We start from the raw sequence: 70,305 nt of genomic DNA, 5'->3' as shown, positions 1-70,305 counted from the left end.
ATCGTGATTTTGTCTTTGTCAGCACCTTGGTAAGATTTTACGATCAGCAGTTGTGGATAAAAGCTGAGTACTTGATCATTGGGAAACTTGAGATTAAAAAGAATTTGGGTATTGTTGCAGTCTATTTTTAATAGAATTAGTTGTAAATGGCTACAATTTTATTAATATACGAGTATGTATAAAAAGTTTATTATTTAGTGTTTACTGAAATGTTTTAAAGATTTGATTATTCTGTGATCAATATTTTGACAAATCTATGCCATTAGCATTAGCAGAGTACGAATCAGGGAGATGTCAAAGCTATAACACATCTATCTATGCCTATACTTTTTAGCCATCATACTATGACTATATATAATATAAATCTTACGTTACGGACGTTTTTTCCCGGTTAGGGTACCCCTCCGCATCGTCCCATAAGGAACTTCGTTCCAAAAATAATGAAGAAAAAACAAACGAATGACTGTTTTCAAAACTCAAATGTACCAGCTAAATGAATTTATAAATTTGAATTTGAAACTCTTAACTTAAGAGGAGATATTTGAGTTCAAAGTGATCAGTACGACAAAACGCTAATTTCATATATAAGGACCTAATATTAACAGAGACTAGTCATTTGTCTTTTGAAATTAGTAATTGGACTGTAAAAGTTCGTTCAGATATTTCAGCAAACTCATTATATTTTTACGCCTAACAATTATGTTTTACCGGGGAAAATCTACTTTTTTTATTTATCAGAAAAGTTAAATGATTGAAACTGATTACAGTATTCAAACATTTCTAAATATAATATCGTAGTAGAGCTTTTTTGAAAACACGAAACTAGGACATTATACTTACCCATAAATTCTAACACGCATTAGTAGGTCAATTGGATGTGCAAGTAACCTTTGTTGTACCGGTTCAATCAGTACCAACTACTTAAGTGATTGATTTTCGTGCGTCGGTACCTCTAGTGTGGTGGTACCATTTGCCTCTTATATTTGAAGCCGCACCTAGCCATTGAAGAATGGGAATTCCGGGTTAAAGATGCAAGAAATGCCATAGTGTTTATTTCGTTCTTGAGAAAAGTTTAAGTAAATATTAAATTATTAGGATTTCAAAAACTGATTTGTAAATCATATAAGATGAATAATGACTAAGAAAATAAAATTTTAGTTGAAAATTAACAAAAATCACTCCCATAGAAATTTGTTTTTTATTTTTTATTTCATCGAAGTATTTTTTTTGACATAGCTGTATTTGACACTTATAATTGGCATGGGACGAAATGTTGGAAACTCGACAACATTAATCTGACTATCATAATGAAACAGTATCGTTGGAGACAAATTTAATTTGATTTGCTATTCGTTGGTAAATTAGGCGATTCAAGCTTCACATGGCCGGTAGTGAATTCACGAGCACAGCCTGAGAGAATTTCCTAACACTAGCTCGAACAAGAGCAGTGATTCGCAGTCTACTATCGGATCGGAAATGCACCCACTAAGAAGTTCCGTAGCCTCCGTTTATAAGTTAATTTGCTCGTCGTACTCTTCGTTATAATTCTTTGTAATGGATCAATCATTTAGAAATGATTAACCTTAGAGAAAGAGCAACAAAAAGTAGCGAATGAGATATTAATAACAATATATTTGAATTATGAGTTCACAATTAACTATTCACAATAATTAAAATCGGCTAAAAAGGTCCCGAAATAGAGATTAAGGGTGATAAGAAAGTCTAGTCTACATTTAAAGCATAATTAAGCTTTAACGTCATTTATTCACTATGATGCGTTTACACGTGAAAATTAGAAAATTATAAAATAGCTCCCATTATTGATTAATCAACACATTTTAATTTTTTATTCGTAGATCGGCTGTATTTCATCGTAGATATTTCCGTTTTTATTTTTTATTTTAGTCAACACAGCTATTGAAAGATGATTCATTTTCTGTCATTTCCAGATGAATTATATAACATTGTAAAAGACCTCGACGTCAGAAGCATTGTTCTGGTTCCAATATACGATCCCTTTGTACTCGGTCCGCACTAATCCTCATAAATTACGTTTTCATTAAATTTTATTGTTGTACTTTTCGCTTATTGTTCAAATACTTGTATTGTGATAAAATAATGCGAACTATATAGTCTTAAAGTTTCTGCTATGATTTTTAATTACCTATTTTAATACGATGTTGACAAGTTTTTATTTGATTTTGTTATGTGCTTGTTCGATTTTAATTTGAATACTTATGTTTTTTACTTCATCTAAATCATAAATCAAGTTACAATACTTAAATGATTATTCTTTCACCAAAATATTTTATTACACATTAAAACTTTGCTTTACAGGTAATGAATATACATTGTATTTTTTTTATATAACTATAAAATTAATGAATTTAATCTATCTAAATATTCTCGTTGACAATAAAAACTACATATTTTCATAGCTCGAAGCTTATCACATATATTATAACAAATTATCCGGTAAAACCACATCATATTGATTCTGAAACTGAGAAATGTACGTTGCCAAAACGACAAGAAAAAATTTAAGTGCATAAAAAAGAGAACAGTTTTATAAAAAATATTGTATATTCCCAGAATCAGATAATCAATACATTTATTGCAACTATTTTAAGTAATAAAAAAGTAAACACAAAAATATAGAAATCCATTTCTATCTCTCAATGTATCGATTGAAATTTTCCGGAGTAATTTGATATTGACCCGAGCAGCGTTGTGTCAGAACGCCAGTGTACAAGGGACAGTGATGTATGGTACGAGGAAAATAACCAAGCTGGATCGTAAAAACAGCCCGTAATGCCTGAAAAAGTAGTTAAGCCACAGAATATATCTATCGCGATTGATGGCCAGCTGTGCCTAGTTCGGGTGTTTCAATAAAGTAAAGGGGAGATTATAAAATGATAAAAGGATTGGATTCCTTCAAGGTTCAAGGAGAATCGTTATATTATGTTCTTGATTCATCGCATATTTATACGAATTAAGGTTCGATTCTATTACAAATGCTTTCTGATGATTTTATTGATTGAATTAAAATTTCAATTGTTGACAGGGTCTAGATTGCACTAGCTAGGGTCAGTGTTAGCAAATTCTCTCAGGCTGCGTCCAGTAAGCTCACCTACCAGCCAAACCGCACCTAAAACAGCACCTTAGGCGAATAGGTAGGGGGAAAAGACAACATTTAGGAACTGCATGCTGCTCTCTGTAATTAAGACGAAACGTCAGTGTTCTAATTAATTTTCGAAGCAATGCAGCTCGTCTGGGGATATTAGTAAAGAAAATCGGATCATTAAATTAAAAAACCCAAGTACAGACCAAAGATAAAAGGCTCTACTGAATAAAATATCCATTACAGAGAAACAATGGCACTTTGCGACATCGAATACATTCTCCCAGGATATAGGATAAGCAAATCGAATCCAATTTGTCAGTGAAAGATATGGTATCCCGTATTGGAATATAGTATAGTTCCTTGATGTTATCATCTTATGTGATAGTGGATTTCCGTCGAAAAAAATACGAAACTCACAAGATGTCAATTTTACGCATCCATGAATACATTCCACGATACGTCCATTTGTAATTATAGAACAACTAAAAACATTATAAATTCGGTATAAACTATATTATTGAAATTTAGATGTCATGTGATTTTTTTTCTCTCGATACGATACGAATTCACCAGGCCTTTTTTCATTTAGGCTACGAAGACTTTAAACTGTCACAAGGTAGATGAAGGTATTCAATTCGTAATGTCTCCTGTAACTACTTATAACAAAGCTACTAAGAAGAAAAACTTTTAAATGTTTCTACGACTCTCATGTAAAAAAAAAAGATTTATTTGTCTTTAAGCTTATACTTTGTTAACAAAAACAAAGATACTTGCGTTGCAAATGTACTATATTTAAAAATAAATTCGCTTCAATACTGTCGATCATTTGCAAAGCCTCCAATTCGATATCCATTATTCTTCAGTACAACTGAGTTACTGACGCGTATGTTTTCTTAATTAAGCCATTTCACAATGTATCTTTGCGACAAATTTCCGGTCTCTAGCACTTGAGAAGCAGTAAAGCAATCAACGGCAGGCTAACTAAACAGTCAGTCAACGGCACAGAGGCGCACTCGAGGCGTTACCAGTAATAGATTACTGTGTCACTCCGGACGACCGTTGTCAGCGACCAGCTGCGGACCTGTCACCCTTCGAGCTGCGGAAACAATTTCATGTTGTCTCCACTCCATTGGTTGTTCATCGTTTAGATTGTAACGAGAGATTGTTAGTTTTAGTGATGTAGCAAATTAGGAAACTTTCTAAGTGAATTTTACTAATTTCAACTTTGGTCAGTAATAGAAGGACATGCACGTTGTGGTTTTCATAAGCTCCTCGGGCGGTGAAGGAATAACAACATGTAATAATATAAAAATGAATTGCTGTTCGTTAGTCTCGCTAAAACTCGAGAACGGCTGGACCGATTTGGCTAATTTTAGTTTTGAATTATTCGTGGAAGTCCAGGGAAGGTTTAAAAGGTGAGAAAATATAAAAAAGCTCGGAATTATATAAAAACAAACAATTTTGTTTTTCCTTTGATTTGTCCCCTTGATGTGTCTTTTATTTATCGATTGAGGCACTACGAAGTCTGCCAGGTCAGCTAGTCATGTAATAAACCCGCAAAATTATAATTTGCGTAATTACTGGTGGTAGGACCTCTTGTGAGTCCGCACGGGTAGGTACCACTACCCTGCCTATTTCTGCCGTGAAGCAGTAATGCGTTTTGGTTTCAAGGGTGGGGCAGCCGTTGTAACTATACTTGAAACCTTTAGAGCTTATATCTCAAGGTGAGTGGCGCATTTACGTTGTAGATGTCTATGGACTCCAGTAACCATTTATCACCAGGTGGGCTGTGAGCTCGTTCATTCATATAGGTAATAAAAACAAAGCTTATCCGTTCATTTGTACTAACAAAACTCAATACTCCATATATCTCTATTTCAAAGTTCCTAATGTTTTTTTTTGCTGCCGCGCGCATGAGTTTCCTGCGATTTGCACCTGTGAAAAAAAACAATGCTTTGAACAAAATTAAATATCTGCTGTCATAATAAACGTCTCGTTAGGAGAAGCAAAGGCATAGCGATTTGTTTTCGTATAACGCTTCTTATAAAAGCTTCGTGATCGTATATTTTATATTCCGTTGATGAAAAGCACGTCCGATAATTAGTACTATTGTTGTTTTATTGTGATGTACCTATTGCTTTTCCATCATCTCCAATATAGGTGTGCGAAAATAAGGGCCTAGCAGTGGGAAGGCGAGAGTAGCTGATTCATAAATGCACTACCGAATCGGAGTCGCGATCCACTGAAAAGTTCTGGTGAGAAACTCAGCGGGCTGATGCTCTGGGCTAAGTGTCACGTCAACTAGTGGTTACCGGAGGCCATAGACATCTACAACGTAAATGCCGTCACCCAACTTGAGATATGAGTTCTAAAGTCTCAGTATAGTTACAACGGCTATCCCATATTTCAAACCAAAACGCATTACTGCTTTACGGCAGAAATAGGCAGGGTGGTGATACCTACCCGTGTGGACTTACAAGAGGTCCTACCACGAGTAATTGCACAAATTATAATTTTGCGGTTTTCATTTTTACTACACGATTTTATTCCTTCACCGTGGAAGTAAATCGTAAAACCATTAGAAAAATTGGTACTTACCAGCGGGATTCGAACGCCGGTGCATCGCTAGATATGAATGCACCGGATGTCTTATCCTGCAGGCCACGACGACTTATGATATTAATATTAAAAAGGTTACTTTATCTATATTACTTCCGACTTTTCTAATACTTCAATTTTCGTGGTCACGAGTAAATGTAGTGTTTCGTCGACATTTGAATATTATTGTAACTACCCTCTAGTTTCTATAAAAATCTTTTTTGAAATTTGTTTCTCTTTTTACATAAAAAAAAACTAACGTACCTTTATCGAACAGGTCACATTTTCCTAATTATATTTTGATACACATGTGTCTAAAATTTGTTGTACAGTCAACATTAATTACTTAATGTGTTTCCTGTTCCCTCAGCAAAAAGTCTCGCTGTTTGTTATTTGCCAACAGGAAAAACCGTACACGCAACATGTCAGATAATTTGGTCGAAAAATCTTTTCTTAGGTGCCAATCGTCTTTGACCGTTGTCAAACAAACTACTGAAGCGTAAAAGTCGTGGAATACTTCTTTGAAAGTCGACGAGAAGTTTTTTTTCCCGACAATTTGTATTTGCTCAATTTTGTACCGATCAATCTGTGACCACTGTTTACTAAGTTATGTACCGTTTAGTTGAGTTTTGTTTCTCTGGAGTTTTTGGAATCATTTTCTATATGTTCCTTGCACTGGTGGTAGGACCTCTTGTGAGTCCGCGCGGGTAGATACCACCGCCCTGCCTATTTCTGCCGTGAAGCAGTATTGCGTTTCGGTTTGAAGGGTGGGCCAGCCGTTGTAACTATACTGAGATCTTAGAACTTATATCTCAAGGTGGGTAGCACATTTACGTTGTAGATGTCCATGGGCTCCAGTAACCACTTAACACCAGGTGGACTGCGAGCTCGTCCACCCATCTAAGCAATAAAAAAAAAGTACTATGATAAGTGTTATAAAAATACAACTATCATTGTCATACTGATTACCACTATGCAGCTGTTATTAATATATTAAATCGTACAATAATAGTTCTTGAAAACGAATTATCCGGTTGATTATTTATGTCATTTATCTAGTGTGATTAATTTAATTAAATAATAAACGCGAATAAAACTATAATAATCAGCTAATGGAATGGGACGTGCTCTATCTACTTATAAAAGATATTAATAATTTACTACAATAGAAACTTTCTAAACGATCACTACTTAGCTAATCAACTATTTCGTTTATAAAAAAGCAACCTCTAAGTGAACAGAACAAGTTTCTCAATCTTCCTCTTCTTCTTCTTAGTCGAATACTTCATTGCTGAAGGTTGTGTCCCTGAAAGCCCTTCGTGGCTCTTTGTACCATCAGCTTCCATTTGCTTCGGTTTTCGGCTTCTCTCAGGGCGTTCGCAACAGAGAGTCCAGTGAGCGCAGTTATCTGATCCGACCAACGGTTTGGTGCCGGCCGGCTGGTCTTTTCCCTTCTACCTTACCCACCACAATCAATCTTTCAAGGTCGTCTGGTGGCCGCCGAGCAATGTGACCAAAGTAACCAAGAACCTTCTGGTAGCAAATCGTCGATTTCGCAATAACGAACTGTAAATTATATCCCAGACGTAGTTCCCAAAGTGTCATCGCTGTAGCAAACTCCTCACGAACACGCGATCAACAATCGTTTGGAACAGCTTTTGCTAGGTGTTTGAGCATCATAAGCTGTATTTGTGGCTCAATAACATCTAAATTATTCCGAAAATAGCTTGTGGCATATACATATCTGTTTACTTAAATCCTTCTGATCGTAACAACTGAATTCGGAATCAGAATCCGATCTTTTCTTATCTGTTGATGTATAATGAGCCTTCGAGCAATTATCTTTTGAGACTCAGATTCAAATTTTGTCCTGGACTATTGTATGTGTTGCATCTATTTCTTAGATGTATCTTGAGGTGGTCAGGAAAATAAATAAATGCGTTTACTTCTTCAAATACTAATTATTATATTGTTTTTAATTATTTTACAAATATATTGTTCACGATTGACTTCCACGGTGTAGGAATAACATCCCGAAAATGAAACCCGCAAAATTATAATTTGCGTAATTACTGGTGGGAGGACCTTTTGTGAGTCCGCGCGGACGGGTACCACCACCCTGCCTATTTCTGCCGTGAAGCAGTAATGCGTTTCGGTTTGAAGGGTGGGGCAGCCGTTGTAACTATACTTGAGACCTTAGAACTTGTATCTCAAGGTGGGTGGCGCATTTACGTTGTGGATATCTATGGGCTCCAGTAACCATTTAACACCAGATGGGCTGTGAGCTCGTCCACCCATCTAAGCAATAAAAAAAAATAATAGATAAATTGACATGCGCGTCCATCTTTTTTCTTCGTGTAATATTTTTTAAAATTTTGACAATTGGTGTCACTATTGCGTTCCCCGATTTGTTATTGGTTCGTGCGATATCACGTCATCGCTGGCCAATCACAGCCATTCATGTATGACGCGACGTTGATCTGCTAACTTTCCGCATTAACAACAATTTCTTTATCATTAAAATTTGTTCTTCTGTTTGAACAGTTAACTTTTTTATTGCATTGATGGATGAATATACTGACGGCCTACTTCGTGTTATCGAAACGTAAAGTAAAAAGCGTAAGTCGCCTTGAGACATGAGGTCGAAGACTTAATTATAATGTATAACAACTGTCCGACTCTGCAAACCAGAACACATGACTTGAAATGGCAAATAAATAGTTTTGTATTGGTATACTTAGTTAGTAAAGTCAAACAACAATAAAAATATAATTTGATGTGGCTATGTATTAAATAACGCGCAGGAAGCTTTCAAATAAATAAATAAAATCCAAACTTTCCGGATAAAAAGCTAATTGAATGTCATCTGAAATGTTGCGAGACTGACGAAACAGAAAAACTTTGGGAGTATCCACTTTTATTATTACGAAAGTTTCAGTTGACATGTTCTACGACAACGCGGCAAAACAATTGTATTTATTATGGCATTGAAAGTATTTTTCTTTAAAACTATACACGGCTCAGTGTTTTACTTTCTAAATGTTAGATGTTTATATTATTATGAGAATAAATTGAATGTTTTTAAAAACATTTGAAAACTTTTTAAAGCATATCATTTTGAAATATTTGAATGATAATTGCGCTGTACACCCTTAATACATAAATACGAAATAAAAATATGAAGCAGAATGATCTTTAAGAATTCTAACCTTTAAAAGTGACACAATTTATCATAAAGCTAATAGAAATAGAAATAATGAAAATAAAAGTTTATTGACGACCGGCCTCGCACAGATGAATCAGTCATTATATAACATATTTTCATAAATAAATTAAAATAAATCATTAACTTGAAAATATATTAAATTGCACATAATATTTATCACCTGATCATAGACACAAAACATGGTTATAAGACAAGAATAACTGGATCCAGAGGCCAAATAACAATTATATTTATCAAAAAGAAGATACTGTATTCGATAAAGATTCCTTTATACATATTTATACAATTAAATAATCCAATCAATACAAGTTTACGAGCGCGTTAGTGGCTCCAACTTTGTAGGCTTTACAGCGCTGGCCCATAGATTTTTACATAATTTTCTTTTCCGTTTTTTTACTGCCCTTGTAGGCAGATGAGCATACGGCTCACCTGATGGTGAGTGGTTACCGTCGCCCATGGACTTCAGCAATGCAAGGGGCAGAGCCAAGCCGCTGCCTACCGAATATGTTACCGTTAATGTTTAATTCGTCTGCTAATACAGTTCCGATTTATAAGAAGGCTCTGTTACAACCTGTGTAACAATCTCATGACACGGCAGCAAGTACATCGTAATTGCGCTGAATATTAATCGTGCTTACAATGAAAAAATGAAGTCGCTTTAAGCAAGAGTTCAATGAAGCTATAAATTTTATTCTTAATTAAGATTAATAATTTTAGTTATAATGTGATTAATGTGCATTGTCGTTTAAGATTAAAACTGTATTTAATTTAATAAGCTTTTACTTTGAGTAAATTGAATCTTATAGTCTTATAGCGTATTCAGTATTTTGTTTTGTAAATTAACTAACTAATAAGGCAGCTGATATCGTTCGTCCAAGTTATATAAAAATGTACATTGTTCATATTATGGCTTTAGTAACAAACTAGCTTGAAAATTTAAAATGGACAACTAACAAAACAAAGGCATTTCACTTCTCTTTGCACTCCGAGATTCTTCAAGGCATACGAAAATGTACTGCTCAGTATTATTCTGCAGACACAGACGATCCGTATCTTGTGGATATCTCTGAAATGTATTATACCATTTCCTAGAGCGACGCTGGGTTATCGCAGCCTATTTATCCTGCCAAACAAATGGAAGGTGCATCCTTAAGTCATTCCTTCTTTTCCTCATGTAAAATCATAAAGCATAAAAAAATAAGCTATAATTCCATTTCACGCACGTATTACATTTTCGATAATTAATATTAACGGTTGAGAGCTTTTAGGAGTGAATAAATTTATTTGAATAAGTATAATTAACAGAATAATAGTCATCAAAGTTTTTGTTTTTGAAATTCTGAAGTATCTGAATTATTGTTCGCAATTATAAAATGGAATAAGTAAACTCGTTTTTAAGCTGTATATGTGTTGACAATCAAAATATTGTTTTTCATAAATGTATTTTTCACATACCTTGCACAATCGACGAATTTCAGAAAAGATTTTCTTGAGTTAAAAATGTATATCCACATGAATATCCATGGCTCAAATTCTTTGAATCGATAACTCACATACGTGAGAGCTATGGAACATCCAGCTCTCTAAATAAATTTTACATATTATATTGATTGAGGTTCAGTAACAACCATTCCGTCGTCATGGCCTAAAGGATAAGACGTCCGGTGCATTCGTGTGTAGCAATGTACCGGTATTCGAATCCCGCAGGCAGGCACCAATTTTTCTAATGAAATACGTACTTGACAAATGTTCACGATTGACTTCCACAGTGAAGGAATAACATCGTGTTGTAAAATCAAACCCGCAAAATTATAATTTGCATAATTACTAGTGGTGGGACCTCTTGTGAGTCCACACGGGTAGATACCACCACCCTGCCTATTTCTGTCGTGAAGCGGTAATGAGTTTCGGTTTGAAGGACGGGGCAGCCTTTGTAACTATACTGAGACCTTAGAACTTATATCTCAAGGTAGGTGGCGGAATTTACTTTGTAGATGTCTATGGGCTCCGGTAGCCGCTTAACACCAGGGTTCATAAGCATCTTACCACAACGAGTTCTCGTTCCGACCCAGCAAGCTAGTTCTGGTCTAGCGTATAGGCGACCTGACGTATCCGCTCTAGTTGACCGCCATCGGAACTTATATTTCTCGAGGACTTTCTCCCGAGCAGGACTCAGGAAATCTTCTCGTGGGTGGCTTATTATACCATTACCTACCATCAGGTAGCCCCATAAGATAGTCCCACACCCGCAACCCTTTAGCGCGGGTACCTCGCAGGAGACTCTGAATCCCACCCAAAAAAGGCTTAGATTAACGACTGCACAAATGACGCGATCTAATGATATACTCCTTTTAGATTTAAAACATAATGCGTGTACTCAGTGTAAAATGTAATTAGTAAATTAATTAAATGCTGTGTAAATTGAAAACGAATGAAACAAAAGAGACTCATATCTTGCTCAGTCATAAATCAAGTACAAGTTTAGCTTTGCACAAATTAATTATTCTCGAGTCAGTTATTACGTGTTTAAAAAGTTTACGTGATTTAATTGAATTAAATATGGCTTTGTCCTTCAGACATCCTTTGTGTGTGATAAATGCTATGACAATAGAGTACGTTATACCCGTTCAGTGGTAGAGAGAAATTAGTTTTAATGTATTAGCAGAGGTGCTTCGCAATTTTAGTTACGTTAAATTCATAATTCAGAATAAATGAAAATTATTGCTTTTTTTTGAGGATAAAAAAGAGTTGCTTATGTCTGACTTGTAGATCCGCTGTGGTGAATGTCGTATTTATTATACAGCAGGCCTTGTCTGTGTCATATCGTTTATTTACTATGATAATATGTGAAAATAATGTTGTATATTATCACAATTTATAGATTCCTTTATAAAACAAGCATCAAAACTAAAATGTTTTCATTAAATTAAACCTGTACTGTTGTTTTAGTTCATCATAAGTTTAGTTATAAATATAAATTATTTTTCAGCACTGACAAACTCAAATTGATATGTACATTACAATAACAACTAAAAAACAATAATGTGATTTTGAGTGGTTCTTTGTGTACATTTTTTTAAGAATAATCACGCGAAGAAAATTTTGTATCGCTATATACATGGAAGTAAAATAATGACTATAAAGCTAGATATATGTATAGAGTTTTTTGTCTTTATGGGACATTTATATGCTCTGAGGAACTGTTTAAGATGATACCATCATCTCGTTTTTCGAGGCGTTCTCTTTAGAGTTCGTCTATACTACCTGAAGCCACTGCGTTCATCCATAGTGCGTTTTACTGGTGGTAGGACCTCTTGTGAGTCTGCACGGATAGGTACCACCACCCCGCCTATTTCTGCCATGAAGCAGTAATGCGTTTCGGTTTGAAGGGTGGGGCAGCCGTTGTAAGTATACTGACACCTTAGAATCCTATCTCAAGGTGGGTGGCGGCATTTATGTTGTAGATGTCTATGGGCTCCAATAACCGCTTACAGGTGGGCTGTGAGCTCGTCCACACATCTAAGCAATAAAAAAAATAAAAAGTTTCCAGAGAACTTTTTTGCTACATAGCATCTGACTTTGGAATGAGCTTCCCTCCACGGTGTTTCTCGAGCGCTATGACATGTCCTTCTTAAAACGAGGCTTTTTTAAATCCTTCATTAAGAATAAAATATAAGACGGTTAATATGATACTGCCATTTACAGGAACAATGACAAACTATAATAACAAGTTATCTAGTAGCTGACGCTCGTAAATGTAATGTTTATATGTGAAACGATCTAGCTCACTTTCTCGCTCACTCCAAGGTCGAGTGGTTCGCGAGACGCTCTATCTATTTTCTCACTCTCGCTCGTCCTAAATTGTATCTTTTCTCTCTAGCCGTAAAGAATCTGTCGCAAGTTTAATTTTATTCTCAGCACGCCTAAAGAGGTTTCAGTTCAAATAAAAATATATACACATACTTACTAATAAATTTCGAAATAAAAAATATAAATAAGATCACATTTTCTTGTTTTTATTCAATTTTATTAACTAAGGCAATTAATATTACATACTAAAATTGATACCGTTTAGGTAAGTAGTAACTTACGAGTGAATACTACATACCTATATATATATAAATGCATCGTCATCAAATTCTGCTTACTCGCTCTGTTGCAACTGAATCGCGATTAGAATTTTTCAGAGTTCATAGATTTAACATAAAATATAGAACTGTATAATAATATCATATTTGAGCCGGTCACCGTCCTCGTCGAACCCGTCGTTTGCGTCGAAAAGCTCGACGAGCGAATTAACCCATAGACACAGCCCACTGAGTTTCTCGCCGGATCTTCTCACAGGGTCGCGTTTCCGATCTGGTGGTAGATTCTGCGAAACGATTACGCTGAAATAGCCTCTCATGACTATCAGCTTAGGTAGGAACAAAAATATATATATATATTTGAGCGCGCTTTGATTTTATTGAGGGTCTAATTAGAATTATCATTTCCATGACCTACATAGTTTAAATTTTAAAGTATAGCGAGGTTAATTTAAATAAACAAAAAATTGTCATCACTGAAACTCTAAAGCAAGCAGTTTGACGCGTATGTTTTTATTTTACTGTTTAGTAAAATGAATATAAGTTTATCATTGGTTCATTTTGTGTTTATACAGCGGACCGCTCAATTAACATAATAAATAGCACCGAAACCTATGTCGCTAGAGAAAACTCTGAGACAGAACATGAATATATAGAGTGCTAGTTAGCCCCTTCCAAAGTGTTCTCGCGATTCGCCCAACGAACTTGGCTCATAAATCCACGCCTTACATGATGCTTGTTTGCATAATACAAGACTTAGTCGGCTTTGTTCCAAGAGTTTGATAGGCTAAACTAGCGTGTTACAAAACTTTAATTTTAGTTTGTAATAATAGTTATGGTATATCTGCTATAATTAAAGTTAATTTCACAGTTTGGGCTCGAGTTTTTATTGTCATTATATTATTAAGGTTCTTGGTTACTTTGGTCACATTGCTCGGTGGCCATCAGACAACCTTGAAAGATTGATTGTGGTGGGCAAGGTAGAAGGGAAAAGACCCGCCGGCCGGCCACCAAACCGTTGGTCGGATCAGATAACTGTGCTCACTGGACTCTCTGTTGCGAACGCCCTGAGAGAAGCCGAAAACCGAAGCAAATGGAAGCTGATGGTACAAAAAGCCACGAAGGGCTTTCAGGGACACGACCTTCAGCAATGAAGTATTCGACTAAGAAGAGATATTTTTTTTGACGTTTCGGATACTAAGCAGTTGTCGTGGTCACCGGCAATTAAAGTTCTATTCGTCGATATATCAATATTGTGATAACTACCGTCTATTTGTCTATAAAAAGTATTTTTAGACCTTGTCTTCGTTACATTTCATATAGAACGCGAGATTAAACCTTAAAATTAGTTACATTATGTTGTCTACGACTCGTGAAAACCAAAGAAAATACTATATTTATGTTTAATTTCTGTTAGTCACAGAAAATTATTGTCCACGCTTGATGGACCATTATTAAATATGCAGTCGCTGTAGAAGGGATTACGGTCATACAAACAGCTACTGCACTAATGAATCCCAGGTTATGCATTTTCAATGTCTACAATACATTAATTTGTAGTTATTTTTTTATTTTATTGCATAACTTGGTGGACAAGCTCACAGCCCATCTGGTGTTAAGTGGTTACCGAAGCCCATAGACATCTACAACGTACATGTCACCACCCACCTTGAGATATGAGTTCTAAGGTATCAGTACAGTTACAACGGCTGGCCTACTCTTCAAACCTACCTACGGGTGGTGATACTTACCCGTGCGGACTCAAGAGGTCCTACCACAAGTAAATTTAATATATAATACAATATATATAATTTATGTAATACGTGATACTTGCGTACATTTACAAGAGTCAAGTGCGCCGTTAAACGCATGGATGCTTCCAGAATAAGTGGGATGGTACCTACTCGTACAGGCGTATTTATAATATGCGCGCAATTTTCATGAATGCACCAGTAGTTAAAAAATATTTAAACTGATCCAATTTTGTTGTTTATTAAGCTGTTACTGCAATGTCGAAGCCTTTTTTTTGTTTTTTGTGTCGATGGGGAATCCCAGTCTTTACGGATACCCTGCCGACGGAGGTCGGACCGGGTTATGTCGGACTCCGCGCCTCCAGTGGAAAAAGAGGGAGAGGTCGCGAATCGCAGTCCACGCCCTCCCCCAATTAGTCATAGGAGACTACGCCTTTAGAAAGGCGCGCTGGGCTAAGCTCGGCTCTCGCCAAACCCGCCCAGCTTAACGACTACCGACTAAACCCCAACGAGCTCCTCCACTCCGGCTGGGCGGGGACCCAGGTACCGCCATGTGCGCGCCATGGGCAATGTCGAAGCCTGCAATTACCATACAGTATTTAGACAAAATGTAAACTGTAAGTGATTTTCTATTTATAGCAAGAACAATGAGATTTTACAGGATGGATTAGCAATGCTTTTAGTGATAAAACGCGACCGTGACGTGACAAGGGTCCGTATGTCAGCTGCGCCGTGACGTCATACCCAAATATTCAAACTCAGCGTAATACATTTTATATTTTTTAGATTTGAATCCGGAATGATGGTAAAAAGAGTTAAGAGCAATTTTATACGTTGTATAGTTGCGTGTGAACAATGTTTGTACATTTTTATGGACTCTGATGACAATTTGTAGCCAGCTGAGCATTTCCGTTGGGGTATATATTTTTTTATTAAATACGAATAATATTTATTGCGTTTCTGATTTCTCACGGTTGATAGTATCTTGACGTTATTTATTTTTAGAAAGCGGAGAATTGCATTTAGCTTATTCCGATTTAATGATTAAACAAGATAAAAATTAATTCATTTAACTATTATTTTTATACTAGACAGTCAAAGAATAGGCAGCGGCTAGGCTGTGCCCCTAGCAATTCTGATTTCCATAAGCGATGATAACTACTTACCATCAAGTATATTTTGGACTGTATAAAATTTTGCAAAATACTACCTTATAACGGCAATTTGTCATTGCGTTAACTCTGCGATAACGCAGCTAGATTGTAATGAACAATTTGTTCACTGCTATCAAAAACGAATGCTCTTCCGAATTCGAAGAGAAACTCACATTTTTCGAGATGAAACAGAAACTAACTCAGTATATTAGCGTGGAAATGGGTAATTAACAATATTCAATAAAACCATGGATCAAATCGAGTCTAACGCTTCCTGAAAACAAAATTTTTATTAGTAAACAAATCTCGAATTAGCAAATGTTATTTTTATCTTTATAAAAATGTTTAGACATTTTTGTTTTGGTTGTCTTGATAAAATAATTATTATTTCTTTTTGTTTGTTCTGTTACATCCCGAAATTTAAATTCCTTTGGACTAAGAAGAATGTTTTTATTCTAACGATATTGTTTTTTTTGTTAAATGCTAATAATGTAGTATACAAATATTTCAGAGTTAAGATTTGGCTTAACAATAAAATGGAGTGTAAATAAAATGTGTTATACTTTGTGTGGTATTTGATTTATATCGCATGTACAACAGTAATGGTAGTAAAATTTTAATTATTTGCTCCTTTCCAGTAAAAAAAATATGTTTAGTTACATGCCGTTCTCGTCATCATTTTAGTGCTCATACGTACAACATAGTCAGCTTTTGACGTTTTTATATGACACACGACTACACGTTGCCTGAGATGAATAACAAATAAATGTATTTCCACAAAACTATTGTACATATTATTTAGATATTGAATTGATTTAATCGGCAGTACATAGAAATGAAATAGTTGTATAAGGTATAATATAATGATGGTTTTGTGTAGGAAAAACTTTACAATTTTTTTTAAATCATTAGATAAGCGGATATCCAATTTTATGCTCAGTAACATTATTATTGATACTAGTGGTCCCGCAGTAGTCGTATTTCGACTATAAAATTAATTGAAATTATAAGTTCAAACATTATTATGGTTCTATTGTCAAACACTATTATACATCTATAACATTATCACAGATTTCGCCAAAACTACACTGTAGATAAATAATATTAAAGACAAACAATATTAATCTACTCTCAATTTGACAAAGACTTTAAACAATAACAAAAGTTTGACAATTGACATTAAACAAAGAGTATGTGTGTGTGTCAAATACATGGTGGTGTGTGTAAAGTTTATTTTTATTGATTTTATGTATCATTAACGCATAATTCGAAAAAATATTAGCATTCTGCGCTCCTTCTCTATATTCGCTGTGTGGGAAATTTCATACTCCTCCGTCCGCGCAATTTTCGTAAAAAGGGGTACAAAGTTTTTGCTTCACGTATTAATAAATAGATAATAGACGTTTTACAGTCATCTTCGGAAATAGATACCATAATGAAGTAAACACCGTAATAATGCATTATCTATCGCGTTCCACGACATAGCTGCGATCAGGTCCTTTGTCAGCTACTTGGTAGACTTCGATTAATTAGTTTAATTACCTCAATGTTCGCGGTTCATTAAACTGTTAACTTGTAGGTATTCTAAACCATTCATACCTGAATAATGGCAATCGAACGTCGTTATACTTAATAGCACACTTGATAACATTCTACGTGTCTCCTTCTGATTCGTTTACTGACAATTTTTCTTTTAGATAATGTGTCTTAGTTTTCCTTTTTGTTTATCATTTTTAGCGTTTATTGCTTGGTTTCGTTAATTTATTTTATGGTTTTCGAATTAAAATGTGAAATTCTCTAGACTTTTTACAATGTTGTTAAGCAAATTAATGTCAGATGAAGAGGCAACAACAACCGCTCCGAGATAAGTCAATATTTATTACTCAACTTTTTAAAAGGTATTAGAGATATCACAGTATGAATACTTACCATTGAAACAGATACCTTTAGATTTTAAAGAAAATATGAATCAAACGTACTCTTCAGGAACGACTTCTAACTGTGAACGATTAATATAGTTGAAAACAATTGAATATGCAATTTCGAAAAGGGCACATCTCTGAAAATGTAAAATGTTCAGGAAATGAAAAAAAAACTGATTATTTTCTAAAGAAGTGTAAAATTTAAAATATTAACTTTTGAGATATATTTTAGTATTAATTAGCAATTGAAAATTACTGGAATTATTATAAAATGGGTGTAGGTAAGCCTCAAAACTATATGTATATGAACAAAAACGTTATTGACAAAATATGAGACATGTGCCGTTTTCGAAATTGCATATTCAATTACATTATAAGCAAGTTTAATTCACGTAATTTTTTGCACGCCGGTAAATCCTTCGCTATACTTTTTTTTATTTATTGCTTAGATGGGTGGACGAGCTCACAGCCCACCTCATGTTAAGTGGTTACTGGAGCCCATAGACATCTACAACGTAAATGCGCCACCCACCTTGAGATATAAGTTATAAGGTCTCAGTATAGTAGTTACAACGGCTGCCCCGCCCTTCAATCCGAAACACATTACTGCTTCACGGCAGAAATAGGCAGGGTGGTGGTACTTACCCCTGCGGACTCACAAGAGGTCCTACCACCAATCAAAACAAGGCCACAAAATCATGTCTAATGATGAATGGCAGCATTCATGTTTTGTGGCCTTCGGTAACTAGCTATAATCAGTTGCGCTGTGAGCCCCATCATGCATCTGTTTCCAAAAGTTTCCAGAAGAAAACAATGTGATACTTCAGTATCACAGGTAGCTTGAATATTTTGTTCCTACGTAATCGCTGGTGGCTTAAGGGGCTATTCTAGCTACTCAAGAAAAATTATAATAACTTACACGCATAAGTTGAAAATCTTTTACCTTTAAACGAGCAATTCTTGTATATTAATATATATGTATATAACTTGTATCTCGGAAACGGCTCCAACGATTTTCATAAAATTTAGTATACAAGGGATTTCGGGGGCAATAAATCGATCTAGCTACAATTTATTTTCAGAAAATGTTGTTTTATTCGTGTTTTCAATAATCAACTCTTCCCGACATCTATTGGCGAATAACAATACTAACCGCTTTAAAGACACAACAAGATGGCGTTATAAAAAAAAACCATCATCTAGTTATCTTTAAAACGCATAAAAATAAACAACGCATTGTATCCGCATAGAAAAATGTTTTGCATCTATAATATATCCTGAAAATGTATCCATTACGTTGTCCGCATACATCAGAGCTGTCGTTTTTGAAGGCCCATATCTACAGCCTTTGTCCTGGTACATTATTTATACAGAATATAGCCGGGGGCTCTCTACATGTATCGGTCTAATGGAGTTTACGCCACAGGTAGAGTTAGGACGAAAAAATAAACTTAATTTTTAAATGGGTTAAGAGTGCCGTTTTCCCTCTTGTACCACCATCAATTATTCACCATCGGTCAAAGTGAGGTCATCGTTAAATAAAACGTGCCCATGCCGACCGAGACAAGGCTGGGTTTTACAGGCGGCCCCAGACGCACATAGGCCCACTTAAAATACGCATTGCCGGGACGCTGCATTCGCGTAACAAAATATATCAAGTACGGGTTAATAAAGCAGGTATGTTGGTCCATATGCAAATTATCAACGTAAATTATTGTTCAATGTCTAAAAGAACGATTTATACGCAATGCCACAGCGGAGTTATTGAAATATATGTCCCCAAAGACAATATTCCGATGCGGAGATGCGAATCGACAGCGTAGATTAAACTCTATAACTCGGCGAGACGGCTTAGATTTGTTTGCATATTGTGATAAACGACAAAAAAAAAACAACAAAAATGGATTTTACGGTAATGTTCGAATAAAAGCCGAGCAAATAGAAATGAGTCGTTTCACATCGAAACATAAATCTAACGAATGGCATTTGCATGCAGAAACAGTGAACACAATTCATTTCAGTATCGGTTCTGACCCAGACGGTATCATTAAAGAATAAATATTCTAGTACGAGTTTTATCGGAGATCTTAAATTTGATGCAAATCAAAATTCGTATATTTTTATATTCAGATATGTACGACCCTTCAGGATGATTGTTGAAGACTTCTGTTCAGTCATGTCTCAGTCCATTTCGTACGGCTATTTACCTTTCCTTTGCTCTGGAAAAAGGTTGCTTTTTTAGTCTTTGTTATGAAAATGTTGAATCTTCAAGCACAATTTCAGTTACAATAGATAAACTGAAATTTATAAACTAGCTTGTTACAATGTATTTTTTTTTTATGTAAACAAAATTGTTTGGATTAAAATAATTTCTTCGATTTTCCTGGTGGTAGGAACTCTTGTGAGTCCGCACGGGTAGGTACCACCACCCTGCCTATTTCTAACGTGAAGCAGTAATGCATTTCGCTTTGAAGGGTAGGGCAGCCGTTGTAACTATACTGAGATCTTAGAACTTATATCTCAAGGTGGGTGGCGCATTTACCTTGTAGATGTCTATGGGCTCCGGTAACCACTTAACACCAGGTGGGCTATAAGCTCGTCTACCCATCTAAACAATAAAAAAAATTGTTTTAGCTAAACCATACGTATTTAAGTGGTGACCCATGTGGGTAGGGTATTACTGCTATACTGCCTACTTCTACCGCGAATCAGATTTGGATTCCGGTTTGAAGAATAAAACAGGCGTTATTACGTACGATACCATTAAGACTGTGACATTACATATTATTATTTCAAAGCTAGTGGTGGAATTTGCTTTGTTGAGTCTGTAGGCTTCAACTAAACGCTATGTGACAGTGAGCATGACTGACTTCCGAGACCTCAATCAATGAGTTTCTACTATGAACAATACAGCTATAACATTATATCTAGCTATACATAATTAGACTGGCAAGTAGTGTTAGCTCGAGCGACAACTTATCTATTGTTAAACTAATAATGCTTTACCTTGTTCTACAATGTGCATTAGTTACTAGTACGTTTAGTAATGAAATGTATGTATAATACATATGTATGTAAGTACACAAAATTATTTTGGGACTACTAAAATTGAGAATATTTTAGAAATATAGGTATGTATAGGTATTTATTAGTCGAGAATCATCAAATAATGGTGATGACAGTTTTTTAACAATATTTACAGAGTCAAATTTATCAGACCCGACAGATTCGTTCGTTAGTGTGTCATTGATTTTATTGGACTGAAACTTTTTACAATAATAGTTGTTGAGGATAATTTAGGGAAGTTTTTGGAACGAAGTTCCTTATGGGACGATGCGGAGGGGTACCCTAGCTGGGAAAAAAACGACCGTAACGTAAGACTTTTATTTTTTGTTTGATAACAATATATCAGTTTTGATGGTATGTGAGTCGTTTCGCCCTGCTGGCTAAACCTGAAACTGGAAAGGCTTCTAGGCCACCGATAACCCTACCTTCCTAAAAGAAAAGTCGTTTTAATCACTGACTTTTTTTTTTTATTGCTTAGATGGGTGGACGAGCTCACAGCCCACCTGGTGTTAAGTGGTTACTGGAGCCCATAGACATCTACAATGTAAATGCGCCACCCACCTTGAGATATAAGTTCTAAGGTCTCAGTATAGTTACAACGGCTGCCCCACCCTTCAAACCGAAACGCATTACTGCTTCACGGCAGAAATAGGCGGGGTGGTGGTACCTACCCGTGCGGACTCACATGAGGTCCTACCACCAGTATAACTTTGAACTCTGAACTTTGAACTTCATTCGCAACCGCTCAATTTTCATTACAAATTTGCAATTACAATTTGCATTGCGTTACCAATTGGCATTCATTGCCGCTTAGTTTTTATTTATGTATTTACTAAGATCAGCTCACTGCCAAACTAATTAGCTGAACAGATTGAACTCATTTTCGCCAAATAATATATGTTACCATAGTGGTATTTCTGATGCAACTTATTAAATATAGTTTAAACCGTAGTTCGGTCGTCAAGCTTCGATTGTGGCCAATTTTCCTTCCGAACTCTAAAGTATGATTGTTATTGAATAGAAATAGCCAGTATAGCGGTATCATTATTTATACAATCATAACACATCTTACTACCATTACAAGATACACACGAATTCAGATTAAACTAAAAATTACTGTATTATCCGTTATACGGTCAATACAGCATTGAAATCGCTATTGAAGCCGGGTGCGTGACGCATTACGTGTAAAATATTTTATTCATGACATCTCATCGTTCATACGTGCAATAACAGTTTCTGTTGTGTTCCAATGGGGAAGGGAAAGCAGGATATAAATCCGATTTGTACCGGCATATATCATGGTCAGAACGCAGCTCACGATTTATTCACATTTCGTTCCGTATGTCCGTGGCTGTGTTCAGTGAGTTTTCGATGGCTTTTAATGAATTTTGGGTGAGTATTTTTGAGCTGAGTTAATTAGTGCAGACAAAAAAGTTTTGAAAAAAAAGTACATCACTAGTATTACGAACTTCTTTGGTGAGAAAATTGTGTGTGTGTGTGTGTTTTTTTAATGTAGTATTCGCAGCCATTGAACGTAGCCTATACCTATATATAAGTATTATTAATACATTCACCTAATATCTTATAATGGGCGACAGAATTGATCTTCTTGTTCTTCCATTCCAAAAATTGAATCAATCCCAAATTTAATGTATTTATTTAAAACTCAGCATGCTACCTATCGATTAATATATTAGTTTCAGTTTGATAGTACAATGTTCAGTACTAATGTTTTCAATGGAGTAACCAATACGATTAGATCGAAGTGGGACGCGTGCCAAAACTAGTTAACTTGCTCTGTGTGATTCAAATGTATCTACACGTACACGATCAATATACTGGACGGTAAATAGGTCAATTTGTGGTAATACTGAGTGAATGGTAGTAGTAGTTAATAAGACCAATCGTTCAGGTAAATATGAATGTTTATTACTAAATGTAAAAACAGATCGAATTCACGAACACTCTGTAAGAACGCACGGAAGCTGGTAGAGGTGAAAAATAACAATAATTATTAGGTTATAGGACAAGCTGTATAAAAATAATCATTAAAAATCATTTGGTTGTAGAATGAGCGATAACTGGAGTATGAAATGAGTGTCGTGGAATAAAGCCAATCTTCCATCTCGGAAGAGAGCAGTGGAATTATAGCCATTACCGAAAAATTAACTCAAAAAAAGTTCAAATGAAGCGAATCTGTAATAGTGCTTTTTAAACATATAACCAGGCCTCTACTTATGAAGTTAATCACGTTTGAAACATAATTTATTTATGACTGGCAATAATAAATTTAAGTATAAAATAATGAAATTCTATTTTCAAATTCACCTATTTTTTATCGATTAGTGTTTTGTTTTTATTAGATTTGTATATTTTTCATCAACATGAACACTATAAAGATATAAGTAATTATGTAATAAGAGTTCCGTCACGGTAGCAATTCCGCACAAACGGCTTATTACATTAATTACTTGTACGGAGTGCCACTACAAACGAACGCCCGCACTTTTTACTGGTGGTAGGACCTCTAGTGAGTCCGCACGAGTAGGTACCACCACTCCGCCTATTTCTGCCGAGAAGCAGTAATGCGTTTCAGTTTCAAGGGCGGGGCAGCCGTTGTAACTATACTGAGACCTTAGAACTTATATCTCAAGGTGGGTGGCGCATTTACGTTGTAGATGTCTATGGGCTCCAGTAACCACTTAACACCAGGTGGGCTGTGAGATCGTCCACACATTTAAGCAAAAAAAAAACGTGCGACTGTTTGTTGGTTTGAATGCTTACGACATGGAAAAGTTTGAACTAAAAAATGAACCCTGTGGTCGCCCGAAAACAAAAGTCAACAACGGCGAATTAAAGGCGACGGTGGACGCTGACAATACTCAATCTGCCGCTGAGGTAGTAGCAGCTTTCAGCGTTAGCATCAAAACCAAATTGGTGCATTTGCGTCAAATTGGCAAGCTAAAAAACTTGACAGGTGGGTGCGGCACGAACTGAACGAATGTCATCGCGACGAACCTTGCCTTGCTTAATAATTACAGAAACGAAGGGATTTAACCGCATCGCAGGTGATGGCGATAAAAAATGGGATTCTTTTTGATAATCATAAGCGGTCATAATGTAATTTACTGGTTTAGCACTTAGGCAATACCCTAAACCAAAACTTACCCTTAAAAAGTCATGGTCACTGTTTGGTGATCTATTGCCGGTATGCTTCATCACAGCTTCTTACTAAATGGCACCAGCATTACTGCGGATGTGTACTATGACGGTGAGTACATAGCAATATCAGCAATTAATCAGGTATCCTTTGAGATACTCTTGATTCATTCGTTGATTGATGGTTAATCATTAAATAGATGAGGAAATGAGAAAAGATTATGAGTGTTTTAGCAGAAAGTACCTTAATCTCATACTGGGCGCCAAGAGTCTCATACCCCGAATTATTATGGGATTTGTCATGGAGTCGGCTTCTTGCAAAAGTCGGTCGATCAGTGGCGCTTTACTTTGTTATCGGTCGTTTCCAAAATAAAAATCCTTTGTCATGTAAGATAATAGGTATTACGACATTACAAACCGATACAAGTTTGTACAAGTTGTAACCCAGTTTCATAAGAAACAATCATCACGTGACACTTAACAAAACTCTGTCTTACAAGACCTTCACACGAATCTCCTCAGGTTATAGCCCCGTGACCTCACCTACTCATTCGGTGACGCTGACATAGGCCTCTAGGGCTACGTTCTACGTACGCTAGTTGAGGTAGGAAAAAAAACACCCGAATCACATTTTTTTCATTATATATTATATATTACCTACTCTACTCTAGTACTAAATATATGAAATAAAATACAATGAAAACAAAAATGTTGGTAAGTAATTTTATTGATCCTTTTAATAAATAACATTTCACTTACATTAATAAACTTAATACATTTTATAGATTAAGATCCAAGTTTCTCTTTCAATAGTGCGCCCAATTCGGCCACGCCGTTCACATTATATTTCTGTGCAAAAGGTTTCTTTTCCATTTCATTCAACCACGTTTGTGTTTTGGGGAATCTATAAGATAACACACAATCACGTTAATGGACTCAATATTTTGAGGGAAGCAGGTAAAAGAAAAATAATAAATCTATTAAATTATACGCTTGTTATACGGGATAAGCGAAATAAATGATAGATTTGTGAAAGTAATGATTTTTCGTAGAGGATAAATTTATTTCATAATAACGAAATATTGCTATATAATTTAAATTTAACTTAATTACAGTGAAAATTGTTTATCGTTCACGAATTACATCAACATCGTGTAATAAAAATCAAACCCGCAAAAATTTTAATTTGCGTAAATTTTAATTCACTAACGTCACGACGCTATGCGTATCCGCGTGCACTGATCTGCCTATGTTTACTACTTTTTTTTTTATTGCCCTTGTAGGCAGACGAGCATACGGCCCACCTGATGTTGAGTGGTTACCGTCACCCATGGACTTCAGCAATGCTAGGGGGCAGAGCCAAGCCGCTGCCTACCGCTATACTACTACGAAGTAAAAGTAATGCGTTTCGGTTTCAAGGTTGAGACCCTTGAATAACACTATACAATTGAGACTTAGACATTTATCACCAGGTGGGCCTGAGCTCAATTATGACAAGTTTAATAGACTAATGTGTCTATTTGACCTTCAAGACTATAATTGGGAAACAAACAACCAAATTTTTTGTTGTCAAAAAAAACGTAACTAGAATTAGTTTGCCGTAAAATGACATAGCTATTTTTAATACGCAGAATTTAGTACCTGTTTCATTTTAGAATAATGCTTTCAACGCGAATAAAACTGAGGAGCACCTTTAGCATATAATTAATAGTTTACAGTACTCACTTGGCTCCATCTAAAGGCACAATAAAAAGGAGAGATGAAACTACGGCGTAGGCAGAAATGTCAGCAATCGTCAAGTTATTGGTGGCTATGAATTTGGTGTTCGATAGATAAGTTTCAACATAACCATATGCTTCGATAATGTCATTAATTTGCTTCTCCGTGACAGTTTTACATCCTTCAATTATGACTGGAAACTGGAATAATACACGTTTATCAATAATATTATGGTACCAAAAAAGTTTGAGGTGTTAATTAAAACAAACAGTAGCCGATCTTTTTTACTGGTGGTAGGACCTCTTGTGAGTCCGCACGGGTAGGTACCACCGCCCCGCTTATTTCTGCCGTGAAGTAGTAATGCGTTTCGGGTTGAAGGGTGGGGCAGCCGTTGTGACTATACTGAGACCTTAGAACTATATCTCAAGGTGTGTGGCGCATTTACGTTGTAGATGTCTATGGGCTCCAGTAACCACTTAACACCAGGTAGGCTGTGAGCTCGTCCACACATCTAAGCAAAAAAAAGTGTATATTTCTTATCAATAAGAAAGAAAAATATACAAAGTAGATACGAGGAAAAATAAAAATAACAAAAAAAAGAAGCCAGAAAGAATCACAAAATAATATTATTGACATGTAAAGTTTAAACTGTGCAGAATTATATTAAGAATTTTATTCTGTGAAACTGAATACGTTGCGCAATTGTTGCCAGGGAAACTAAATATAAATCAAGAAGCGAAATCGATTACAGCATTATAATCATATGTGCTTTGGAAAATTACCTACACTGTACTCGAGGAAAACCGGTCTGTGAGGGACATATGCCGAACATTTTGTCTTTTTTGGTGTCATTATTATAGCTGAGGGTACAAAATTCTTAAACTTTTAGATGCAACAAAATTAATTCATAGGATTTCAATGATAATTATCTATTCTGTTGTTAATCAGGAGAAACGAAGACGTTATCCTAGTTACCTATTTTAGAGATAGATGGTAGCAATATCCTGACCCACTATCTCATTCCCTAATTTCTAACTTTCCTATCTCGAGTTCTATTTTCAAGGTGTTTTGCACTAACTTTATCTGTAGTGAAACAATCCTTCGTTTGGAGCATAAAACAACCGTTTTACTAAACAAATGTAAGTAAACATCACGATTAAGCAGGTATCAGTTGAATCGCCACGATAGTCACCAGGGTCAACCCAAACTACCTATCTACCTAGTCATGGCCATGTCAGTCAGTCGTTTAGTAATCAGTTTGTACAATTCCGCTTCCCATAAGTACTTGTCACTATCAACTGCTGATAATTCAAACATTAGGTAAAATTATTTATCGACCTGAGGACATACGAAAGGTAAACCATGGAATTCGGTCATGCTTTAAAAAATCCTGTGAATTAGTTTATATAGGAACTGGAAAATCCTCTCTTGTGGTAATTATTATACGGTAAATCACTTTTTTGCCTTAGTACGTATCTTTCTTTTGATACTAGTACGTTGTCTTTATTCAGTTAGTCTCTTTTACCTATCCCCTAATGAAGACTACTAACTGTATATTTAATAATTATTATATTATGTCACTAGCGGTATGCAAAGCTTTATGAGAGTACTTACAGTAACACTTCTCATTCTAGAGAACAACACCGTGCTATCAAAGAATAACCTTTGGTTCACTATTGCTCTGCTTTTTAAGTCTTTAGGGTACAGACTATCGTCTTTTCCATATTTGTCGGCGAGATACATTGCAATCGCGTGGCTGTAACAAAAGAAAAGGAAATTTGATTTCACCATTAACATTAAAATTACATACTCAGCAAAAAGGATGAGAATCATCTACTTATGTTCGAGCCTAGATCCTAAGACGGATATTTGGTGCGCTGCAGGAAAACTATATGTGGAGGACACGCTATAACCACGAGTTGTATGATATTCAGAAGGATCCTATTATTGTCATAAAAACTATAAAAATTGGACGCCTACGATGGGCAAGAGATGGGCTCGAATGAAGGTGACCAGAATGCGAAGACAACTACTATATGGCAAACTAGAGGGACGCAGAAATCGTGGCAGGCCCAAACTCTGATGGTTAAATGGCGTAGAGCGCGACCTCAAAGTAATCGGTGTCAGGCACTGGAAGGAGAAAACCCTGAACAGAGCAGCCTGGAGAGACATACTGGATCAGGCTAAGGCCCACCCTGAGCTGTAAGGCCTAAGACGACGATGATAAAAATTACACTATTTCTACGCCAAAACCAAGTGAGAATGGCATTTTAAAACCCGCGTGCTACTGGGCTAATTCCGATGCTTTCAGATTTTAATGGAAGTTATAAAGTGAATACCTTAGTTCAATCAAGTTTGAAGAATTTTGTAATGCTATGTATTTGTAAAGCTATTTCATAGCTTTATTTCATTATCAGCTAAACCTGACGTGACACGTGAAATCTTTACTATTACCAAATTATATTCTTAAAAATTTGAATGAGGTAAATATTATCAGTTTCTAAAAATCTGGTAAACAAACCAACTAGTAATATTCCATCATTACCTATCAGTAATAATCAGGTCGCCATCTTCTAGAGTAGGTACAGTGTGAAGAGGGTTTCTCTGAAATCAAATAATGAACAACATTAATATTATTATAGCAATGTACTTACTGTTGTGTATTGTGCGTTTTTAAGCGATATCGTGACATACAGTCAACAAACAATTGATTAAATCTCAGATCACCTCTATTTGAATTCATAACAGATATGATTCGTGATAAAATGTATTTAATTTATATACAGTTCAACCAAATACTATAACTGACTTTGTATTTAAATTATATGTATAATATTTCGGGATGATATCCTCAGGGTACAGAGAACTTTGTGTAAGTTTGTGCAGGTTTATACTGATTAGATCATACGTGAAATTCTGCTACTTATGCGAACAATGAATCACTGGAGCTACATATCAAAAGCTGTCAAAAGAAAACGTTACACGAAAACATAGACGATACATCATAATACTCGTAATACTAGTGTGCTTACACAACGAAATCGCTTTGGCTTGCTTCGTTCAAAATCGGTTGGTTATACCACTGGTATTATTACCATTGTAACAATTTACGATCATTTCCGACCGAAGGCTTATATATTACTCAAGAGCCTAGTATTTAACGAGTATTGAATAGGTAAACACTAAAAATCAACCGTCTTATTTAATTTCAGAGTTCTAATGCAATAAAAAAACATTTCATACAAACAGGCTGCGATGTACTATTGACATTCATTGACATCACAAAAAACTTGGAATCTACAAATATTATCAAGTGTTTATTATGTCAAGCCCACGAGTATGTATGTTTTTGTGTGTTAAGAACAAGGTTAAGAATTCAAAGTCCATTTGTAATTCTAAGTTCATGGACATTACGATTAAAGTACCTACCAATTGTTAGGAACAAGTATAGTTACAGTCAATTTTATAATTAATTGGGATTTTTTGTTTGCTCTAGACGGGAAGATGAGCTTCAGATACCACCTGAAGTTAAGTGTATACTGAAATCTATAGATTTAACTATGTGGATTATGTCTCATCTTAAGACAAAATATCGAAATCTGTTTTGTTTTTTGTAACGCCTGTACTACTACTTAAGCCAACACACTTGACAGCCTCTCTTAAATCGCTACAGGAATAAGTGGGATGGTATTGTTTTTTGTAGGAATGAATGCATTACGGCTTAATGGGTTTAAAATGTGCTTGAAAACAAATCATATGAAGGAGTGACTGAGCCATACTTTTGTGAAAAAGGTATCAAAACATCGGCACAAGTGTATCAAGATACCATTCTTGAGAAGGTAGTGAAGCCCCTTAACAACATCATGTTCAATAATCAAGAATGGTCCTTCCAGCAAGACTCGGCGCGAGGTCATAAAGCTCGGTCTACGCAGTCTTGGTTGGAAACGAACGTTTCGGACTTCATTAGAGCCGAAGACTGGCCGTCGTCTAGTCCCGATCTTAATCCGCTGGATTATGATTTATGGTCAGTTTTAGAGAGTACGGCTTGCTCTAAACGCCATGATAATTTGGAGTCCCTAAAACAATCCGTACGATTGGCAGTGAAAAATTTTCCCATGGAAAAAGTGCGTGCTTCTATTGATAACTGGCCTCAACGTTTAAAGGACTGTATTGCAGCCAATGGAGACCACTTCGAATAAGCTTTTTATACTTTAAATTGTTTTATATTTATGTATTAAACTAACACACTGTAAAAGTAATAAATGTTATTTGCAATAGATTTTTTTTTGTTTTCCTTTGTAACAGTATTTATGGCCAGACTAAGTATACTGGTGTAAAACTCCCAATAAAAATCGATATTTTCTATGTTGATTTACCTTTAAATATTCCGGGGAAAAATGTTCTCCTTTGGATAAATTTACGTCAACCATTTTAACAGGAACCTTGAAGAGTTCACACACCATCATGGCAGTGCGCGCCGGAGGGCTCGCGTTTAGTTTGTACAACATTAGACTCATCTGAAAATTAAGTTAACTAGTAAGTTTTCTTTTGAAAATTAAGGGTACCAAATGTTAGTTAGTTACCTTGAGTTTGTACGTTTGCGCTTACTTTGAATTTTTGTGTAATAATAAAACGGTGAAGGAATAACATATCGTGTAATAAAAATCAAACCCGCAAAATTATAATAATAATATGCGTAATTACTGGTGGTAGAACCTCTTGTGAGTCCGCATGGGTAGGTACCGCCACCCTGTCTATTTTTGTCGTGAAGCAGTAATACGTTTCGGTTTGAACGGCGGGGCAGCCGTTGTACTGTAAAAACTGAGACCTACGAACTCATGTCTCGAGCTGGGTGGCGGCATTTACATTTTAGGACTTGGTGTCAATGGGCTCCGGTAACCACTAACACCAGGTGGGCCGTAAGCTCGTCCATTCATATATGCAATAAAAAAAATTGATACTGTTAACCACCCAATAGCAGGTAGACTGTACTCATAGATTTTATTAAATACATAAAATTCTCGAAGATCTAGTTTCAGAAAAGGTGCGCTAAAGGTTTCTCTAATGTCAAATTAGCTAGTTGAATAATCGAATATATATATTTATTGCTAAGATGGGTGGACAAGCTCACAGCCCACCTGGTGTTAAGTGGTTACTGGAGCCCATAGCCCTTCATGCGGCCAATGATCGGAGGCGCTGGCGGGACATCACAAGGAGTAAAATCATGTCGAATTATAATGGTCACGACCCTCAGCAGTGAGGAAACGATGCGAGGAGGAGGGGAGCCCATAGACACCTACAACGTAAATGCGCCACCCACCTTGAGATAAAAGTTCTAAGGTCTCAAGTGTATAGAACAAAACGACAATAATAAAACTGAATTACGTATTTATATTCGACTTTTAGGTTAGTTATCTGAATGTCATTTCGATACACAACGCTTATCGAAAAACACGCTAACAAAATTTTTACGTATTATCTGTTCAAACAACATAACAAAATTACGAGTGAAATAACTATGCATTTTTTTAAATTACATTTTACTTACATTTTGTAATTCATTGCTATATGAGTCATTGCTAATGAGTATATCAGAGGAAGTGTGAAAGTGGCCCCGGTAAGCACCAAATTAAGGAGCGAACGGTTAGCGTGGTATGGACATGTGATGATTTTTAATGATTGTATTAGGTGTGGTGTATTTCCTGACTTAATGAAACATAGTAAAGTGATACCTCTTTTTAAATCTGGTAGTACTGATGACCCCTCTAACTATAGACCTATTTCAGTACTCCCTACGTTGAGTAAAATATTTGAAAAAATTATTTTGACACAACTTTTAGAACATTGTAATTCAAATAACCTGCTTCATAATAAACAATTCGGGTTTACCAGGGGTCGCTCTACAACTGATGCAGGTGCTTATCTACTCAAAAATATTTTTAAATCTTGGGAGGAATCGCATGATTGTCTTGGAATTTTCTGTGACTTGTCCAAAGCATTTGACTGTGTTGAACATGAAACATTGGTGAGGAAACTACATCACTATGGTATTAGGGATGGTGCATTGGAACTTATTACTTCCTATTTATCAGGAAGGATACAAACAGTAGATGTGAAAGGTAATAATAGATCTTCAGGCACCTTGTTGAAAATGGGTGTACCTCAGGGTTCCATTTTGGGTCCTTTTTTATTTCTAATATATATAAACGATTTACCTAGTTTTATTGAGTCCCGACACGAGGTCGTATTATTCGCAGATGATACATCTTTATTATTTAAAATTAAACGACAATTACAAGTCTATGACGAAGTGAATGATGCGATTTCGTGTGTGGTTCATTGGTTCCGTATCAATAACCTATTATTGAATAGTAAGAAAACTAAATGTATTAAATTTACTTTAAAATGTATTAAACCATCTTTAAATGTGAGACAAGTGGAGAGTGATGTAATTGTTTCTGAGGAATCATTGGAGCTTGTTGAGTCAACCGTATATCTTGGTATAACAGTGGACTCCAAACTGCAATGGGGACCTCATATTCATAAATTGGCGAGTAAGCTCAGGTCTGCAGCATACGCAGTAAAAAAAATTCGAATGTTAACAAACGCGGACACGGCTCGTTTAGTTTACTTTAGTTACTTCCACAGTGTCATGTCCTATGGCATTTTGCTATGGGGCAATGCGGCCGATGTAGAAATGATATTTATTCTGCAGAAAAGAGCTATACGTGCTATTTATAACATGCACTCAAGGGAATCCCTGAGGGAAAAATTTAAAGAAATTAAAGTTCTCACTATGCCATCCCAGTACATTTTTGAAAATTTGATGTATGTTCGTAAACATATTGAGGAGTTTCCTAAACAGTCGGACATACATAATAGAAATACTAGGAACAAACACAAGCTTGTTGTGCCGATGAGTAGGTTACATAAGATACGAAATTCATTCGGGTGTTTGTCTGTGCGCCTGTACAACAAAATCCCACAAGATGTTCAGAACCTACATATACATAGGTTTAAGAAAACTATTAAAGAACATCTGTGCAATAAAGCTTATTATTATAAAGTCAATGATTATCTAGAAGATTGCACAAAGTGGGAATGAGTTGCTCGCTCCAGGCATTTCAATATTGTAGTAATTGTTACGTTATATTACTCATTGTAAAAAATTCATATTTAAAAAAAAAATCTAATATTAAAAAATAAATAAATAATAATTTCATATGTAAAAAAAAAAGACATGCCCGCTGAGTTTCTTGCCAATTCTTCTCAGGACGGAGGCTAGTTCTTGTGAATTGGCGGTAGTTTTTTTTTTTTGACGTTCAACAAGTATGTACTTTCATTTATGTTGAATAAAAATTTTTGATTTGATTTTGATTTGATTTGATTTGATGCGTAGAGAGAAGATGCATGTGACTAGGAGATGTATGGAAATGGTAGTGCAAGGTAGAGGGGGAAGAGGTCGACCGAAGAAGACATGGATGGAGTGTGTGAATGACTATATGAGAGAGGAGTGAGTGTTGAGATGACGGTTGATAGAAAAGAATGGAAGAGAAAAATTAGCTGTGCCGACCCCACCTTGTGGGATAAAGTGGAGAAAAAGAAGAAGATTTTGTAATTCATTGCTAATATTTAAATACTTATTACAAAACCAGAACAAAAGTAATAAACGATATTTAATTTGACAAAAATATATCCAGTAGTTTGTGTGTTTATTCAAGTATCAGAAAATAATTACTAGATTACCTATATTTTATGAACTTTATAATATAGAAAGCTCGTGGTTTAACTTAAAATTTACGTAAAAATGTTTATTTATTTCGCTAAAGTGCCCTAAGGTGCCTCAATGTATTAAAATCTTTTAATTTTATATTATTTAGGACTATAATTAAAAAAAAAGATTATGTCATTTTATATAATATGCCCTTGCTCAACAAACAATATTAATTGACATGTCATTGTGAAAAGCGTGAGCATGAAAGTTATTTAGATGAAATAATTATTTATGCTTGATGTAGGTTCATTGAATATGATGTACATACAAATTATAGAATAAAACACGCTATCTATTTAAATAGCCAATCGATCCATAATGAATTATTAATAATTAAAGTTTTGTCAATTGTTTTTAATGGTTATTTATTTAATATTATTTTTTTATTGATTTAAAAGAATAATATATTTACAAATTTTATAATCTGTTAAAGACTTACGTTTACAATTAATGTTTTTAAATTTAAAAAATATAACACACAATCGTCAAACTCTAAAGACAGATAACTACTACTTAACAGTGGCTCTATGCTCAGTTATATATTTACGTGCTGTACCTATTAATGCACGTATTTTATCAAGTATTGAAACGTATGATGACACGGAGTATAATGCAATTCTAACTCAACAATAAAGTAAGGACGTTTATGTTTAATTACGAATAGTCATCATTTAAATTTGTTTAAACCTGTTTTAACTTACATAATTTGAAGTACTTGTTAATTTAATAATTTTTGTATTACAATAATAATGCCTAAATTTTTTAATTGATACGCATCAAATTGGGTTCTCATTTTTAAGAAATATTAAGAAATACTTATCTATACTAATATTATAAAGAGGAAAGATTTGTTTGTTTGTTTGTTTCGAATAGGCTCCGAAACTACTGGACCGATTTGAAAAATTCTTTTTCCATTAGAAGCCGACATTGTCCCTGATGAACATAGGCTACTTTTGTATTTTTCTTTTTATTTATTTTTTTTGGTTTCATGTGTGTTTTAATGTTTCCGAAGCGAAGCGAGGGCGGGTCGCTAGTTAAGAAATAAAGTAGTTCTTCCAAAGCTCCCGTGATTTTTTGTTGTTGATGATGGTCTCTCGACCTTGTCTGGTATTTAGGCTTCACCAGTAACATCAGATATATAACCAAATTATCCAAACAGTGAAGTAAGTTAATATTGGAAAAACAGATTTCGATTTGCTGACTATATTATTGTGACGTTAATTTACCACAATCTTCGATGTCGTTTCTACAAAAATAATCGTTTTAAATTGTATTTGCTATATAAAACAAAGCATAGAAGACAACCTTGCCGTGCATAATATTTTGAAATTAATAATGATAGGCCTAACTGGGTCACAAGTGCATATAACACCATTCCTTCATATTTACAATAAATATACAGGAGTACGTTTTACTATAAATTTAACGTTATGCAAATATTTTCTAACAAATAAATAATGAACGGAATCCACGAACAGTATGGATCGCAGATTTTTTTTGATTCTTTTCCAAAATTCCCTCAGAAGATCGCCATTAGATTAATATCCGTAATTTCCACTGGGAATACTTCGAGGTCGTCTCTACTAAAAAACACGGGACGCGACCCTAAGTTTATGCAGATACTTATGTTTAATTTTTAAAGTGGGAAAAGTGATTAAATTTGGCAAATCCACAGTAAGAAAGCAGTTGTTAAATTGCAACACCCTTTGCATTTACAGGAATGATTTTAATCTTGAATTTTGCAGAATATATATATTCTTTTCAATTATGTTGTCGTTTCTAATAATCAGTCTGTGGAGGTATACGACAAAGGAAGATCTTCCACAGAGTGGGTAATATTGCTCTGTAGACCGACAGTCCAAAATAAATGTTGTTGGTCGGAACTTATTTAAATTCAAGCTTATCTTGAAAATGTCGTTAGCAAGATTCAGGCGTATATCAAATATCTTCTGTTCTGTGATGGCTGCCGTCATAAGTCAATAAGTCATTATCAATTAACGTTGGAATCAGTAAGCAGCTCACATGTTAATTTGTTGGTTTTAGGATAAATTTAAATTTCTTTTCGCTCGTACTACCAACAGCTCATTATTATTTTTGCTATTAATCAGGGAAATCGGGAGACTATTAAAATTAAAGGACACTTACTTATTCAATTGAAGTAAAAGCTACTTTTGTTAAAGCCTGTATACTACAACTTCACAGCCTACGACTTGTGACACGAGCGTACTTTAAGAAACAACATTGGCTTGTTTGCGTTGAACTTAAAAATCTCGTTCAATTGGGACGACCGGAAAAGAATGTGCTATAGAAATTTACTCACATTATTTCACTACGTAATTGTTCATCCTATCTCATAGGGGTTGGTGATTCCCGCTTTGGGGATTGATGCTTCCCGCTTTGGGGATTGGTACTTTCCGATTCCGTGGGCTTAATCCGCGATACCCTACAAGTAACCCCTGGGTGGTGCTAAACGGGAGCCGAAAACATTAATGGTGGTAAAACCATATTCGACTGGCTGGCGACCACCCTCCAACTAGAGTCCGCCGCCAAATAGTTTAGCTGTGTTCCGGATTGAAGAGCCAGTTCCATTCCTTCCCTTTCCTTTTCCTTCTAGGGAATGAATCTTGGTGATACTTGGAACGTGTGGAGCAGAAGTGCGTGCAAGTTCGCGGGACGTGACTGTTTGACGGAGGTATTGGGAGACAATGGGAGACTGGGTCAGTAGGGGATCTGAACCCGGGTGTCACTACTAAAGTCTGCCCCGAGAACCTGTCCCGTCAACCGGTGTAAAATCCTGTCATGCGATGGTCGTGCCAGGGCCGGAGACCGGAGTGAATCCCGGCGATCGTACGGAGGATGGACTGGGGGCCCTTCCATGCTCTGCGTCAGTCTTTCACATAACCCGTGGTCGAACGCACACACTGTTTCGCGCTGTATTTCCCCATAAATAAATAATAATAAATAGGTAAAAAAAGGCAAATTTAAAATAATATAGTTTACAACATAGAAGTAGATTGCTACATCTAGAAAATTGTGGAGCATACTATTAGTACAAAGTTCCGCGGAATTTGTGTACAGGTATCAAAGCGCGTTATAAAGTTTGATAGCTTTGCTCGTTCTACACGCAGCCTTCACTTTAACTTAGACGTTGCAGGCGCTTTAAACCTGAGTTAAAATAGCAGTTCATGAATGAATAGAGACATTTTTATAGAATATAAAAAAAATCTTTAATTTTTTTTATTGCTCACAGCTCACCTGGTGTTAAGTGGTTACTGAAGCTCATAGACATCCACAACGTAAATGCGCCACCCACCTTCAGATATAAGTTCTAAGGTCTCAAGTATAGTTACAACGGCTGCCCCACCCTTCAGACCGAAACGCATTACTGCTTCATGGCATAAATAAGCAGGGTGGTGGTGGTACCTACCCCTGCGGACTCACAAGAGGTCCACCACCAGTAAAATTTATTGTTATTGATTATTGTTATTGTAATTAATTGTTGTATATTAATTATTGTTATTAAGGTAGGTTAGGTTAAATTCTGTGAGCAACTACTGAATAAATGAAATGGGCATGCTTCCTCGTGCCTAAGAATTACAGATCTTGATCAACAGATAATATACAACTAATGATATTGTTTAGGTATATTATGATATGTGCGTAGGAAAATCGTTCGAAGAGATAAGGCTATCCAGTCACGCCATTATCTTGGGAAGGCCAGATTTTTTTGTTCGAGAAGAACTGAATACAAAAGGGAATCTCGCGTGTGGGACGCCTATCAATCATCCAAGGTGATGTGTACTAGCTGTCCAAGCTCCTTATTCAAATAATACAAAATATTTATTTTATTTATTTAAGGTTTCCTACACCTGGTACGAAAATAAAAACTCTTGTGATGTTATTATACCAAAATCAAAAAATTACTGTCTGAAAAACATAAAAGAAATGACTAAAACAAATTTCTGTAATCTTTTCATTACTAACTGAATTGTTATATTGTCACACACTAAACAGATTTGTGTACGTATGCATAATAAACATTTGATTGCAATTTATTTTTGATTATACAGATTACGAAATATAACGAAGCTCATTATGACCTATATAAGTTAAAATTTAACTTAAATATCAGTCAACGTTTTTGTTAAAAATATATATATATAGAAAGAATTAGGGTGGAAATAGCACTGGCTCTTTCGAAACAAAGGGATTTAAAAAGAAAGGTTTTAAAAAATTTCGAATTATTAAATATCTTGCGTTTTATGGTTTTTATAAAAGCTATCCTTGAGCTTATCGATTTTTATGCTCGTATCGTTTTTAAAACAAACGACAGATATTACACTTTTATTGTTACATAAAAGTAAAATTTCCAAAACGAAATTTACTCGAAGTAATGTTTTCGATTGTTAGATAAAGATGACTCTATGAATCAGAGTATAAACACGGTAAGGCATCAACAGTGATGTGAATAATGAGATAGACGGTCAAAAGAAAAATGTTACATGATGAGAAATATGTTTTTGTTCTTGTGCGATCCTGTGTTATACTTATGCAATGGTATGCGTGACAGTTGCATATAAACCACCCGCTTGCCTCTTATGGATATATGAAACAATTATTTATGCTTTTGCAAACTATTGTCCTTATACTAAAAAAGATGTGTGGTGTCATGGGACACCGGATAGGAACGAAGTACCTTATTATAAAAATTATAATTTTAAATTCTATTCGAGGTATAAAGAAAATAAAACTGGAGGTTTCGCAATAATCCATGGTCATTCGGTAACGTGCGAACTTATTGTGGTACACTTCATTCACGGTTGTTTGCATAAGAGTTAGTGTATTGCGCAAACGAACGCTCTGAGAACGCTCTCAATGAATCATAAAAAATATGTTATTTTTTGTACGTTATTACCAAGCATACACTGTGTGCATTACTAATAAAAATCTTACGTTACGGACGTTTTTTCCCGGTTAGGGGGGTACCCCTCCACATCGTCTCATAAGGAACTTCGTTCCAAAACAACAACATAATATATTGCCATTTACGGATCTGCGAATATAAAAATCATGATCAAATATCACGCTAATAATTAGAATACATATCAATTATTTTGTGTACAATGTCCAGTAATTTATATGCACTCAGATATCGTTATGAAAATGCCGAATTTCGAACTGATGCAATATTGTAATAGATTTTAAAAATATTCCTGAAAACTCATTTTACGTTGCAGCCAATATTTTTCATTTTCATTACAAGCCTGGTATGAGGTTTAATTGGTTGTTTATTCGTTCCTAGAAAATGCAATGTACAACAATGGCTTGCATCGGAAAATAATTCAATTAATATGTTGTTGTAATTTATTGATAAGAGTTTGGTATATTATGAGGTTCATAATACATTATTAATCGATGTTTTATACACGTGCAGACACAATCGAAATCAAAAAGCATTAATTGGAAAATAACCAATTTGTATTTGAATGGATCAAAAGAGATTAGCGATAAAACATTACAGAGAAAAACGGCTATAAACAGTTTATGTTCCACTGGAAATACATATAATCTGGACATTTTTATTATGCATAGGTCACGTCATTTGGATTATTGTTTAGCCAATTAAAGATCACTTCACATTAGTGGTCAGGTAGATGGTGCTAATCTGAAAAAACTGTTCGAGTAACTATTTATACTACATACATATTGGGTTGGCAACAAGTTTGATCAAAGTATTATGTATAGAGGGGTGTGAAGCAGTAATGCGTTTCGGCGAGAAGGGTGAGGCAGCCGTTGTAACTATACTGAGACCTGAGAACTTATATCTCAAGGTGGGTAGCGCATTTACGTTGTAAATGTCTATGGGCTCCAGTAACCACTTAACACCAGGACCAGGTGGGCTGTGAGCTCGTCTACCCATCTAAGCAATAAAAAAAAACTTATATTTTTTATAGCCCTTGTAGTCAGACGAGCTTCAACTCGAAAGTTGAAGGCAACAGATCTAGAGGCCGCAGCGGGCTTGTTGGTCCGATCAGATCCGCACCGCTTTGGACAGTACAGTGTACAGCGCGCTGCATGACGCCGTGGACAGGGGAAAGTGGAAAAACATCTTAAGATTGAAGCTCATGGGTGATGGTGGTCACGACCCTCAGACATGAGGAACACGATTCGAGGAGGAGTCAGACGAGCACACGGGCTACCCGATGGTGAGTGGTTGCCATCGCTCATGGATGTCAGCAATGCCAGGGGTAGAGCCAATCCGCTGCCTACCGTACCTACCGTAAGTATTTAACATACATTATCACGATTAAATATGAGTTAGAGACATAGTTACAGCTTCTAAAGTCGTTGTCGTAAACGTAATTAGAAACAGATGAATCGATCACGGGTTAGTGACAATTCGATGATCTTTGGCAATCAGTCGCAGGTATTTAGTCATTTCAACAGTGAGTTATTTATAGTTAGAGTGAACTGTTTAGTGGTATCATACATTATAGTTTCAGATATGGTATTTTAGGTTGATAAGGATAGATTTAACATGAGATATGATCGTTACTTTGACTAATATTTGAAAATGGATTGATAATTGAATTGATATAACATTTTATTTATGTCCATGACATACATATGTACGTCTACTAATCAAACTTACTATTAGGTAAATTTGTGTGTGCAATTTTGCCGCAGTCTTAAAAGTACTATATTATTTTCTTCGAATTGTCCAGAGCATTGACTACCTATATATTTCAGGGAATTACTGCAATTTTACTAAATATCTGTTTTTCTTATTATATATTTACTTATATGTATTTATATTTTATTATAGTAAAAATACATAAAAATACACCGTCATGACGGCGTATTTGTCACTTCTGCAAGTTACGATATTTTTCTTCTGTATTACAACATAATTTCACATTCAAACCTTTTTAGATAAGCTTTATTACTTATGTTTTGAGCTCACTTGTTCTTGCTATACCGAGTCGGTGTTAATGTTACCTTGACATTGTAAATGTTAATCACTTCACTTTTAATTGGTACGTACCAGCTAATACCATAAGCAGTAATAAGCAATATTACTTCACCGATAGCATAGCTATTGGGTCACGAACGCTCCGACGTTCACGAAGAGTTTCTAAAATCTCAGCACCATGAATTTTAATTTATCATTTGTTTCCTTTTGTCGTCATAAATATTGTTTACTTATAGCATACAAGCGGCCCGCTCCGGCTCCGCTCGGGTCTTTAACAAAAATTTCAACGATATTTGAAGCTTTATTTTTTTAGATAAAAGAACACTTATTGCGGCATAATTATAATAGTTAGACATATGCTGTCGCGACACTTTTTGTAAATAATAATGTGCTCTACAAACTCGTAGTACATTATTTTATTCAATTATCAATAGTTTTCGCAGTGCTCGCGATGTAAAGAATATTGTAGGTAATTTTTTTACACCTTGGGTTACATTATTGAGGTTTTAAGTAAGGATCCCTATTTTTTTTCAAAAAAGATATTTTGAAAGATTATAGCCTATGTCACTCGAGAATAGTGTAGCTTCCAAATAGTGAAAGAATTTTTAAAATTGGTTCAGTAGTTTCGGAGCCTATTCAATACAAAGAAACAAACAAATCTTTCCTCTTTATAATATTAGTATAGATTAGTATAAATTAGTATAGATTCTCAATGGTCACTCACTTTAAAAGAATACCTCATATCTTAATTTAATAAAATAAAACTGCATTAACATGTCTTGTGAAAGTGCTTAAAGTTCCCCGGAGATTCGTTCATAAATACACGTGCCCAATAAATCCAGGGAAGTAGAGACGTTAAAACGTACGTGAGCGCACACGTTGGAATTTAAACTCCGTATAAAGAAGTTAAAGACTTTGTCGCTGCCTTTAATTTAGAACAGCTTTATGTATGATGCTGCTTTTTATTTGAAAACTAGGATGTTTATGAAACTTTTTGTTTAGAAAAACATATGAAAAAACCAGCTCACGGCTCAGGTTCAAAAGGTGCCGTACCATGTGAGAAGATAAAGAAGCGATATTTTAGATTCTATAGATTATGGATTTTCGAATTTCTGAAGGCTGAGCTTTATTTGCTTAAGAAGAGCATGTACCCTTATTATATATTTTTTTTCAGTTTGGTTTTTATTTTCAATACTTACAGAACTATCCTAATTTTCTTTTGAAAAATACAGTGACTCTATAGCTTATAAATTAAATTAAAACGTCGCAGTAGCACTTATATTGTGTACTGCAATAAGCTACGTAACACCCATATGTGGCACGACACGTGACTATGTCTAATTTAGTCCACACGAGGAAAATGTTTTGAAACGCTCGTGGCCCAGATATTGAATCGATCTAGGCACGATCCATTTAGTCTGGGTTTCTGTTGGTTTTGTAAGTGGACGAGTTGTTGTTACACTACATAATTGAGACTTTAAATTCTTGTCTCAAAGCGGGTGGTGGCATTAACGTTGTTGACATCTATGGGCTCCATCATCCACATAAAATCAGCTAGATCGGGAGCTCGTTCAAATGACTTAGCAAAAAAAAAGAAGATTTATAAATCGAAAATCGTGTTGCAATTAAATTGTATCCCTAATTTGTGTAATGCATCTTGAATCGATTTTGAAAAAAGAGTAACTCTATATGTGCTAAATGCATTTATCTCTAGGCGCTCAAATTAAGTATTAAACAATATAAAATTATATCCTTTCAAATTTGATTTCTATTCTTCTTTTTTGCGGCGGAAACAGATAAAAGCTTACACCCAAACTCCATTAAAACTTCAGGTTTTAGATGTTACATTACTCTCGTATTTGATAGATGGCGTATATATATTAGGTATGTATTTTTACTTTTATTCTTATTTGCAATCGATAAATCTTGAGAGGTCTAAAGATAAAGCAGGGCCTATATTTTTTTGAAAAAAAAAAACCGTTACAAGCACTTACGATTTTTTTAAACATTACTGAAAGTTTGAATAGCGCAGTTTTAAAATAAAGAATTTACCTTAATAATCACATTGATTTTGTATCATCACTGTGTTTCATTTAATTCATTTAAGAAAGTGCGTTTCAAACTATGTACAGCATAGAGTTCCAGGGTAGGAATTATCACTTTTAAAGCAAAGTAAATGTAAAAAATAAACGATTATCTGGGTAGTTCAACTCAAAAACAAAATAAGTATAAAGATGTAGGTACTCAAGGTTATCTTACTTAAAGAAATTTCGATAGAAATTAAATCTTGTTTTTTATTAAATCCTTGGGGCATGTAAATAGCTCAACCATAGGAGCCTGATAATAATCTAATATATAAAATTCTCGTGTCACAATGTTCGTTTCCATACTCCTCCGAAACCGCTTGACCGATTCTCATGAAAATTTTTATACATATTCAGTACGCCTGAGAATCGGCTACTATCTATTTTTCATACCCCTAAGTGATTAGGGTTGTCCACCCCTAACATATTTTTTTTATTTGGACTTTTTTTTTGTTATAATGAGGTATTATGTGGTTGAATGAGGTTTTGTTATTTTTATTATATATTCCCTCATCGTTCACAGCACTACATACCTTTTTCACTCATTTACCACATCCTTACACACTTACAATAAGTTAGTTTTTTTTTCTACACTAGAAATTCCCTAGAAATCTTATATATGGCAAAACAATGTTTGCCGGGTCAGCTAGTATATTATAAAAATAGGAGGCGGAGCGCTGGCAGTAATAAAAATTTTTTTTTTCGCGACACTATAACATAAATCTAAAGTCCTAAGCTAAGCCTGTCTCACTCACCTATGGTCTGTAAATCCTTGTATGAAGGTTTGCAGGAGCGTTTTTAAGGCCGGAATATTGTGGTAATACTGGAACTTCGTTATGTCAAGAATTGGCCGAGATCCCTATCTTAGCCCCTGGCTTGGCCGCGACACTGGTTTTATTTATTTATTTTTTTGCTTCGATGGGTGGACGAGCACACAGCCTACCTGGTGTTAAGTGGTTACTGGAGCCCATAGACATCTACAACGTAAATGTGCCACCCACCTTGAGATATAAGTTCTAAGGTCTCAGTGTAGTTACAACGGTTGCCCCGCCCTTCAAACCGAAAGGCATTACTGCTTCACGGCAGAAATAGGCAGGGTAGTGATACCTACCCGCGCGGACTCACATAAGGTCCTACCACCAGTCTAGAGCCTAGAGAGTCTTAGTCTAGAGAGAGAAGAGCCCGCTGCCTATTGCCTGTCTGCCGACCCAGAAACCGAGCATCGATCGCCACGATCTGCCGCTGCCAAGCATAGCAGCTACAAGCTCTGCAGCAACAAATCGATTCCAATTTGTACGACGAAGATACAATGCCGCCCCTATAATAAGCAATAGTGCTTTTCTGACTACCTGAATAGTGTTTTCGGTACGTTTTTAGGTTTAAGTTCAGTTTAATTCTACTTGAGCTTCGGTAATGGTAGCTTATGGGCAATTGTATTTATGTTTCGTAATTCCCATACATCATAAAATAGCAGTTCGTGGAACATATGTAACATCTTCCAATACATTTCCTAAAAGCGCATGTAAACTATGTAAATAGTCTTCGAGTAAAATGACTATCGCATGTAGGTACTGAACTAGTTCAGAAAAGTTATTATTTGCCATTAGAGTGTGGAACCCCAAAAAAGGTTACGTAAGTACTAATAAAGGCTTAAGGGCCTTAGTGTCTCTGACACCAAGGCATTTTTGGTTTATTTTTGTTTTTTTGCTTGACCATATATCAAACCTTTTTTTTTTTTTTTTTTTTTTTTTCGGGTAGAGGGCCGAACCTCCTACGAGGTCCCCGCGCAAATGGGGCGCGCGGGGTATGTGAGACTCAACGATCTGCATGGTGTTGTGAGCAGACCGCGGGCCCAAGGATTTTAGAGCCCACCCACTAAACGACTCCCCTGCACTCTTACACCCGACGTCCGATCCCCTCCGAGGTCAGAACCCGGATGAGGTAGGGGGGCTACCGCGGTCAACACTACAACCAGACGGCGCGGCTCACCCCAAGGACGCCCAGCCGACGGAGCCTTCGAGGCGAATCGAAGGCTCTGAAACGTCGGCCGTCTCGGTACGGCAGCCCGTCGGGCCGCCCAGACGGTGCCGCTGGTGTCCCGGAATACCCCGCTGGACCAGAACCAGCCTGCCGGGTCGGGACGCGATACACCGTCGACCGGTCGCTCTATTCACTCCACGGCAGCGCGCTAGAGTGCTGGTAGCGCGCCGCGCGGCCTCACCCCCTCAGGTCGCCCCTTGACCTTCACCGGGGGGAGGCCGCCACCTACAGGGGCCGGGACGTGCGGGCGTATTCCCGCCTCCGGCCCCCGGCTCGACGGCGACGGATCGGTGCGGAAAGGGAAGAGCTCTCCCTCTCTCGCTCCGCCGCCTCCTTCTGCGAGATGGTGGACTCGCAGAAGTCGAGCATCGCCTTCCAGGACGCGTCGCTGCCGAGCATCGTAGCCACGACGCGCGGCAGCGAGAGGTCCTCACCTATGACCGCGACGAGGGCGGCGCGTTGCTCGTCGAATCCAGAGCAACGCGCCAGCGTGTGTTCCGCTGTGTCTTCCTCGTCGCGGTCCGCGCAGTGGTGGCACTGCGCCGTCGGTTCCCTTCCGGCTATTTTGAAAAGGACCATATATCAAACCTGCTATTTTACTTTTTTTTATTGCCCTTGTAGGCAGACGAGCATACGGCCCACCTGATGGTGAGTGGTTACAGTCGCCCATGGACTTCAGCAAAGCCAGGGGTAGAGCCAAGCCGCTGCCTACCGCAAAACTACTAAACTACTAATTTTAATGAAACTGTTTTTAACTTAACTAATTTCTAGTAAACTAAATGACCCAAAACCGGTGTCCGTTTTATATTAGGACGATAACATACGCCTGTGATATATAGGTACCAATAAAGCTACAGTTTTCCTCAATTGAATGCAACTATAGTTCAGTGTATTTTAATGATACCATTATTACTTACCTCACGATATGCGGTCACGATACAAGATGTGGTACAAAAAATTAAACATTTTTATTTCATTAAGCGAACTTAATTTAAAGCTTTCGGTTCAGTAATAACATTTATTTTACATATTTGAAAAATTCTACGTATTCTGAGCAAATTTATTCAGTTATTTAAGCAGTAATTTTAAACATTCGAAAACTCTTAAATATAACGGCCTAAAGAAACATAATAAGGTATGAACTATCCACCTACACGATATTATATTCTGATAGAAATAACAATACCCCTACCTCTTTATCTCCGGGGAATATACTGATTTATAAAGGCACGTATGTAAATAAATGTATCGAAGGTATTCGCCCACATATCGTATAGTTACGTTTGACTTAACGAGCGGCAGCGCCTCAGGAAATTGTCTTCATCCGAGTTGTACATACTCGTATTGAACGTTAGTTATGTTTAAATTAGATATTCCATTTAGGTATTTGTAATTTTAGTTACTAGATGTGGCAGTGGCACACGGTTAGATAGTTCGAGTTTTTCTTTTTATTGCTTAGATGGGTGGACAAGCTCACAGCCCACCTGGTGTTAAGTGGTTACTGGAGCCCATAGACATCCACAACGTAAATGCGCCACTCACCTTGAGATATAAGTTCTAAGGTCTCAAGTATAGTTACAACGGCTGCCCCACCCTTCAAACCGAAACGCATTACTGCTTTACGGCAGAAATAGGCAGGGTGGTGGTACCCACCCGCGCGGACTCAGAAGAGGTCCTACCACCAGTAAGTATTTGCGAAGAGTGGCCTGCATGGATAAAGAGAGCCAAAGATCGAGCTCACTGGTATAAATTGGGTAAGAACTATGTTCTGATGAACGACTGATGATGATGATGCAGCAGACCGCCAGATTCACATCACCAAACGATTAGGCATATTGAAAGACAACCTTTGGTCTCATACTAATAACACACTCACTTCATTTATAAACACTACACTCTGTATTGGAACCAATTCTGTAATCGAAGTCATGTTATTGTGATTACTTACTTTGAGCTAAATCGTTAGTTCTAGGCCCCCCCGAGCAATTGTATTAATAACTAGCGACCCGCCCTCGCTTCGCTTCGGAAACATTAAAACACACATGAAACAAAACAAAAAAAATTAAAAAAAGTAGCCTATGTTCATCAGGGACAATGACGGTTTCTAATGGAAAAAGAATTTTTCAAATCGGTCCAGTAGTTTCGGAGCCTATTCGAAACAAACAAACAAACAAATCTTTCCTCTTTATAATATTAGTATAGACAAAAAAACATGGTTGAAATATTTCAAAAGGGCGGCGACACTTTTTACTCTCCAAATTCTATATTTATACATGAAAGCGAAATACCAGACGCTCAACGCGAGATCCCCAAAAGCATCTGTCAGATAAACTAAATTGGGCATACTCACTCCTTTTCAGATGTAGTATGTACGCGCTCAATAAAAATCTATTTTTATCTACAATCGCATACATAATGGCAACGCACACACAAAAGAAAATTTTCCATGGTGATCTTTTGTTATAGGGCTGATAGTTTATGGACTACCATTTCGTATTAAGAGCTCACCGGAGCTCATGAATTTCAATTAAACCTGAGACTTCAGTTAATACTACAATACTAGAACTAATATTATATTTTTCTTCCCGGTGATCTTAATCAAGATAGGTCAAAGTATTGGTAATCATGATTGTGTCATCATCGGTCTTGATACGTGTCAAGTATCAAGTTGATCGACGTTTTGATGTTCATGAATTATTATTATAATAATAATTATTATTATTACTATATTACGTTGAAAAATTCCGTTATAGATAAATACAAAGATAAACAATAATAATAATAAAATCATTTATTGCCTTTCACACAGAACCAGATGAAATACATTTAGATAATTAAAAGAAAAGAAAAATAAAAAGACAAAAGGTATGCATAGTGGACTTACTTATTCGAACTCCAAATAGGACTCGATATCATCAAAAATTCTGATTGAAAAACTACATTTGTCAACGTCACGTGGCTTACACAAATATTATATAGGGTGTCTTATCCACGAGGTCACGGAGCTCACTAACCCACAGACACAGCCCACTGAGTTTCTCGCCGTTTCTCAGTGGGTCGCATTTCCGATCCGGTGGTAGATTCTGCGAAGCACTGCTCTTGCTAGGGTCAGTGTTAGCAACACTCCGGTTTGAGTCCCGTGAGCTCACCTACTAGTTAGGGTTACGCTGACATAGCCTCTCAATGGTATCAGCTTAGGTAGGGAAAAAAAATGGAGCTCTCGAATGATTAAATACAAAAAAACTCATAGATTTTACAAACAAAATCCGAGATTAACCTCATTGAAAAAAAGCAAGTTACACTAATTACAAACAGCTTCACAAGTCTGAATGATGATTTTACCTCTTCGCATGAGTCAGAGAAGCGAGCAATGTGATAAAAATTAGTTAAAAATATTTACAAACGTTTTTTTTTTTTTTATTGCCTTTGTATGCAGACGAGCATACGGCCCACCTGATGGTAAGTGGTCACCGTCGCTCATGCACGTCAGCAATGCCAGGGGCAGAGCCAAGCCGCTGCCTACCATAAAGTACTCTCCGCAAGCCTTGTCTGAAGAAGGACATGTCATAGCGCTCGGAAAACACCGTGGAGTTCATTCCAAAAACGTTACTTACTTAGGGTTTTATTGCATCTAAGCACTGATTTAATTTTAAAATGTAAAGCTTTCTTCATCATTATAGTAAAGCTGCACCGAATAAAGTGCTTGCATGGTAAGCTTTCTATATTCTTACTTTGAATAAATAATAGACATGAAAGCTTTGAAACTGCGCTAATACATTACTCCCCCACAGAGTATCTACTCCTCTTTTAAGCTGAAACTTTATGTAACTTAAAACGCAGTGAATTTGTAAATATCTACATTTATTTACGTTCATTGTGTTAGAATATAAGTAGTTAAAAAAGTAAACAATAACATCATAAAATCTAATAAAAATTTCACCTCATTCGTCCATTTCGTGTTATTCGTCTTGCTTCTTTGTCAGTTTGAATATCATTCCATTTATCAGACATATTCTGTACATTACTAGTGAGATTTTGTACCAGCCCTACGATTAGCCACGGCACACTTGCATCACAACACACAACGTGTCTTATCCTCTGGCCACGAATGTTCCAAATGTCTCATTTCTTTTATTATGCATTCAAGGTTTTCAGTTACTTTTACTACTATCATGTTTTCGAATGTCTTAAATTATTTTTGTTTATGCTATCATTTTTAGTGGAATGGAACACCATATTACCTTTACCTCGCCGTTCACCCCGAACCAGTTCTCCGACGGAGGCCACCTCCTAAAGGGGTCGGAGTTGAGCGTAAGCCTTTCTCCTATCCCCAGCTCGTCGGCGTTGAATTGGTATGGAGAGAAAATATCTCTCTCCCGCACTCCGCTACCTTCTGATGGACACACAGAAATCGATGATTACTTATGGGACTCATCACTGCCAGATATCAGAGGTATGACCGTCGGCAGCAGTAAGTAATTCCAATCTTAGCGACGAGAACATGACGCTCTTCCAGTCAGCCCGAGAAAACAGCAAGCATATTTTCACTCAATTGGGCACAGTTCATAATTGAAAATAGAATGATCACTACATACACTTAAAATGTAAATTTTAAATGACCCCATTTAACATTCACTGAATACATCGGGGTCCTTTTGCATTGCACGCACGTCGCAGGCCTAGCTGCCAGAGATAAATAAGTTAAGTAGGCCGATATTTCACTCCAAACCAATATCGTAAAAAGCTCAAGAAAAAAAGCTATTTTGAAAGTTCTCTTGCCTTGTTCTTGCAAGCGCTTCGGAACGAGAGTCTAAATATCAATCTAGAAAACAAAAAAACACGACTGGTTATGAGAAGATTTATGGATTGCAAAGGCTGCTCGTATATTTTAGCAAAATTTCGAAAGAATCAGCTCGGTGCCTGTTTGAATCAGAGCGTAGCTTGATTTTTTTTTATCATCAACCAAGAGTTCTAAACATAAAACCGAGGACAATTTTTCAACGAGGCAGCCCCATGAATTTGAAATACGTTTTAGAGATAAGGGCCATTGTTGATATAAAATACGATTACGCAGCGTAGCCACGCGAGCACGGGCATCGTCGACCGTAAAAATTACAAAACAACAAAACCTTAAGTTCATACAAATCACGAAAATATAAAATTTGTATTAATGATGCTTCAGAACTTATACAAAGAAAAATCCTTTAGAGCTTGAAGGTTACAATGATTAAAATGCTTCTGATATATAATAAAATTTTAGTTCACTGTTTGAATATCATTGAGTTTTAGCACAGGGATGTGCAACAGTAAAAATAATGTGAAATATGCGATAGTCTGATTTTTAGTTCTAAAATATCTATCAAGTTTTGGGTTCATTTATCACCATCCAAAGGCAATACAATAGTGTATTTTAAATAACAATCGTACATACTTAAAAGTAAACTTCCGTCGAGCACCGGACTTGTCACGCGCATTATTTTTGCTGTAACCCTAAAAGAACGAGAGCGTACTTCGTCTAAAATGGTTACTGAAATTTCTAAATAATACAAGTGATTTTTTTATTACCTTTGTGTCTGCCTACAGAGGCAATAAATGACAAAGCATACGGCCCACCTGATTGTGAGTGGTTACCCTCGCTCATGGACGTCAGCAATGCCAGGGGCAGAGCCAAGCCGCTGTCTACCGTAAAAAATGTCGAAATCTTAATAATATTGTGTTATGTTACGTAATAATTTAAAATGAATCGGTTTTTTTTTGTTCGCTAAGACTGTCAAGAAGTCGAGCTTCACTTTCCAGGACTCGCACTATCTAGCATCGCAGATACGGCACCTGGAAGTGACAACCCGGTTCGCAGGTCAGCATCGCCGTATCCTCATCGCAGCCAACGTGATGGTACGCTATCGTCGGCCCCATTCGTACGGTTTGGTTGGCAGGACTCGGCCGAAATAGCCATGACCTTTGATCACCTGGATCAGCGGTAGAGTGAGACTACATTCTCAATAATGGTTCAACCAATCTGTAACGACGGTCTTGATGATGTTCGACCACCGGGTTCGCCTACGATACCATGTTCCCTTGGCTTGGACTGCCGAACTTGGAGCCTCCACACTCGAATTTCCTGTAGCCATTAAATAGGTCTCTAGCGGACCAAATCAGCTTACACGCACGTAGCAGTTTCCAAGACATTGATACTTAATTATTTAACTTATTATAACGTCCCGTACCTAACCAATCAAGATAAGCCACTTTTATAAGATTTAGATAAAAAGATTAGGTTTTAATTGGTCGAGTTTCAAAATTAGGTAAAACAAAATAAATCTCGTTCGGTGTAAAGTAAGCTTTTTCTTACCGAGTAATTAGCTAATGACTTCTAAACAAGGAAAATAAAAGTAAAAGCCGAATTAGGTGGAGGCACCTGTGTACCTTTCACGGGGACTGGAATGGCTGAAAAATTAAGATTTATTTCTGCCGTTTCGAATTTTGAGACGAAGAAACTCGTATTTTGTACCACAACATTCAAATTACATTTTACTTACATAAAGATATTTCTTAACCTGTAGAAAATATAGCGGTAGAGTCTATTCTGAGTCTTTTCTTTTTTTATTGCTTAGATGGGTGGACGAGCTCACAGCCCACCTGGTGTTAAGTGGTTACTGGGGCCCATAGACATCTACAACGTAAATGCGACACCCATCTTGAGATATGAGTTCTAAGGTCTGAGTATAGTTACAACGGCTACCCCACCCTTCAAACCGAAACGCATTACTGCTTCACGGCAGAAATAGGCGGGGTGGTGGTACCTACCCGTGCGGACTCACAAGAGGTCCTACCACCAGTAAAAAGTCTTACAGTAGCTACTTATACTACCTATCATAGGTCTTCAGAACGGCGGTACTATAATTTGAATATCTCACGCAAATAAATAAAATTACTTTACATTAGACTTTTGACGAACAAAACTTATGATTTATAAAATTGTGCATTTAATTTTTAAAAAATGAAGAGACCGCGGCTATAAAAAATGATAAGATGATTAAAAAAAAACAGCTATATCCGACCAAATCTAACCAGGCCTCGTTGAATGCTTCAAGCAAGTTATGATGTCCACAAGAAATACTTGGAAACGCTCTCGGCCAGTATATCGTAACGAGAATAAATCTGTCTTAACAGCTACCTGGGACAGTGCCTGCCCGTTATTGAGTTAAACCGGTACGGACTACCGGCGTGTCCTAACAAGAAGAAAATAACGTTACGGATTCCACAGGTGAAATGTGGTTATGAGAGTTAGCTCCTGAGTTTCGCTACAAAGCTAACTGCTTAGACGAAAATGTTTTTATGAGGCGAATTAAATTATCTTTCCACTCGTCAGTCAATGTAATAATAGTCAATACAAACTTGCTCGGTAGGTTTTTTTTTGCATTATATGGATAGTCTATAGTCGACCGTGTGTTAATTAGTTTCCAGAAGCTATATGTACCACGCAAGGTCATCAGGTTTGTCTCAAATATATTCTATACGGATACCTTTTTCTTCAAACCAAAAGGAATGTGCTTCATGGCAGATGTATGCAGTATTGTTGTACGTACCGAAAATGGCAAAGCGCCACATAGGAAACTAACTTCAGATTATAATCTTGACATTTATTGGTGTTTCAACTAAGTTACACTTATAGGAAATCGGAAAACCAGATTTAAGAAGCATTTGAGAAGCAACCAAGGCTCATGATGAACGTGGATCTCTAAGACGATCTGGAGATTGACTCCATTAGTAATTATTTTCAGTTGGCATCAGTGCGCCACGTTGACCCTCTTGTCGTGGCCACCGGTAACTATATACCCGATCCTGCGGACCGACTGGTAAACGGTCGACGTCGCCCTAAACACGTCATTTTGGATCTTTCCGATCCACTAACGTTGCTTTTAGGTACCTCAAGCACCGGTCACCGTTCTCGTCGAACCCGTCACTTGTGACGAAGGGTCCGGCGAATAAAGTAATCCACAGACAGAGCCCACTGAGCCGGATCTTCTCAGTGGGTCGCGTTTCCGATCCGGTGGTAGATTCTGCGAAGCATTGCTCTTGCTAGGGCTAGTGTTAGCAACTTCCTCAGGTTAGAGCCACGTGAGATCACCTACTTTCTCGGTTTAGCTGGCATATCCGCTCGAGGCTACCAGCTTAGGAAGGGAAAAAAAACAAAACTCAGTACGTATTTTCTTAAAGATACAACATAATTAATACAAATACAAGGTAAGAGTACCTCGAAATGCTTTGCTAAATTCTATAACCCTATTATTAGAAAAACTTTGAAAAATATCCTTTACATTGTTAACCTTACGAAAATATAATTTGAAAATATGTTTCAATAAAACCAAAGGAAAACAATGTAATTGAATAACTAAAAAAAAATACTTATATATTAATGTGAAAAAACATTATGTTATTATTTTTTAATCAGATTATCTTGGTGAGGATATCAGATAAAAGGATACTATAAGCGCTTTTAAATCTAGACCCCTTTCGGGTGAAGCCCTAGACGAGTTTACTCGGTCCCATGCGAGAACACCCCACTCCCTTATTTCAGTTATATCTGCAATGTTATTTTTTGAATTTGTGCACCAATGTTAGGGAATTCTTAGATTACAATATTTTTTAAAAGACGAAACACAAACAAACCTAGACGATAATTCATTGCTTCCTGAAAACGTGCTGCCCATTAATAATATGATATCGCGTTCATTTTTTTCCTTTCCATGTCACGCAAGCCCAATATTAAGGATTGGCTCGATTCGTGAAATGTCCTTGACTTTATTCTTATTCATTATTTTCATATCGTATTGATTAATGGGCTTATTAACTAATTGCCATCGTATTCGTCTCGTATTTATGTTTTCCATGTTTTCATCTAATTGTTTTGATTTTGTAAATTAAGTTTATAGGAGAGAGTTTTATGGACGCAGCTATTAAAGAAATACATAATATTATATTATACTATACAATATTATATTATACATATATTTTTATCATTAGGCGATCTACCTAAAATATAACAATTGTGAGAGCCTATCACTAATTAAGATTGAAATTTCTATAAAGTTCCAAAGCTAAGATTCCCGGTACACTTGTATCAAACGATGCAACCATTCAAAGTGTCCAAACCCCTTGACAGCTACCGATTTTTCTAATGAAATAACATCTAATGAAATAACATATTGACAAACGTTCAAGTAGGCTATGACTATCGCATGTAGGTACTGAACTAGTTCAGAAAAGTTATTATTTGCCATTAGAGTGTGGAACCCCAAAAAAGGTTACGTAAGTACTAATAAAGGCTTAAGGGCCTTAGTGTCTCTGACACCAAGGCATTTTTGGTTTATTTTTGTTTTTTTGCTTGACCATATATCAAACCTGCTATTTTACTTTTTTTTATTGCCCTTGTAGGCAGACGAGCATACGGCCCACCTGATGGTGAGTGGTTACAGTCGCCCATGAACTTCAGCAATGCCAGGGGTAGAGCCAAGCCGCTGCCTACCGCAAAACTACTAAACTACTAATTTTAATGAAACTGTTTTTAACTTAACTAGTTTCTAGTAAACTAAATGACCCAAAACCGGTGTCCGTTTTATATTAGGACGATAACATACGCCTGTGATATATAGGTACCAATAAAGCTACAGTTTTCCACAACTGAATGCAACTATAGTTCAGTGTGTTTTAATGATACCATTATTACTTACCTCACGATATGCGGTCACGATACAAGATGTGGTACAAAAAATTAAGCATTTTTATTTCATTAAGCGAACTTAATTTAAAGCTTTCGGTTCAGTAATAACATTTACTTTACATATTTGAAAAATTCACCGTATTCTGAACAAATTTAATCAGTTATTTAAGCAGTAATTTTAAACATTCGAAAACTCTTAAATATAACGGCCTAAAGAAACATAATAAGGTATGAACTATCCACCTACACGATATTATATTCTGATAGAAATAACAATACCCCTACCTCTTTATCTCCGGGGAATATTCTGATTTATAAAGGCACGTATGTAAATAAATGTATCGAAGGTATTCGCCCACATATCGTATAGTTACGTTTGACTTAACGAGCGGCAGCGCCTCAGGAAATTGTCTTCATCCGAGTTGTACATACTCGTATTGAACGTTAGTTATGTTTAAATTAGATATTCCATTTAGGTATTTGTAATTTTAGTTACTAGATGTGGCAGTGGCACACGGTTAGATAGTTCGAGTTTTTTTATTTTTTATTGCTTAGATGGGTGGGCGAGCTCACAGCCCTTCTGGTGTTAAGTGGTTACTGGAGCCCATAGACATCCACAACGTAAATGCGCCACCTGCCTTGAGATATAAGTTCTAAGGTCTCAAGTATAGTTACAACGGCTGCCGCACCCTTCAAACCGAAACGCTTTACTGCTTTACGGCAGAAATAGGCAGGGTGGTGGTACCTACCCGCGTGGACTCACAAGAGGTCCTACCACCAGTAAGTATTTGCGATGAGTGGCCTGCATGGATAAAGAGAGCCAAAGATCGAGCTCACTGGTATAAATTGGGTAAGAACTATGTTCTGATGAACGACTATGGACTGATGATGATGATGCAGCAGACCGCCAGATTCACATCACCAAACGATTAGGCATATTGAAAAACAACTTTTGGTCTCATACTAATAGCACACTCACTTCATTTATAAACACTACACACTGTATTGGAACCAATTCTGTAATCGAAGACATGTTATTGTGATTACTTACTTTGAGCTAAATCGTTAGTTCTAGGCCCCCCCGAGCAATTATATTAATAACAAAAAACATTGTTGTAATATTTCAAAGGGGCGGCGACACTTTTTACTCTCCAAATTCTATATTTATACATGAAAGCGAAATACCAGACGCTCAACGCGAGATCCCCAAAAGCATCTGTCAGATAAACTAAATTGGGCATACTCACTCCTTTTCAGATGTAGTATGTAGGCGCTCAATAAAAATCTATTTTTATCTACAATCGCATACATAATGGCAACGCACACACAAAAGAAAATTTTCCATGGTGATCTTTTGTTATAGGGCTGATAGTTTATGGACTACCATTTCGTATTAAGAGCTCACCGGAGCTCATGAATTTCAATTAAACCTGAGACTTCGGTTAATACTACAATACTAGAACTAATACTATATTTTTCTTCCCGGTGATCTTAATCAAGATAGGTCAAAGTATTGGTAATCATGATTGTGTCATCATCGGTCTTGATACGTGTGAAAATATCAAGTTGATCGGACGTTTTGATGTTTATGAATTATTATTATAATAATTATTATTATTATTACTATATTACGTTAAAAAATTCCGTTATAGATAAATACAAAGATAAACAATAATAATAATAATAAAATCATTTACTGCCTTCCACACAGAACCAGATGAATACATTTAGATAAATGAAAGAAGAGAAAAATAAAAAGACAAAAGGAGGTGTGCATAGTGGACTTACTTGTTCGAACTCCAAATAGGACTCGTTAATATCATAAAAAATTCTGATTGATAAACTACATTCGTCAACGTCACGTGGCTCACACAAATATTATATAGGGTGTCTTATCCACGAGGTCACGGAGCTCACTAACCCACAGACACAGCCCACTGAGTTTCTCGCCGTTTCTCAGTGGGTCGCATTTCCGATCCGGTGGTAGATTCTGCGAAGCACTGCTCTTGCTAGGGTCAGTGTTAGCAACACTCCGGTTTGAGTCCCGTGAGCTCACCTACTAGTTAGGGTTACGCTGACATAGCCTCTCAATGGTATCAGCTTAGGTAGGGAAAAAAAATGGAGCTCTCGAATGATTAAATACAAAAAAACTCATAGATTTTACAAACAAAATCCGAGATTAACCTCATTGAAAAAAAGCAAGTTACACTAATTACAAACAGCTTCACAAGTCTGAATGATGATTTTACCTCTTCGCATGAGTCAGAGAAGCGAGCAATGTGATAAAAATTAGTTAAAAATATTTACAAACGTTTTTTTTTTTTTTATTGCCTTTGTATGCAGACGAGCATACGGCCCACCTGATGGTAAGTGGTCACCGTCGCTCATGCACGTCAGCAATGCCAGGGGCAGAGCCAAGCCGCTGCCTACCATAAAGTACTCTCCGCAAGCCTTGTCTGAAGAAGGACATGTCATAGCGCTCGGAAAACACCGTGGAGTTCATTCCAAAAACGTTACTTACTTAGGGTTTTATTGCATCTAAGCACTGATTTAATTTTAAAATGTAAAGCTTTCTTCATCATTATAGTAAAGCTGCACCGAATAAAGTGCTTGCATGGTAAGCTTTCTATATTCTTACTTTGAATAAATAATAGACATGAAAGCTTTGAAACTGCGCTAATACATTACTCCCCCACAGAGTATCTACTCCTCTTTTAAGCTGAAACTTTATGTAACTTAAAACGCAGTGAATTTGTAAATATCTACATTTATTTACGTTCATTGTGTTAGAATATAAGTAGTTAAAAAAGTAAACAATAACATCATAAAATCTAATAAAAATTTCACCTCATTCGTCCATTTCGTGTTATTCGTCTTGCTTCTTTGTCAGTTTGAATATCATTCCATTTATCAGACATATTCTGTACATTACTAGTGAGATTTTGTACCAGCCCTACGATTAGCCACGGCACACTTGCATCACAACACACAACGTGTCTTATCCTCTGGCCACGAATGTTCCAAATGTCTCATTTCTTTTATTATGCATTCAAGGTTTTCAGTTACTTTTACTACTATCATGTTTTCGAATGTCTTAAATTATTTTTGTTTATGCTATCATTTTTAGTGGAATGGAACACCATATTACCTTTACCTCGCCGTTCACCCCGAACCAGTTCTCCGACGGAGGCCACCTCCTAAAGGGGTCGGAGTTGAGCGTAAGCCTTTCTCCTATCCCCAGCTCGTCGGCGTTGAATTGGTATGGAGAGAAAATATCTCTCTCCCGCACTCCGCTACCTTCTGATGGACACACAGAAATCGATGATTACTTATGGGACTCATCACTGCCAGATATCAGAGGTATGACCGTCGGCAGCAGTAAGTAATTCCAATCTTAGCGACGAGAACATGACGCTCTTCCAGTCAGCCCGAGAAAACAGCAAGCATATTTTCACTCAATTGGGCACAGTTCATAATTGAAAATAGAATGATCACTACATACACTTAAAATGTAAATTTTAAATGACCCCATTTAACATTCACTGAATACATCGGGGTCCTTTTGCATTGCACGCACGTCGCAGGCCTAGCTGCCAGAGATAAATAAGTTAAGTAGGCCGATATTTCACTCCAAACCAATATCGTAAAAAGCTCAAGAAAAAAAGCTATTTTGAAAGTTCTCTTGCCTTGTTCTTGCAAGCGCTTCGGAACGAGAGTCTAAATATCAATCTAGAAAACAAAAAAACACGACTGGTTATGAGAAGATTTATGGATTGCAAAGGCTGCTCGTATATTTTAGCAAAATTTCGAAAGAATCAGCTCGGTGCCTGTTTGAATCAGAGCGTAGCTTGATTTTTTTTTATCATCAACCAAGAGTTCTAAACATAAAACCGAGGACAATTTTTCAACGAGGCAGCCCCATGAATTTGAAATACGTTTTAGAGATAAGGGCCATTGTTGATATAAAATACGATTACGCAGCGTAGCCACGCGAGCACGGGCATCGTCGACCGTAAAAATTACAAAACAACAAAACCTTAAGTTCATACAAATCACGAAAATATAAAATTTGTATTAATGATGCTTCAGAACTTATACAAAGAAAAATCCTTTAGAACTTGAAGGTTACAATGATTAAAATGCTTCTGATATATAATAAAATTTTAGTTCACTGTTTGAATAACATTGAACTTTAAGCACAGGGATGTGCAACAGTGAAAATACATGTGAAATATGCGATAGTGTCTGATTTTTAGTTCTGAAATATCTATAAAGTAATAGAAATAGAACTAGAAAGTAATAGTAAAAGAAATAAAACGCAATAGCAATTTTTATGTGTCGTGTTTGCTTTGTTTCTAGAATCAAAAATAATAATTAACTAATTTATCGGCTTTGTTGATTTGTATTAGTTTATGATGTCTAAGGCAACTGTGCAATGTAGGATAGTGATTGTTTAAATTCATATTATGGTAAATATTGTAGTGTTGACAATTGTTGTTTTTTATATTGTTGGTTATCAATATGTGTAATTTTCAGATGCCTGATGAAGGTCTAATAAAAGACCGAAATGTTGCAAAAATAATAATGTAATTTGTTATTATGGTCCTATCTTGTCCACATTCCTGAGATACAAAAAAATATTTTATAATAATTATGGACGACAATTTTGATAATAGTATCTAAAAGGTTTTGGGTTCATTTATCACCATCCAAAGGCAATACAATAGTGTATTTTAAATAACAATCGTACATACTTAAAAGTAAACTTCCGTCGAGCACCGGACTTGTCACGCACATTATTTTTGCTGTAAGCCTAAAAGAACCAGAGCGTACTTCGTCTAAAATGGTTACTGAAATTTCTAAATAATAGAAGTGATTTTTTTATTGCCTTTGTGTCTGCCTACAGAGGCAATAAATGACAAAGCATATGGCCCACCTGATTGTGAGTGTTTACCGTCGCTCATGGACGTCAGCAATGCCAGGGGCAGAGCTAAGCCGCTGTCTACTGTAAAAGTGTCGAAATCTCAATGAGATTGTGTTATATTACGTAATAATTTAAAATGAATCTTTTTTTTTTGTTCGCTAAGACTGTCAAGAAGTCGAGCTTCACTTACCAGGACTCGCACTATCTAGCATCGGAGATACGGCACCTGGAAGTGACAGACCCGGTTCGCAGGTCAGTATCGCCGTATCCTCATCGCAACCAACGTGATGGTACTCTATCGTCGGCCCCATTCGCGCGGTTTGGTTGGCAGGACTCGGCCGAAATAGCCATGACCTGTGATCACCTGGATCAGCGGGAGAGTGAGACTACATTCTCAATAACGGTTCAACCAATCTGTAAGAATCGCCTTGACGATGCTCGACCACCGGGTTCGCCTACGATACTATGTCCCCTTGGCTTGGACTGCCGAACTTGGAGCCTCCACTCGAATTTCACTCGAATTTCCTGTAGTCATTAAATAGGTCTCTAGCGGACCAAATTAGCTTACACGAACGTAGCAGTTTCCAAGACATTGATACTTAATTATTTAACTTATTATAACGTCCCGTACCTAACCAATCTACATAAGCCACTTTTATAAGATTTAGATAAAAAGATTAGGTTTTAATTGGTCGAGTTTCAAAATTAGGTAAAACAAAATAAATCTCGTTCGGTGTAAAGTAAGCTTTTTCTTACCGAGTAATTAGCTAATGACTTCTAAACAAGGAAAATAAAAGTAAAAGCCGAATTAGGTGGAGGCACCTGTGTACCTTTCACGGGGACTGGAATGGCTGAAAAATTAAGATTTATTTCTGCCGTTTCGAATTTTGAGACGAAGAAACTCGTATTTTGTACCACAACATTCAAATTACATTTCACTTACATAAAGATATTTCTTACACTGTAGAAAATATAGCGGTAGAATCTATTCTGAGTCTTTTCTTTTTTTTATTGCTTAGATGGGTGGACGACCTCACAGTAATGCGTTTGGATTTACCACTTAAGTGGTTACTGGAGCCCATAGACATCTGTAACGTAAATGCGCCACCCACCTTGAGATTATGTTCTAAGGTCTCAAGTATAGTTACAACGACTGCTCCATCCTTCAAACCAAAACGCATTACTGCTTCACAGCAGAAATAGGCGGGGTGATGGTACCTACCCGTGCGGACTCGCGGATTGTACCACCAGTTAAGTCTTACAGTAGCTACTCATATTACCTATCATTGATCTACAAAACGGTGGTATTATTATTTGAATATCCCACGCAAATAAATAAAGTTTGACGAACAAAAGTGTTGATTTATAAAATTGTGAATTTAATTTTTAAAAAATTTATTGAAGGCGGCCATAAAAAAATGATGATATGATGATTAAAAGAAAACAGATTTATCCGACCAGGTCTCGGTGAATGCTTCAACTAAGTTATGATGTCCACAAGAAATACTTGGAAACGTTCTCGGCCAGTATATCGTAACGAGAATAAATCTGTCTTAACAGCTACCCGGGACAGTGCCTGCCCGTTATTGAGTTAAATCGGTCCGGACTACCGGCGTGTCGTAACAAGAAGAAAATAACGTTACGGATTCCACAGGTGAAATGTGGTTATGAGAGTTAGCTCCTGAGTTTCGCTACAAAGCTAACTGCTTAGACGAAAATGTTTTTATGAGCCGAATTAAATTATCTTTCCACTCGTCAGTCAATGTAACAATAGTCAATACAAACTTGCTCGGTAGGTTTTTTATTGCACTATATGGATAGTCTATAGTCCACCGTGTGTTAAATAGTTATCAGAAGCTATATGTACCACGCAAGGTCATCAGGTTTGCCTTAAATATATTCTACACGGCTAATTTTACTTCAAACTGAAAGGCATGTGCTTCGTGGCAGATGTATGCAGTATTGTTGTACGTACCGAAAATGCCAAAGCGCCACATAGGAAACTAACTTCAGATTATAATCTTGATATTTATTGATGATTCAACGAAATTACACCTATATGAAATTGGAAAACCAGATTTAAGAAGTATTTGAGAAGCAACCGAGGCTCATTATGAACGTGGAACTCTACGACGATCTGGAGCTTGACTCCATCAGTTATTATTTTTAGTTGGCATCAGTGTACCATGTTGAAAACCGTCTTGTCGTGCCGGCCGTAACTACATACCCGACATGGGACCGAATGGTAAACGGTCGACGTCGCCCTAAACACGTCATTTCGGATCTTCCCGATCCACTAGCGGTGCTTTTAGGTACCTCAAGCACCGCTCACCGTTCTTGTAGAACCCGTAGCTTGTGACTAAGGGTTCGGCGAATAAAATAATCCACAGACAGAGCCCACTGAGCCGGATCTTCTCAGTAGGTTGCGTTTCCGATCCGGTGCAAAATTCTGCGAAGCACTGCTCTTGCTAGGGCTAGTGTTAGCAACTTCCTCAGGTTAGAGCCACGTGAGCTCACCTACTTTCTCGGTTTCGTTGGCATATCCGCTCGAGGCTACCAGCTTAGTGAGGGAAAAAAACAAGACTCAGTACGAATTTTCTTAAAGATACAACATAATTAATACAAATACGAGGTAAAAGTACCTTGGAATGCTTCGCTAAATTCTATAACGCTATTATTATAAAAACATAGAAAAATATCCTTTACATTGTTAACCTTACGAAAATATAATTTGAAAATATGGTTTAATAAAATCAAAGGAAAAAAATGTAATTGAATAACTATAAACCAAATACTTATATATTAATGTGAAAAACATAATGTTATTATTTTTAATCAGATTATCTTGGTGAGGATATCAGGCAAAAATATACTATAAGCGCTTTTAAATCTCGACCCCTTTCGGGTGAAGCCCTAGACGAGCTTACTCGGTCCCATGCGAGAACACCCCACTCCCTTGTTTCAGTTATATCTGCAATGTTCTTTTTTGAATTTGTGCACCAATGTTAGGAAATTCTTAGATTACAATATTTTTTTAAAAGACGAAACACAAACAAACCTAGACGATAATTCATTGCTTCCTGAAAACGTGCTGCCCATTAATAATATGATATCGCGTTCATTTTTTTCCTTTCCATGTCACGCAAGCCCAATATTAAGGATTGGCTCGATTCGTGAAATGTCCTTGACTTTATTCTTATTCATTATTTTCATATCGTATTGATTAATGGGTTTATTAACTAATTGCCATCGTATTCGTCTCGTATTTATGTTTTCCATGTTTTCATCTAATTGTTTTGATTTTGTAAATTAAGTTTATAGGAGAGAGTTTTATGGACGCAGCTATTAAAGAAATACATAATATTATTATATTTTTATCATTAGGCGGTCTACCTAAAATATAACAATTGTGAGAGCCTATCACTAATTAAGATCGAAATTTCTATAAAGTTTCAAAGCTAAGATTCCCGGTACACTTGTATCAAACGATGCAACCATTCAAAGTGTCCAAACCCCTTGACAGCTATCGATTTTTCTAATGAAATAACATATAGACAAACGTTCATGTATGACTTCCACGATGAAGGAATAACATCGTGTAGTAAATAACAAACCCGCAAACATTTACAAGATGACATAACTTGACATATACGCTCAATGGTGATGGGGCGTACTGTGTTCCCCCTTAAAGGTTCTATTTCTGCCACGAACCAGTAATATATTTCAATTTGATAAGATAATATTCAGACCCGTTTTTCGTGTTTCAAGGTAACGCCAGATGGACCATAAGTTTCTTATCTAGAGCAATAAAAAAAGCCTTCCAAAAATAATCGGGCACCATTAACAAATTGCCATAAAAGCTCACACACAGAACTTGTGGAAGCCATAGCTAAACTTAAACTCAATTAGAGGTTCATTTCCAAACATTACAATGTGCAATTACGCTGAAACTAAACAATGGTGTACATATTTAGAGTTGCAAGAGAGAAGCCACATGATCGTGGCTACAGTCTAGTTTTGCGTTATGTGAGTACCTAAAGTGTGCAAACATAACACTTGACTCTGACTTTGGTGAAGTGAACTTTAAATGAGATTCTTGGAATGTTTGTATGGGGACACTTTATGGCTGTGCAGTTACACTTGTGACCATTTTAGTGCTTTCAGTTTTAAAATACTGTCTCCTTTGCCACTCTAGATGTTACTATCTTGTTGGGTAATCTTAGAACTTTTGTAATACTGTTTTTCGTGAATTAGTATGTGGTTCCTTGAACTTGTTTGCTTAATTTCTAAATAATGTTTGAGGTTATATAATAAATTAGAAAACTGGTAATGATTCGTGTGTTTAAAACTGGGGGTCAAATTCCTCATTTGTCGAAGAAACTTCCATCACTTATGAGTTAATCCCCAAGTATTGGCAGATGATCCAATAGATATATTTTTGATAATGACAGTTTTGATGAGTATCCAACTAACTGGCTTACTAGTAATCGTTATATGTTGTAGTAATCGCATTTTTGTTCATAGTTGCTTCACTCTTACCCCGCAATTCATATTCAGCATCCACCATGTTTCTACCAGAATCAATCATGATATCCATTACTTTGATAATAATTTAACTCCAAGCGGACGGTTTACCCTTTGACTATACGCTAATGAAAAAAATAATATTCAAAGCTAAAGCCGGAAACCAGCAATAACAGTAGCAAAGGTAAACAAGAATTCATATATCCCAACACATTGCCATCACAGGTTTTGTCGGTAAAAAATTGCGAAGATAAATCGTTTGAGTGCGCAGTCGGACGTGTGGGCGGCATATCAATCACACGTCGCGACTCACGATTTTCTGAGCAAGTGACACGTATCCAAAACTAATACTTTACGCTAACCGATAGGTAATTAGATTTAGATTACGTCAGAGCTCTTTTAGGCGATCAAGTATACGTCGATCGGACGAAGAAAATAGATTATAAAATTATTAGGCACTGTCATTTTATTTACACTGACCTGGAAGGTGTCTGGCAAGAGGAAGAGAGGCCGCCCCAGAACAACTTGGCGTCGCTCGGTGGAGCAGGAGCTAGGAGTCTTGAACATGACGTGGGGGGAGCTAGAACAGACTGCCCAAGACCGATGCAAATGGAAAAATTTGATTCGAGCCCTACACCCCAGCAGAGGGTAATAGGAAAGAATGATGATGATGATGATGATGATGATGTCATTTTATTTAAAGTCTTTTTTATAGATTATACTGTGCTCCTAGTGCGCGAGTGCTTATAAAAATATAGATTCACCACTCCTAATGTTTGTCTAATTTTTTTAGGAACAAAAGATTACCGGTTCCCCGAACGCCTTTCCAGTTTCACCAGGACAGGTGGGCGAGCAAAGGCTCAGTCAGAAGGGATGGGATTTGCTAACAGTTGTCCGAGCGCCTCCAAAGGAGACCTAACAACTCAATAGCCGCTGCTTTGCGAATTAATCTACTACCGGATCGGAGTCGTGACCCGCTGAGAAGATTCGGCAAGAAACTCAGCGGGATGATGTATGGGTTGCGTTGCACGTCGAACTCTTTGACGAGTTCGATGAGTAGGTACCGGAGTCCCTAAGCCTGCTCCTAGTGTTAGAGAGGAAAGCATCTAGTGCTGAGGTTGAATCTTTGTCTAATTTTTGACTGCTTTACAGTCTAATGTTTTTAAGTAATTTAGGGACTAAAGTACTTAACGTATGCTAAAATAAATTATAATGTGAAGCTGATGAAGATTCGGAGTCAATGGTGGCCAGTCTTCAGTCCTGATAAAGTCATAACCGTTTTTTTAAATACACGTTTGTATGGTTCGACTATGATAACCCGGTCGTCAGTCATGCTGAAAGAAGCATTATTTTATATAGTACAGGGTTATTTGGGGCCGGATGATAGTGCGAGACTTTTCCCAGTTATTATTACTTTTCAGTAGATCGTTGCCCAATAGTAGTAAAAAGATCGTAAATTTAAACCAATGTATAGCAAACCAACCTGTATGTCACTCTCGCGGCCGTATGCCCGCCGGCTATACATAGTTTTATTTATCTATATCCGTCTTTTGAAAGATAATTAGGTTTGTTTCCGGTGGCTTCCGTTTTAAGTGTGAGTTGCGTGCGCCCGCGTCTTATTGTAATTCTCGATTTATGTCGTAAATTGTTTGTGTAACAAGATTAAAATTAGACATTTGATATTAGTGACTAAACCATAGTTTTATTAAATAATAAATACCCTGAGAGTCCGGACACCTACCCCGCACTAATGTTTTTAACTTTAGCAGTATTTATGGTTAGAATACAAGTATCTTTCATTCCAACTAAGTGATGCACCAGAATAGTTTTTAGAAAGCCCAAAGACAACCAATGAGCCAAATGGTGAAGGTTTCCGCATTATCCACGTTATTTTAAGAAGCCATTTTTCCTTAACATTTGATCAGTACAACGGGACTAAAGATATATATATATATATTTTATTGCTTAGATGGGTGGACGAGCTCACAGCCTACCTGGTGTTAAGTGGTTACTGGAGCCCATTGACATCTACAACGTAAATGCGCCACCCACCTAGAGATATAAGCTCTAAGGTCTCAAGTATTGTTACAGCGGCTGCCCCACCTTTCAAACCGAAACGCATTACTGCTTCACGGCAGAAATAGGCAGGGCGGTGGTACCTACCCGTGCGGACTCACATGAGGTCCTACCACCAGTGAGAAATGTGATAAATGGAGTACTAAATTACTACTGTTAAAAGCATATTGGATCTTGCATGAGGTGTACTATCTATTTCTACTGCGAAACAGATATGTGATAGTCGTTACACAGTATTGAGACTGTGACCTCAAGTCTCAAGATGTGCGGCGATATTCACGTTATATTTATGAGCTCCAGTAACCTCTACACTTCAATTAGCCAGTTAGTTCATCATATTCGTATATTGTTAAACTGCTTAATAACAAGGCAATTAAAGTAAGCCATAGTTCAATTAACCTTAATGATTCAACGCCATATTGGTTACTGTCCCCTATGTTATTATTTTATCATGTTGCGGTAATCAACGCGGAGAGTGATGATTTTAGTAATAACTCAATTAATGGACTATGAGTAATAATTCAAAATCGAAGCTTCTTTAGAACAAGCTGTTAATAGGATTTTTATACACATTTATTGATTGGGTTAAGAGTCGTTTAAAGGTTAATATCTAATCATTATTATGCCAATCGTCCGCCGTACAGTTTAACGTAATGATTTTCAGAAAATTTTGGTCCTTTTTTATCTGCCAATTTAGTGTTTCATAAGCTCAGGTTTATTCTTTTACTAGCTTTTGTCCGCGGCTCCGTCCGCGCAGAATAGTTACTTTGGCATAACGCTAAATTTTACCACCCACTTCATTTACGTAGAAATTGAAAATATTTTTGAATTATATAATGTTAAGGAGCTATTTAAACCCCTATTTTGAACCATTCTTTATTGGTGCTCTACTTGTATTGGTTTTACCGTGATAATATATAGCCTGTAACCTTTCTCAATAAATGTGCTATCTAACACTGAAATATTTTTTCAAATCGGCCCCTACTGGTCCGATTCCTGAGATTAACGCGTTCAAACAAACAAACTCTTCAGCTTTATAATAGTAGTATAGATAATGCGTTGACATAAGTGTTTATTGGAACTTAATTCATCTGTTTATCGGCAGTTTTTTTTAAGGCGGAATGTGTGACTTCGTCGCCTCAGATGTAGACATCGTTGTACCTATCCGTGCGGACTTACAATATCCTACTATTATCCTCTGCATACTTAAAACTTTATTCAACACCTTAAACTGCTGAATTAAATGTCACTTAAATAAAAGTAATTTAAATCAGAAGTAGGTACTTACAAAATTGTTGTTCAAAACGTGTCTTTAACTTGCTCACAAAAGATTAATAGCTGTTTCAGAATTACGCTCAGGAAGCACACGCGTATATGAAAATATCACATAACACGTACACAATTATTTCCATGTATATTATTATCGTTTTACACACACGGTATCACCTTCCTTGAGGTAATGGTGCGCGAATGATATTCCCGTTCCGAGCACAAAGAATGCCTTGTAAGTGATATCATTCACTTTAAGGAAAATGTCGAGAGAATTCCAACTATAATTACGTCGAGGGCCGTCACATTAAATAAATAGTATTAGGTGAGATTATTTTTGTACATGACATAGATTAAGGTTTTATTTATAATTTGAATAAACTATCAATTTATGATACTTAATGTATTTTAGAAAATTCCTTCACGAAACCAAGGATCGCAGCAGATGAAGGAATATCGCACGGCAAGAGATTGATGCAGTGAGGGAGTTACGACCCTCAGTAATGAGGCAAACGATACTTGGAGGAGAATTTCTGAACATTTACAAACTTAAAGACAGAGGAATTCCTCTACAGGTCAATCAAAGACGGTACAGATAAGAGTCGATTTTAAATAGATTTAAAATAATTGATTAGTAGGAGACGAGCCACACGCTTGAACGAGTCTGTTATTTTGAAGTATAGTTTGGACACTACAGTTGGTGCATTTGATAAGGACATAAATAATATAAAGGTCTTTTTAATTAACGAACATAAAAATAAAATTAAAAAAAACTTGTAGTGTAAGTGATATTGCCACATTTGCATTTTATTTTAAAGGGTTTCGATGACATTATGTATGGAATATAATTTAGATCAAATGGCCGCTGCGACTTCGCTGTAGGTGGTGCATTCTGGTGGATCATTTTTGCACGACATCTTCACATATGTGGCTCAATTTCACAAATAACGCTAGTTATGTTGGCCTTCAAGGCGGCGATAGACTGTGGTTCGTTTGCTAGAGATTTCACGTAGCCCTACGGAAAGTAGTCGAACGGTATTAAGTCACACGATCTCGGTGGGCCAGTTGATGTCAACACCACGCGAGATGATGTTGCCTTCGAATAATCCCTCATGCAATAAATTTTATGTTTCCCGTGCTGTATGGCAAGTGGCACTGTCCTGTTGGAACCGCATGTTTGTGAGATCCATATTATTTATCCTAGGCCACAAAAAGTTTTTTATCATCGTCCGATATCGGTCACCAATGATAGTGAGCGCGGTTACTTGCGCATCTTCGAAGAAATAAGGACGAATGATATCGCCGGACAAGCGTGTAGCATTCCATGGTGAAATGTCATGACTAAAGATGTGTTCATGCTAAATTTGACAGCTATCGCTTTATCAAGATGGCTGCTATGAGCTGTCAAAGTTCGAGCGTACCTATTGAAAAATTCTGTACATACACAAAACTCGTACAATAGAATATTAAATCGACCAATATCACAGCAAGGAGGTGGTGCTGTTATTTTAGGCCGACAGCAAACGGACACTCGGTGACTAAATGCAAAAACTGCTATAAGATACAGAATAATAAATAATAATAGTTTAAAAAAACTAACAAAATACGCTTTTATAGAAAATCCAACTAAAAAATAGAAAATGAATATTAATAAATTTGAATTAAAAAAAAATGTAAGAAAAAATGATTTTATTGTAAAAAAAGCCTATAATAATCTAAATCAAAATTATAATTTTAAGTACGCAGTAAGTCGACCAAACAAGTCTTAATATTTCAAAACATTAATTATAACGTAAACTCAAATCTCATATTTTTGTACGTACAAAAGTTACGGTACCGTTGCTCTGATAATAAAAACGAAACGATATTTCAAAAGTTAATGCGCACGAATATAAATGAAAAGTACTCGTTAGTTATATAACCACGCGGTACAGTCGCGAACAGCGCTCTGCCTCTTCGAATACCTGCTTACGCTGATTCAACATGTGTAGTGTAGCCGTAAACAAAACGTCACCGACAATGCGAACAGAAAGTACAAAGCTAAATGTGGACATAAGCTCTGTAGCAATAGTTTGTACCGCATTTGTACGGGACACTTTGATTCGTTCTATTTGTTTGCACAATCGCGAGGTGTAATTATGTTCGTGAATGTAATTCGAATTTTCTTTCAAGTTAACTTTTCTGTGGAGATCGTTGTCTTGTGATTAAGCTAAACCAAGAAGTCGTAAAGGATTTTTTATATATGGGCTCCATGATACCCAGTAACGGATCCCGCGAGAACGACATCAAAAGACGCATTGTTATGGCAAAGAGTGACATAGTCCAAATGGACCGGGTATAGAAACAGAACGAGGAAGACTAAGAAGCAGCATTGTCACCTCTCTCGATTTTTCTAGTTTACTTTATGACGCAGAGATTTGGGCCTAGCAAAAGCAGTGCTTCGCTGAATCTACTACCGGATTGAAATCGCAGCCCACTGAGAAGAATCGGCGAGAAACTCATTGGATTGTGTGTTTATGGGCTAGGAAGACAACTTAGAATTGAACACATGTATAAAGCTCTGTCAATGTTTCAATGACGTCAAATACACAGCTTATATGTAGAACATGAACAAACAAACAAACATATTGTTACGCCGGTAAGAGTAATGTTATCTATCGCCGAATAGCCGAACGAATATCGAAGGATATAGTAACATCTAGAACGCTTGAGAAGTTCAACGCCATCTATTGTCAAATAGCGGAAGCACACATCGAAAGTACTCGACTTGTGAGGAATGTACTCGACGATTCTAAGGATGTGGTATCGACTATAAAAGCTTTGCAGAGATGGCATGCAGACAGTTGGTAATCAGAACTACTTGAAGCGAAACAGCAAACGGATCACTTGAAGCGAAGCGGAAGAAGTGAATTGAGAATTTTAAAGTGTTTGTGAAGTGTTCTAAGTGTTGAATACAGTTTTAATTTGTACTTTGGTGGAACTTTTATTTATCCCGAACCCCCAGCGTGTAACAATATGCTATACATACATTTTCACAAAAAAAAATCATTAATACCGTTCAATGATTTCCACAGAACATTTTATTGTCAACTTCATCCTTTCAAACTAAGCTA

The 70,305-nt window shown here is 36.5% G+C and overlaps 1 protein-coding gene across 4 annotated transcripts; it reads right to left on the bottom strand.

The window, feature by feature from the left end:
- Positions 1 to 24,797: 24,797 nt before the first annotated feature.
- Positions 24,798 to 67,407, bottom strand: GSTe3 (glutathione S-transferase epsilon 3). Of its 4 annotated transcripts, none has more exons than XM_038018673.2 (6): positions 67,212 to 67,407; positions 30,184 to 30,324; positions 28,353 to 28,411; positions 27,422 to 27,563; positions 25,814 to 26,007; positions 24,798 to 24,992 (listed from the first exon to the last, which is right to left on the bottom strand). In XM_038018673.2, the coding sequence occupies exons 2-6, from the start codon at positions 30,322 to 30,324 to the stop codon at positions 24,875 to 24,877; spliced, it is 654 nt and encodes a 217-aa protein (XP_037874601.1). In that variant the 5' UTR covers positions 67,212 to 67,407; the 3' UTR covers positions 24,798 to 24,874. The 4 variants fall into 4 exon arrangements, with proteins under 4 accessions (XP_037874601.1, XP_037874600.1, XP_012546875.1 ...); XM_038018672.2 differs by lacking the exon at positions 67,212 to 67,407 and adding an exon at positions 48,920 to 49,077; XM_012691421.4 differs by lacking the exon at positions 67,212 to 67,407 and adding an exon at positions 34,021 to 34,150.
- Between the last annotated feature and the right edge of the window lie 2,898 nt (positions 67,408 to 70,305).

Source organism: Bombyx mori, chromosome 22 (genome assembly GCF_030269925.1).
Source record: "Bombyx mori chromosome 22, ASM3026992v2".
NCBI classification, from domain to species: Eukaryota; Metazoa; Arthropoda; class Insecta; order Lepidoptera; family Bombycidae; genus Bombyx; species Bombyx mori.
This window is presented reverse-complemented; position numbering and strand designations above follow the sequence as displayed.

What these genes read in the sequence shown, in the direction of transcription:
- GSTe3 (XM_038018673.2), bottom strand. Translation starts at nt 30,324, where the DNA reads ATGAGTCTAATGTTGTACAAACTAAACGCGAGCCCTCCGGCGCGCACT. An exon ending in TTTCCCCGGAATATTTAAAG is followed by an intron (nt 28,412 to 30,183) that starts GTAAATCAACAT and finishes ATTTGATTTCAG; the next exon opens with AGAAACCCTCTTCACACTGT. An exon ending in GTGCCTTTAGATGGAGCCAA is followed by an intron (nt 24,993 to 25,813) that starts GTGAGTACTGTA and finishes GTTATCTTATAG; the next exon opens with ATTCCCCAAAACACAAACGT.